This window comes from Hypomesus transpacificus, chromosome 12, assembly GCF_021917145.1.
Source record: "Hypomesus transpacificus isolate Combined female chromosome 12, fHypTra1, whole genome shotgun sequence".
NCBI classification, from domain to species: domain Eukaryota; kingdom Metazoa; phylum Chordata; class Actinopteri; order Osmeriformes; family Osmeridae; genus Hypomesus; species Hypomesus transpacificus.
Window position 1 is genome coordinate 7817924 of NC_061071.1, and position 72089 is coordinate 7890012.

A 72089-nucleotide genomic window follows, 5' to 3' on the forward strand; every position below is an offset into this window, starting at 1 on the left:
TAAGAACACAGGTTGACCTGCAGGTCATGAAACTGTCTAGCACTGCCAGTCATGTAATTTTTACAGAATCTCTCTCTGCCTCTCTCTTCTTATTTCATACTCTGCCTTCTTTGGTCTGACTCATCAAATAACCCCATTATTATATTTCGGAACCATTTACGCTTGCCAGCTCCCCTACTAATGGTAGTATTCCCTGATATTCTCTGACATCTCAAAGCCTATTGGACGTTGTAATTTAAATGGCTTACTTCTGTGCTGTATAATCATTACGGACACATTTATGAGATAGGGCATTCAAGCTAACCTTAAGGGGCTTTTCAGATAAGAAGTGACCTAAATGTCATATTGATCCTTACAAATTGAGATTAGCTACTGTATTGATTGGTACCATAAATGGGATGTTGGTCCATTGATTTGCCCTATTACACGTGAGATGAAGCAAATACTTTGGATTAAATGGGTAATTTACCTTTGACATAAAGATTTTTCTTTGGGATTTGGATAAGTGGTCAAAAGCCCATGGTCTCTCTGGTCTTCAAACCTCGTTGTGGTTTCCCTGAATGTTTATGAGGTGCTAAAAATGCAGAACTACAGCAAAAGTCCATAATCTGTCTCCTTAACCAGCAATCAATAATGATTTTTGGCTCAGAGTATTAACACAATGGAACAAAAAATTGCTGGATTCAAATGTTGCCATTTTGCCAAAGCATTCTTGATCTCTTGCTAGCATGACCCTAAACATTCACAGAGGCTCATCCACTTCTCGATCCCAAGTGAAAACACATAATGAGAATTGAAAGCTTTGGATGGGTGGGCCTGTTTTGCTAGCTTTGTTGGGATAAGATTATACTCATCACAATCTATCCGAGCACATTGTTGGATAATCTCTCTCTGTGCATGCAGGGTTTGAATGACGTGGGGCATTCCGCTTTCCCATCCTGCCTGCTCTTGGTGGAGATATCGCTGTCTACTTCCACTTTCTGATCTTGAAAAATGTTTTCTCTGGAGCCTATGGACGAGGCCATTCACATCCCCCCACCAATGTCAACGGGGGGTGACAAACATTGCTGCTAGTTCAGACGACGGTCTGAGAAGGCCATTTAGAGCCCACCACAGGACAACCGGCTAAATGGGGGATCAGGATGCTAATACTGAACCCCACTGAAAACCAAACAAGCCCACAGACATGCTGGCACGCAGAGTGCTACTTAGTTTTCCCTCAAATACCCCAAAAAGGCTATCTGATTGGATGGGGAGAATGGCCTTATGAAGTAATTGTTCTGACTGAGCCCATAAACCTACTCCTAGGATGTAAAGTACAGTCTGTCAATCATGATGACTATTAAGTCAAGCAGAGGGGAATAGCGATTTAAGCCCCTAGGTGGTCACCATGAAGGTCATCAGGGAAGGGAGATGCCATGTGTCCAAACAATGACCTCAGTATTTGACAAGAGGGAGAAAACACCAGCTGATCCCTCAGCTTACTGGCCCTGGAAGCCCCCTGGAAGAGCAAGTTCAAAGAGAACCGGATGAATACACACAGCTATCCAAACGGATCTCCGTGACAAGTATTTATATGTGGACTCACTACTGTTACAGTAAGCAAAAGCTGTGTTATTCCAATACTTTGTCAATGTTGAGATAAAGCGTACAGTCTAAAGACTAAACAAGCATTTTTCTACCTTTTGAAGTTTATCAATCCCATTGTCTTTCATGGTGAGCTACACAAACGGTTGGGATTGACTGTGTTCTCCTTTTTGGGTCCACAGGGTCTCCATGTAGTGAAACGTTCGGGTAATGTACCACAACAATATATTAGCTGCTGAATGTTCATGTCAATGAATGATGCTGTCACTGGCTAATGATCAGTAACAAATGATCCCAAATGATCCCAGGAGACAGCCTTCGGGTCGTTTCGTGTCTGCCTGTCTTCACCTCTCTTAGAGACCTACTGATGACAGCGGGCACCATCACCCAGTGTGGGCTACAGTACAGTACAACCTGAGTGTCCGTGTCAACCCTCGCCCTGCAAACACTCTCTCTACCTCTCTTTCTCTCTCACACTCTCTCTCTCTCGCGCGCACGCACACACACAACATTGTCCCCAGTGTTGACTTCGAAGTCTGGGTTCAGGACGGGAGGGAGGGAGGGGGGGGGGGCTTGGAGGAGCGAGCATGCTCAACGTTCCACATAATGGGAGCAAGGTTCCAGCTGTGGGATGAGCACTTGAAAAACGCCGGTTCCCTCCCGCCTGCTTCACGCTCGTCTGAGCACTCGCCAAGTGAGAGCCAGGGGCAGGAAGAGGGTGGGGGGAGAACAAGGAGAGGAGGGGAGAACAACAGAGTCGGAGGGACACCACGGAGGCTGGCTCGCTATTGTTTTGTTTTGAGTGCATGCTGGATACCCCTCTCTCTCTCTTTCTTTCTTTCTTTCTGTTTATCTCTCTCCCTCACTCTCTCTCTCTCTCTCTCTCTCTCTCTCTCACACTCTCTCTCTCTCTCTCTCTCTCTCTCTCTCTCTCTCTCCCTCTCATGCTTGCTCTCACTTTGTGTTGTCTCAGGTTGGTCATTGTCTGCTTTTATCGCTCTCTTTTGGAGGACCATGTGAGGGGGGCTTGAACGTAAGTACTACTTCTTTTGTCCTGTGTTAATGCGCTCTCAGTGACAACATCTTTGCAGGCAGCTGAAGTGTTGTGGTTATCTGACTGCCCCAGAGTCTAGTTCCTGACAGGGCGGTGTGTTTGGGGGCTTGCTCCATGTGCTTACATGTGGGAGTTTTCTGCACGTGTGAAGGGGCGTCAGTCCCCCCAGTAGTTTTGATTTGTGGTGATTCGTTTTGAACTTGTTCTGCTGACTGATGAATTGTTGAGCCGTTGAATTTGAACTCGTTAGATTTCACTCGATTATTTTATGTTTTTGTTTTCCGTTCATGGCTCGGCCACAGTTATACTTTGTTTAATTTGAACAATGTGTTTTTATAGAACCATGCTGTAGATGTGATATGATCCTAACTTTTCATGTTTAGAAAATGTCTGATTCTGACCTCCATCCAATATTTCATATGGCTGTTTTAAGCAGTCTATTGTTTTGTACTTAAACTTTCAGATTTGAATGCTAGAACATCCCTGTAGCATTGTGTAAAGGGCTCAAATCAAAATGTATTAGTAGAGCCCTTTTTATCACAGAGGGCTTCACATACGCCCATAGAACTGCCCCTCATCCAACCTAAACCTTCAAGGAAGACAAGGAAAAACTCCCAGAAAAACCTCCAGAGACAGTTGGTGAAAGAGAACCGCAGAACACAGGCTAAACATAGTCATACAGTGGGGAAGTGTCAATGGGTGTTGAAACATCAAAATCCAGTGTTCAACTTGGATCAGAGTTGGTAAATGTCAGTTTAAGAAGAGGTAGCCACAGGGCTGGGGACTGTGCTCGGCGCAGCATCACAGGCCGGGAGATGAGGAAAGGGACTGGGACTCGCAGTTGTCCGTCAGGGAGACTGGTGTCCACTTGGCGATTAGATCCAGCTTTGGCAGACTGTCACAGATCGATGTCCACTGCTAAAACATTTATTTTAGACAATGACATTTTGTACAAAAAACAATTCAAAAAGTCAAATACGTTCGTAGAGTTTGTATAGACAGCATTTACATAACCTATTACAAGTCTTGACACAAGCTTAATCGTTGAAGACAGAGGATCAAGGTCTGGACTCTCTTCCCCATGTAGTACTGAGTCTCGGAGTAGCTGAATCGAATTAAACATTACACCTGACTGCTCAGGGCTTAACAACACCTGTCTTGGCCTGCCTCCATATTGAAAGTTTACAGAACTCAACCATGCAAATTGTACATGCATCGGGAGCTCTGGTGAGTTATGATTTAAGAACGGATGAAAAAGCTTCACGCATACAGTTCTCCTCAAGGCCCCGCGTGAGATGCAAAGCAGAACTACAGAACCAATGAATCATGGGGCACCGTGATTGCTGTTTCTGCTGGATGTGTGGCGTTCAGTTGAGTTAAGGGCCAGCATGTTTCCTCCTTTCAGCGTCCTTCCAAGAGTGTTTCAGAGAACGTGACAGATGAATAATGCAAGTAGCGTATACAGTCATCTATAATACACACTTGGATGTATGTACACAGAGTGCACATGAAATATAGAAATATGAGCCAGAGGTGTGACTGCCTCAAATGTGTTTGTCTGGACATTCTTCATATCAAACAGTATTGTCTTTTTGTTACAACCCAAAGCTGTTTAAACACAAATGCTGTGAAGAGAACGTGCTGGAAGTTCACGGCTGTTCACACACAAACTGCTGCACACTGACAAACCGGGGCAGGGAAATCTGCCCCGGTTTCGACTCAGGAGGTATTTATAGATTGTAACATCAGCCTGGCCTCTGTTAGGGGTGAAACACCCTAATGATGGTTGACGTGTAGAGTGGAGGCTGTCGTGATGAAGCCAGGGAGTGACAGTTGTGGACCTCGGGCAGTGGGAGAGCTGTGGCTGGTCACACTGCTGTTAGAGAGCTTGTTGAGATGGAAACCAAATAGATGAGGCTACGCACCCACACGAGTGTCTTGTGTGCAAATTTTACTCACACCCCCTCCGCCATTTTTATAAAATTCAAACCAAAAAAATGTTGCGGAATCGATGCTTTGTTGATCATGGTCGTTCTTATAATAGGTTGCACCTTTTGTCATTAAATGTCATATACTACATCGTTGCAAACCCAAATAATGTGATGCAACAATGCGACTTCAGCCCCTGTGAATTCCCCCAATTTAGCAGAAGCATATTGAATAGCGTGACCGTTAGCATATTTCTCTGCCACCCTTGTTGCCATGGTGGAGCGCCATCTTCCACGCAGGCCATGGCATAAGCAGCATGCAATGTCTACACAGCCATTCACCGGCTGCCAGCCTCCCACATTCCAACTGCAAATCTCCTCTCCACTCCTGCTGTGGCTTCGAGAGCCTGGCATCCATTCTCTGGCTCCTCAGCACCACGCTATGTCGCACTTCAGTCAAGAATGCCGGTGCTTGAATGGGAGGCAAAAGTAGTTTGTTTGTGAGGGACTCGCTCTCTCTCTGGCGAGCGGGTTGTTAGACAGTGTGAAAGCGGGGGCTTGTGTTCCGCGTGACCGGACTAGACACTGATATGTTCTTCTTGGTTTCTTTTAAGACCGAAGAGAACCTAGGCTTGTTTGCAATGTAGGTGGCGAGGGCGAGTTGGACACGCGTTCTGTCCTCCCGACAGATTTCATGGCTGAAGACACTTATGATGTCATGATGTCTAGCACGTTTCATTCTTCCTACCCCATACTCTCAAAGAAAGATTGTGGTGGAGAATGTGTTACTGTATGCTACCCTGTTTTCCCTGTATGCAGTTTCCATGCCATGGTTATTGATTCATACAGGCTCTTGTCACAAGCATTAGGGTTAATGGCATGATAACAATCATCAAACTTGCTTTCAATCTTTTGGGGTTGGTATCAACTTGTGTCAGATGTGGGCAACAGAGTCAAATGAGATCCTCCGAACTGAAGTATGTCAGCCTGCAGTGGTAGAGGACACAGCATCTGATCACTCGTGTAAAAGGTTTTGTGCCAGTGTAGCTTTTAAGTTCAAATGAACCAAGCTGCCCGACTTTGCAGGAACAGCTTTCTGCGTTAATCACCTCATTGATTCGCTGATGCATACAAGAAAGGGATTGTATTGTGACTGAAGCCGTGGAGTTTAGAACAGAGAAAAAGTGTTTGATCATGGTGGGGACAACCCACTGCAAATGAAAAATGTCATCACTCTGCGAGTAAAGAGGGCAATCAATGTCCAATACCAACTCGTATTTGTTACTTTTTCTTTTTTCAGTGCTGAATTCATGCATGTCAGAGCCCAGAAGTGTTGTCACTATTCTAATTCATCAAACTAAGCATACTATAGTCAGGCATCTCAACGTTATCACACTCACTTGCGCACTGCACACTATTGACTTTGGAGGCATGTCTCCACCCACACTGTGTGCCGCTCACTGTTGTTTACCGAACAATCCAATTGTGACTAATTTGATCTTTGTCTGATGGTCACGTCCTATGCAAGAGCACACGCTGAGCAGAAGTGTTGGGGTCGCATTGATCGTCTCTGCTCACCTCGATAGATCTTTCAAAGGTAAACAGATAACAAGCTGTGAAACAACCAGCCATGATTCACAGGGTTGAAGGTGAGGTGAAATCCGTACGTGTGCCGCGAAACCCTTAATCGTTCTCGCCGTGGAGTCCAAACTATGTCCTGAAGACCCAGGCTCTGCCGGTGGGTGATTTATTGAACGTCTTTTCTTTCACATAGGATAAGAGAATAGAAACGCGTTGGTTGCCTTGGCCTTTCTCTTCCTGGACAAAGTAGAGGTTCAGAAATGCACTGATAAGAAGCCAGCATGTCTTTCTGAAGTGCACAATCCCACAGAGATAACATGGTATGTGAAGACCAGTTCAGCCGGTATACTAATGATGAAAAGAGAACATGACAGGTCCAAGAAATACTTCAACTGCAAAAGGCCTTTGGCCTGGAATATTCTGTTCTGTTCCCATTGCTAATTTGGATCTTATGTTGCTGTATTTTGCACTTTTGCATTTGCCTGTTTTTGTCCTCGCACATTGTTTATTGTTGTGTCATATCAGACCAAAGCAAATTCCTTGTTTTTCAAAACCGGCTTAGCCATAAACCTGTTTCTTATTCTGAATATGCTGCTCCAAAATATGAAGCTGCTGAATGAAACTAAATATCCTGCTTCTGTTATTGCTTTTGGATGTTTTTTCCCCCACGGAGAATCAGTCATTTCCAATGTTGTGATAGGACACACACCCATTCCCTAGGTCTGAGACTTGAGCTTTGTCAATGGATCATGTGACATCAAGGTGTCCTATTGCTCATTCCATGACTTATTCATATTCCTGTATCATAGCTATTACTGCCTGCTGATGCAAGATGCATGCTTCTGATTAATGTTCCAGCGCCCAGAGTACCATATTCCTATGCCATTATGTTCCATAGCTCTGGACTCCATCTCAGATTCTTTTATGGCTAAAGATGATACACAACCTTCGTATTAGCCCCAGAGAAAGTAAGATGTTCCGGCTTCCAGGGATGAGGTCGGACCCCCCCCCAACCCTCCACCTCCCCACCATCACTACCCCATCCCCACCCGCTCTGCCGTTTTCAGAGGACTCATAAATCTGAATTTGGTCCTAACAGGCAGGTACATTATCTACAGCATTAACCTGTCTCAACCCCAGGGACGAGAGCAAGGCTAGAGTGACTGCCTGTTATTTATAACTTGTTCATCACTGGCAGGATTCACACGCCTGGGTATTTGAAGGGTGTGGTGCCGTAGCAACACTCTGGGCGTTGGGAGGACATTGACATCATTAAGGGATTATGAAACGTTCTTCGGCTAGGTTCTAGTTTAGAACTTTGTAGGCTGTTGAGTGCAAGATGGAAGGCCTGGATTGCTGAACACTCACTATAACATGTGTGAGTCTGTGCCTGGAAGTGTCTGTCAGTGTGTGTTGCTGATTAGACGCCCATCCTCTCTTTTCAACCTCAACAGCATTCGTCCAGCTTTCCAGGGGCACTTGACAAACACTCTTGGTGCATATTAAAGGGATAATCTGTCGTAATACTTCTGCTTTCTGCACGTCTGCTTCGGCACATGAAAGACGGCTGTGGGGAAACACAACCCGGAATAAGCATTAGAACTCGTATTAGGATCATTACAGATAGAGGATTAGCCACAGCATGCAGGGATACTCTGTCGAGTGTATTCTGAGTCTTGGTGTTTAGGAGCTGGTGTCAGTGATGGGGAGTGGGGGGGAGTGGTTGAGTATGAGCAGTACGGACTTGAGTCTTGTGTGACAGATTGAGGCCTCGTGGGCAATGCAATACTATACAAACCGCTTTGGGGGTGGGAATTGAGTGAGTGAGAGAGAGAAAGAGAGAGAGAGAGAAGGGGACAAAAAGAGACAGGGAGTGTGTGGGAGTGTGCGTCCGTTTGTGTGTGGACTCACAATCTGCCCCGCAGGCGGTTGAGAAGAATTTCCCTTGTGTGACACGGAATGACCTTGAGACGTTTGCTGCGGGTGAATCAGCAAAGTTCAAGAGAGGGCCGCACACACACTCGCAGCGTCGCCACACACTGTTTTCACTGAGATTACATGGACACCATTGGCTCCTTCGGCAGCAGCATGAGCTTTGCTGAACCAAAAAGAAAAACAGCCAGACAAAGATCATGACTTCTATGGCAGCTGGTCTCGGCTACTGTTGGTCCTTCTCTGCTGCATGTATTCTCATCATGTGTCTATCTACATGTTATGGTTTGACCTTTTTGTTTTGTTTGATCTACTTTGTCCGTTTCGGACTGATCATCTTAGCTTTTTTATAAATGTCAATGTTTGGTATCGGCTCTGCATTTCTGGTATCGGGTTTCTTTTCGTTGATGCTTTCTAAAACGAGGCTTCGTGAGTTGACGGTATCTGTGGAATCATTTTCTGTCTGATCCCATGAAACCTTCTAAGTGCCTGTGTTTAAATGCCAACTGCCAACCCAGGCCATATATCTCCCTGGAAGAGAAGAAACAGCTTGTTAAAACCACATGTGAAGTCACTTCATAGGTCATAGGTCACTGAGAAGAGAAACTGTGTTTGGTTTTAGCTGAAGCCCCGGAACACCTCGGTTGCTCTCTGAACGCAGACCGATCCTTTGAAAATGTTCACATTCACTTTTATTCACAACCTACTTTTATTCAATTACTGAGTACATTTATCTCGGTATACAAAGCTCAATCCAACTATTTAAGGTATAACTGTTAAAATGTAGGGTCATTTCTTTCAGTATGGGGGGTCCTGGAGCTATTTGAGTCATAAAGATGATTCAATGTCGGAGGAGAGGTTGTTGCTTTAAGGTCTGTGAGTGTGTGTGTGCATGTATGAGTGAGAAAGTGCAGACTACCCACTGAGTCTGTGTCCTCTAAATTGTCTGGCCATAACCCTGCCTCGGCTTATCCCTATAATGGGCTCAGTCAGAGAAGAGAGCCAACCTCCAGAACATTCCAGTCATTCCAGTAAGGTCGAGGTACGCTCCCAAAAACTAATTTGAGATTGTCCATTTTTCTCAAAAGTGAGAACAGTCAACATTTGGGGTTTATGAAAATGAAAAGGCAGGCATTGTCACAAACAAAAGTGACTTAAGGTTGTCTTTTTGACCAAATCTATTTTCCTTTTTTGACCCTTAGAAGTTAACAAGCAAGATCAAAAAGTATTTTGAAATATAAAGTAACAGCTATTAGCTCCTTCCATGTGGTGTTCAAGGAGAAAACAAGCTTGTAAAAAAAAAACACTCTTGACTTGCATGAGGTTTCTTGAAGAGTTGGAGGACTCTTAAGTGTTTTAGCTGTGCCCTGAGTGGGCCGGATAGTTATCCCAACGATATTGGAGCCAGGCTCTGACACTACAGAAGCCTATTGTGGATTTAATTAAAGACGGAGTCCAAGCAGCGGGTATTCTGAGTTCCTCTCCAAAACAGCACGTTCCCAGTAGCTCTCGAATCGGACAAAGAGAGGAAGGCTTTTGTTTGATTATTCAAAGTTAACTGCCACTTCTCTCAAGCACACAGAGCTCGTTATCTCACTGGGAAGACATACCAGGGAAATTATATGAAAGTGGCCATTTCCAGGAGGACACTGTTGTCTACTTTTCATCTCTGCAGCCATTTTGATAAATTGTTTGTTTGTGTTTATAGATGTCCAAGGCACAATATGTATGATACCAAAAGCGTTCTCACTGATGTCCTGACAGACAACTTCCTTTCTCTTTTCAAATGATTGTGCCGGTGAGGAAGATAAGAAATAGGTTTGCCAAAAACAACCTTTGATTTGATATATTTATTTTCCAGGAAAGTAATCTCTGTAGCAATTATGCCTCACTCATACTGCACTCATCTCATTCCTACTCTTAAAATGAGAGTCACAGCCTCGGTCAAGGTACTTAACTTTCTGAGTACCAGATTCACTCAAGCAGCTATCTTCAACTCCCACTGCCCATTTAAAGCAGATTACGTCGTTTCATTTCCCCCAAAAAATCTAGCCATTGGAAATTCACAGTTTTATTGTTAACATTTATTTTACTGTAGTTGGGCATTAAAAGTGACACATTTGTTAAGTTAATGGAATGTTGTGGTTTTAACTTTCTGACCCGAAACAGGGTCAGTCTACCTCATACCCTGCTGATGACCTTAAAGCATCTTTGTCGTCATTTAGCCAACAGTCCCTGGAGAACCATAAAGATCTGCAATTCTGCCCTTCAGTTATTAATGAGCAGTTAAATGGGCTGACTAGCCATAGAAAATAACAATTAATTAGTTTTTTTTTATATTCTCACAGCTGTAATAGCATAGGAGGTCAGGGAGTAATTGAAAATGACAGGGATATTTCTTTGCCTTAGATGCTCAGATATTTGTGAAAGGGGGGAAGAGTTTCATCAAAGGATTTAGTTCAGGCTTTATACCCCCAAAAGTAGAAAGGATAGGGTTATATCTGTGAGATTAATCTCTTTTTCTGGACCTGAAAGTAGTGAGCTCCAAACTGCATGCTTTCATTTTCTGTGTCTGTGTGTGTGCGTGTGTGGGAGTGTTTGTGTTTGAAAGAGTGAGTAAACTGAAAAAGAGAATGCAAAGAATGAAAGGAAGGGAAGAAAGATTACCATGGAAAGAGAGCAGAAAGAGAGAGAGACAGAGAGACAGAGACAGAGAGAGAGACGGAGAGAGAGAGAGAGAGAGACCAGAGAAACAAATGTTGAGAACAAGGCACAGAAAGAGTTAGAATGAGAAAGAGAGATGGAAAGAAAGAGGGGAGAGCGGGCTTTAGTGTTTTTGCACATTAATGAAACAGAGACAGACAAGGCGCCACAGCATAGATGGAGAGCACATCAGCGCAGAAGCTGCCATAATCCCCAAGCAGACATGCCCACTGCCATCCCTGCATGGACAATCTCCACCCTGCTGTCGCGCGATTGGTCCACTTTAAGCAGGGCAGCCCACTCTAGGCTATTTGAATACAGAGTGGGAGGGAGGGCGGGCGAGGGGGGGGGGGGGGGCGGTTAGAGGGGCGGTGCGCTAGTTTCTCTCCTCCTCCGTGTTTCACGCTGGGCTGGGAGGAGGGGGGAGTTACGGCTTAGGGGGTGTGAGGAAACATGCCACGGGAGGCGATGTCACAGCGATAGACCCGCCGTGCACTGACACAAAGTTCCCGGGACCGGAGGTGGAAGGCACACAAGCCGCTTCTTTTGCATGGAGAAGGGGCTTCTCTGATTCAGCCGATCGCTCTCCTCCTCTGCATCTGTCTCCCCCTTTTTTTTCTTCACTTGTGTTGTGGATGATGGGACTTTAACCATGTGGAAGGTAAGGAGGACTCAGACGTGGGATGTGGAACTGGGACCCGCTGCCCCGAGGGGGCCTTCATTCTGAAGGTCCTTAAGAAACCCCTCCGAAACCTTCGCAGAAGTAACACACAGTGTGTTTGAGTAGCATTATTTCTGGGATTAAGACCACTGATTCGCTGGATGGATTGAAGTAGTTCAGTGACCGTTCCTTTGAAATGCCAGATGGCCTTTCGTCTCAGCTAATTCACTTACTTCAGGAGTTCTTGATCACTTGGATCTGAGCGTCCCTGTAGAAATTGTCCTGGAGCAGGACTTCTGCATAACCACAACATGGGGGCTGGTTTTGAGGACACTGTTAACTGCGTGTTGATGGGAGGTGAAGTTGAGTCATGGGTAATCGTAGGACCTACAGTGCGTAGTAGCAGGGATGTGGTGGGAGCTCCCTGCAGGCGCTAATGCGATGCTATCACTGTGACAGGGTGAAGTCTTTCTCTCCAGAGTCTGTTTTGTGTGACCTCATTCTGGAAATGCAGATTAGGGTTTTTTCTGTCCGTTGACTAGACCCAAAGTAATGGGGGCAGAGAACAATGCTGGGGGGGGGGGGATTCTAAAAGTATGTGTGGGATGGATGATTCTCAGAATGTTGTACCTGTAGGCGTTTTTGAACATGCAACCATGGAGTGAATTGTACATGCTGGCTGGAGGGTAGGGGAGCAGTGGGGGCTGGCATCAGAACAGGAAGTGACAGAGAGACATACGTCCATGTGTGTGGATGTGTAGTTGTTATTGTCTATGTGTGTATGTTTGTGCAAGTGTGTTTACCAAACGCTATAGTACATTGTTTTTATAAAAAGCCCTCTCTTGCCATTCCGTTTTAGTCATCACCAGTGCATTTTCAGCTGCTGTATGTAAGTGCATGTGTGACTGTCAGTGTCTGTGTTTATGTTTTGTTTTTTCGTCGGCCATCAAAAAAGCTTTCAGCGCATCGCTGTCAACAAGGTGTGACACTGTCGAGGAGGGTGGGTGGTGGGGAGGAGGTCAGGTCTGTCCGCTCAGAGACATCTCATCTCCGGTCAGGCATGCCTTGTGACAACTGCCTGTTCTCTCCGCAGCCAGGGCCTATCATGGTCACTTCACTTAGAAGGAGGAGGTCAAAGAGCATGGGGATGCTCACATTTCTAACTCTCAACACAGATCTGTGAGGAGTGAAGGATAAGTTTAACCTGTGATAGTCTCTGAGGCTTTTGTTCTTGTGTAATCCACAGTGTTGACTTCAGTGTTGAACAGTGCCATGAGACAGGGGTTGATAGCTTCCATGGCCCAGCCTAAACAGACTGTGGGAAAGTCCTGAGAAGTGTGTGTTTGTCAACAGGAACATATATATATATATAGTAGCAGGGGTATTGTTTTCTGCTTTCCTGTGCTTTCCGTGAATGCCCAGTCCACATTGGAGTCCTTATAGTTTGTTTACAGAGCTGAATGGGTGGGTGGTGACTTTGTTTTGGTCATCTAGGTTGAAGTGGTTGACGTGACAGGCAACTTTAATTGTCCAACGCTGTTCACATCTTGGACTTGGAAGGGTTATCTGCTAATTGCAATCTGGACATTTTCCTTTGGAAAATGTGTCACTAATGTGTTTTTTCCCCAACATGAATCACTCTAGTTCATGCTTTATTTGATCCCCAGATCAGTGGTTGGTTGAGACACGTTGCCATGTTAACTTTCAGAGCAGGGCGGTGCTCAGGAGTAATTTGTGGAGTTTTGGTACACTGGGGCTAGGCGTGTGGAGAGGAAGGTCTATTTCAACTTATTTTCACTCTCCACTCAACTAAACAGACGACCAGCACAGGAATTTAAGATGGGAAACGTGTGACTTGAGAGAGCGGCTCAAGTAGAAGGGTCAGAATCATGGCGTCTGGCCAGATGCAGGATAATGAGAGCCTTCTCTCAAGGCTCCATAGGAGCAGATGCTTCCAGCTCAGAGGTCAGTGCGGTTTTTGGAATGGTTGCATGGCTGCCACTAGAGAGCGTCCTAGAAAATGTTCGGCAAAGAAACTTTTGAAGCTCTGCGATTAAAAAATAATATGAGCCGATTTCTGCTGTTAATTTAGATCTATATAAAGGATATTAGATGACTATATATTTATTCTACTGGAAGCATTTAAATAATGTCAATATGTTGAACTGTAATGCCATACATATGGTGGATTAGGTCCTGCTGTATCTCTAATGTGACTGAATTGTGTTCACTGTGTCTCGGATCTGTGGTCCAGTTACTGTAGCATGCCAGGGCTGTACTGGAAGTGTTCAAACCAACCGATAACTTTGCACTCAATCACAATGACACAAATGACATTTAGATGATGGTTAAATCTAAATTACAGGCTTGTTGCTTAAGGTCAATCATCAAACTCAAGTGATTTGGGTAGTACAAGAGAATATCTATCAAGGCAGTATTCTCACTTTCTCTCTGTCTGTCTGTCTGTCTGTCTGTCTGTCTGTCTGTCTGTCTGTCTGTCTGTCTGTCTGTCTGTCTGTCTGTCTGTCTCTCTCTCTCTCTCTCTCTCTCTCTCTCTCTCTCTCTCTCTTTCTCTCTCTCTCTCTGTCTGTCTGTCTGTCTGTCTGTCTGTCTGTCTGTCTGTCTGTGTGTCTCTCTCTCTCTTTCTCTCTTTCTCTCACTCTCACACACATCCACATCCGTGAAACCAGGACAGCATACTCCCCAGTCCTGCATAACATTCCAGGGACACCAGGTAGCTTTTTCCCTGTGTCTCTGCTCAGGCCTCCACCCTGCTCTCTGCCAGAACCAGCCTTCTGAGCGGAGAGGCATGTGGAACCCCTGACCTCCCCTCTGTTCCCCTGGGAACCTCCACACCTTCCATCAGTGGAACTCAGCAGGAAGTCTCCATGACTTCACTGGCTACGCAGGCAAATGGATTACATCTACTTCTTTATACTGAGTTGATGTGCTGATTACACACGTAAACACACACATGCTCTCACTCAAACACACTGAAACACATGGACATGTGCTTGTCAAACAACTGCAGTACTGTGATTTGTTATCCAAATGTCTGGGACAGCAGACAGATGAATGACGTCATCCATTATCAAAAACGTCTGGGCTGCATCGAACCTCTGCATCATGTTCAATGTGTAGATGGAAGAAAAATATATGTATACACTGTAAGAGACATGAACTCTTCCTCTCTCTCTCTCTCTCTCTCTCTCTCTCTCTCTCTCTCTCTCTCTCTCTCTCTCTCTCTCTCTCTCTCTCTCTCTCTCTCTCTCTCTCTCTCTCTCTCTCTCTCTCACCATGAGACAGTTTTTTTTTTTTTTTCTTATGTCACTACGCAAGATTAAAAAACTAATACACAAACAGAAAATTATCTCTGTATTTGAAATGTTCTGGGTCAGACATGGGGAGTTAGGTAAAGATGTCCCATCCAGACCCCCCTGACAGATTTGGGCAGATTAAGACCCCCTTTAATCGCTTGTCCTGCACCCCAGCTTCCCACCACTAACCAATCCTGTTAGGCGTGACTGACCCGCTCCCAACATGAAAGACAACGATTGGTCACAGCCACACTAGGCAGGCAAGGATTAGGGCTGAACAGGGTGGTGTGTCTGGGGCCAGACAAAGACAGGCAGGGGGAGGTTGAGGGGGGCAAGAGGCTAAATGGGGAGCGCTAATGAGGTGGACGTGTGGTCTGTGGGCTGTCATTAGAGGTGATTAAGACTCTGTGCACGCGACATTAGCCAGGCAAAGAGGAGACTGCACACAGAGGGATGAACATGTGTATTTGTAGAGGAAGGTGTGGACATTATAGACTTCCTTTTGTTATTTCCCAATTAGTGGCATCGTTTGATGCTAAATCTCCTTCACAGTCCGGAACGGTCATTGTCGATGTGGTCTAGATCTGGTATGGATCTATACCAAAGTGTAAGTTAAGAGGGTGAGTCAGGGTCTCGCACTGGTCTGTCTCCAGGGCACAGGTTAACCAAACAACTTTGTGAGAACTCAAAGGACAATGAGGTCTTATGCTGAAGGGTCAAATGGCAATCCAATATGCCCTGAACTAATGCGCATTAAAGAGATTATGGTTTAGATCCTCTGCAAATCCAATAATCCAGCATGAGGTATATAAAAATTGTATTAATAAGAAAACATAAATTAGTATATACATAAAATTGACAAATACAAAATACAATGTTTTAAACATCCAAGAACATGTAACAAACAACATAACATCTGTTACCGCGCAATAGGTCATTATGTTTGTACTAAAATACAAATGGGTACTTTTTCTCAGTCTAAATATTATTGCATATGTGCTTTCTTCTGGCCTGTCTGCCCTGCTCATTTTGAAATACAAGTGCATACTCACATACACATGCTGATTATGTTAGCTAGGTCAATGGCTTTGACCTACTTTGAGCGTTACGCTCCGTGGGATGCCACAGTCACTCACATCAACCCACCGGATGGGCAATTTCCCCTCCATTTTATATAAGAGTAGCTTTTGGCCGGTTTGTTATTTATTTATTTTCCCACTTTTAATTTCCTCTGTTCTGGTTATAATGGCTATTACTGGTTCCATCTGTTTATTTGTTTTAGTTTTTTTCCTGCTGGATAGAACCAAAGTATCCTGTTATAATTATATGAATGCATTTGTCAGAAACTGTAGACGGATTGCTGACCAATGTCAGGAGAGGAATATCCTGCACTCTATTTGGGTTAAGCAATAGGTTGCCTCAAATGATACAAAATTGGTTTTAATTTTGGAGTTGAAAAACATACCGAATCATTTCACTGTAGAAAGATTGCAGCAATGTCAAGGACACCTACATTTCTATATTTCGTAGGGGGGACAATTATACACACAGTTTCATTTTGAAAACTGTGTGTATAAGTGTCATTTTTTAGTTTCTACATATATATGACCAGTGAGACATCATTCAGTGTTATCCTCACCACAGGTAACATCAGCCATAAAGACAAGCCAAGATTTGTCATTTGTACTTCAATGTCATTCCACTTGTCTCTTTCACGCTCCTTTGAGCATGTCAATAAATACCTGCTGTGTTTAAATGTCCCGAGGGGAAGGTCACGCAGTTCAGCCAGTACCGGTTCCTCCAATCACCGCTATCTACCTCCTAGCCCCCCTGCCTTCTGCCCCTGCACCTACACCCTTCCTTTGAAACCCTTTTCTCACTCCCTTCCTCTGCCCCCTCCCTCACCTCTCCTGTGAGGTCCTGTGGAGTGTGGTGTCACAACCGCTGTGTGTTCTGAGTCACATCAAGATGTCCCGCCTCAGTGTGCGAGCGTGTGTTTGAAGTGGACGTCTCCCCCAACCTCCTTTCCTCCTCCAGGAGTCCCCCCACAGAGCATGAAGCTTTGGAGGAGCTCTCTAACTTTCCCGGAATTGTCGGTACAGCTTTTTCCGGTTCTGCTTGCGTAGCTCCCTCGTGGGAAAAAAAAACAGCCAGCTCGTCGAGTGTGTGTGTTTAGTGAGGAGAAGCAGAGGGATGTCCCTAACTGGAGGCTGGCATTCCCTATGGTTGGCTCCACATTCCAGGCACTCTATCCTCGGAGCCTGAGCCTAAACCACTGTCTCCTGGCTGCTTGTTCTTCTCGTCAACTCCCTCCTCACCTCAGCAGAGATGCCTGTAAAAAAAGCACCAGAGCAAAATCCATCGGTGGGTACTAGAGTCTAAAGGCTTTGGGATAAGGACAGTAATCCATTGTGAGAGACTGAGAGTATGCTGTCAGGGTTGGCTTCTCACTCAAGTTTGACCGGAAGGTTAAGTCATTTTTTTTTTGCTCTCCACGTGTGCTACTTGCTGTTATCGTTTAAGTTGCTGGTTCGCAGCTCTTGTTCCCTCTAAAATGGCTTATTAGGCAGAAAGGTTGCAATTCAGGGGAAAGACTGTGTCCTTGTCGAGCTGTGGTTCATCAAATGAGTCCATGCTTCCTGCTCATAGTTCATTTTAAGTTTAGGTGAGATTGGCATTTCAAATTAATTGTCCAGCCAGGTACATGGTTGGTTTAGTTTTATGACCTGATAATAGTTTAATCTTGTGTCTGGCTTCTCCACAGTGGACTTGTGTCTGTAAGAGCTAAATGTGTTTTGTTCTATGTTATGAGATGTGTACAGACAGTTGTGTGTTGGTCTGCATTCTTGTCTGTTTATACTTTCTACGTAGCTGGCAGGGGAGTGGCACAGTCCAGCGCCTGGTCCCCCTAGGAACTAGGTCAATGTGATCTACTGGTGGGACACTAGAGAACAGTAAACAGTGACATCTGCCGAAAAGCTTTCATGGAACGTCCGGAACTACTTTATTGAAACCAGAATTTAATCAATTTAAGCAATGTTAGACTCTGAAGGGAGTTGAAGGGATGTGATGGCAGAGGGCAAAGCCACGGGATAGGTTGTTTTGATGAGTGATGGTGACACATGACACTATACTTTACTGATAAAGTAAGACTGACCATGACAACCATGCATTTATGTGCTGCATCTCGCTTTCATGTCGACAGAGGTACACAAACAAAATCAATTTCACGCTATATATATTTATCTTTTTACAAAATGTTAGATGTCAACAGTGGTGTCTTCAAAACATGACAAAAGTGGAATGCTTCACTGTACCTGAATGTGTCTGTCGCTCTGGTGACCCACGAAGGAAAACAGCACATGGCTATGTCCATTTTAATGGTAATCAATAGATCTCTGCTAGTCCATCCAAAAGTAGGTTGAGTGAGGAGCGTAAAGGATACATTTTCGCCGACACTCTTCAGGAGCGGCAGGTATAAGAGGCAACGGCGTCAAAGAGGCACCAGCCCTGGCGCCCCCAAACAAAGGCATCAGTGTTGAGCTGACCTGTCTAATCTCTGAGGATTCATGCGGCTTCATGGCGGAGGTAGCTGACCTGTCTAGTCTGTGAGGTGTAGCTGGGCTTCACGGCTGGGGTTTCTGCCTGATCTTATGCAGATGGGAGAGATATTTCACCTTTTAGACGTGTCCCAGAAACCAGGTTTGGATTTATTCAAGGTTGGCAAAACAACATTTCAGGAAAGAAACTGCTTTGAGTTAACAGGGGGTGCATGAGATGTTTAAAAAGCTCCTTTGTGGTTACTGGCGCTATATTTTCAATGTTCACCAATAGCAGCTCGTAGTCATTTAAGCTTTGTGAAAACTGTAAAAACTTTACATTTAGTCCTTCATCTGAATATTCCCATAACATCAATTTAATCCAGGACTCTCCTGTTCCCTTCTTCAAAGTAAGCAGTTGTTTCACTCCATTTATTCCAAATCCCTGTGGTTGTTCCCTTCTGCAGACAGCTGAGCAGCTTCCCTGGATTTCGCTGACACCGTGCCCGCTTGGTCTCGCCTGAGAGGATGGACACGCTAGAGTCAGAGCTGACTTGCCCAATCTGCCTCGAGCTCTTTGAGGACCCACTGCTGCTCCCCTGCGCCCACAGCCTGTGCTTCGGCTGTGCCCACCGCATCCTGGTCTCTCACTGCGCCTCCAACGAGCCCGTTCAGTCCATCGGAGCCTTCCAGTGCCCCACCTGCCGCTATGTCATCTCACTGAGCCCCCAGCGCGGCCTAGAAGGACTGAAACGCAACGTCACCCTCCAGAACATCATCGACCGCGTCCAGAGGGCTGCCTCCTCGGGCTGCCCACTGCCCCACAGCGGGCCAAACTCCCCCAGCGAGGACAGTCGACTCGCCTTGGTGCCCGCCGCCATGACCAGCCCTGGAACGCCACCCGAGCCCATCCAGTGCCAGTTCTGCGAGCAGGACCCCCCGCAAGACGCCGTCAAGACGTGCGTCACGTGCGAGGTGTCGTACTGCGACGAGTGCCTGCGCGCCACACACCCCAACAAGAAGCCGTTCACGGGCCATCGCCTGATCGAGCCGATGCCAGACACCCACCTGCGAGGCCTGCAATGCCTGGAGCACGAGGAGGAGAAGGTCAACATGTATTGCGTCACCGACGATCAGCTCATCTGCTCCTTGTGCAAGCTGGTGGGCCGACATCGGGACCACCAGGTCGCAGCTTTGAGCGACCGCTACGAGAAGCTCAAGGTGAGGCTATCTGCAGCATGACAGAATTATCTGGATGTGTATGTTTGATGTGTAAGATGAGTTTGATGGAATGCGACATCAGAATGCTGTCAATGGGTACTATTAGTTACTTCGGCTTGGAAAAAACTAAGGATGCAGATTTAGTTTGACCAGCTTATACTAGCCATCATACACTATGCATTCAAAGTTTGTATTTTAATAATAGTAGCCTGTAATGGTATGATTCAATTAAAGTTAATTTTTCTGGCAATTAACTGATATTGGTGGAGGTGTTTGGCATTTGGGCATTGCTGTGGATCGCATATAACCTGTTAATAGGTTGTAAACTGTGTGCTTATCAAGTGTGAGCCAAATGGAGTGACAATTGAAATAGTTTAATTGTTGAATTGGGATTTCAAGTGTGATCTGGAGGTGTGATGTTGTAATGAGTATCTGGGGGAATCAAGACATTTCTATTTCAGTATCAAACTGCTATACATTTGTAGTTTGAGCCTATTCAGTGAAATAATATCCTTGCAGATTTTGTTCTCAACCACAAATTTCAAACCTAAATTAAATTATCCTCAATTTGGTCTCATTATCCGAGCACATTAATTAAGCAATTAGTTCAAGTAAAGCATCACCCAGACCGAAAGCACCTTCTACCTCTTCACGTCTGTGCGAGCACTGTGAAAACAGGTTGGGGTAGATGGCATCCTGCAGCAGGTTAAACAGTACTAATTGCTTAACGAGGTGGGTTTAATTGAGCGTAGCTCTTAAGGAGTATTCAAGCATGCCTCGTGGGAGAGGGTCTGGTATTACCCCCTCTTCCCTGCATCCCCATGACCATTTCTGGGATGGCGATTGGCTGTTACCAGGCAATAGGGCCCCTGACGTGTTTTAGTGGTGTGTGTATTGTACCAGGTTAATGATGAACCAGATATAACCGGAATGGTGGGTGGCATGTGTTCCTTGGCCTTCCTTTCTTTTGGGGCTTTATTTATCTTGATAGAGACACATAGAGAGTGACAGGAAAGAGAGAAATAGAGAGAGAAAGAGAAAGAGAACGAGAAAGAGAGAGAGAGAGAGAGAGACAGACAGACAGAGAGAGACAGAGAGAGACAGAGAGAGACAGAGAGAGACAGAGGACATGCAGGGAAAGGCCAAGGCCAGGGCCAGATTCAAACCCAGACCCTTGCACTAAGGCCTCGGCCTATAAGTATGCGCTCAACCTAGTTAATCACCTGGGCGTCCTGAGCCTGCCTTTCAAATTTAGAATTGAAATATGAAGAACACGTGTCGATGATTCAAAGTGATAACAAAAGCATCAGAGGGAAACTATTACTATAAAGTTGGTTAAGGGTTTTTATTGACTGTGATGAAGCAATTGACCTACTTAAACAAGCTATGGTATGTCTGGATTCTGACTGAGTGTCTGCAATCTTTATGCTAAAATGATTCCATATTTAACATGCTGTTTTGGATCATTTAAATATAAGATTTAGAGTTGGTCAAGGTAGCAGGATTAACACATAGTTGATTTGTGATGTATTGTGCCAATAGTGCACACAGTCATGATTGTTTCCTATGAACAAACTTAATTAAAATGTAATGAAACATTTTTTCTTCATTACTGTTTTTGGACGTCTGCCAAGCCTGCAAAGGGTCACATTGGCCAGCTATCCTGCTCCTGGTCACAATGGTGACTGTATAGGTTAAGCCCTGGTTCTGACTCTGCAAGACCACTGGCATTGGGGGACACAGATACTGGAGTAACAGGGTGACTTTGGGTAGTGTGGCCTTTGACTATGGCTTAACAATAGTTGGTTATTTGCTGTATCGATGGAATACTAAATTTGAGATGGGAAAATGTTTTAAACTAAATCTACTAGAGTAGATGGGACATATGCAGTACTGCGTTATAACAATCGCAAATGTCGTTTAATTGTTTAACTACATGCTCTTATGGTTCTTCCCTTTGGAACTTAGTTTGGTTGTTCACAATGTGTGCTTCATGTTTTGGCTACCCCCAATGTTTTTGGGGCTATCTTGTTGTTATTATCAGTGACCTATGCACTTTGTAAAGCTCTCTCTTGGAAGCCGCTTTGGATAAAAGCGTCTGCTAAATTAATAAATGTAAATGTAATAATGATGACTTTAGAACTAAAATTGATAACCCTAACCTTGTGCACTGGAACAGATTGTGTGTGATAAAAGTAGCACCTGTTTAAAAGTAGCACAGCCCTGATTTGAATTAGGTTGATATCCGTTTTACATTGTGGACCAAGTATCTTGTATTTTACATTCTCAAGTCGGTTTCCTTCATCTTTTCAAAGATTTAAAAGTACAAGCAGGAAAGCCCCTGCCACCTTCATTTAGTCATGAAAACAGGCGTGTAAGGGCAAAAGGCACGTCAATGTAGGTCACCCCTGCACAGGAGAGGTTTGCAACGCTTTATGCAAAATTCATAGGAAACAGATTTTACTTTTGAGCTCAAGTCCTGAATGGAAATTTTCTGCATCTCAGGGAGTGAAAATATGTCGACATGCCTGGTTGCTTCAGAAGTAGCTCGGTGGTAAAATGAGTTAGCTACATGACACAAGGTAATTAATATCCAATTCTAACTTTCAGGACTCTGTGATTCTTTCAGTTTGCCGCACTGTCCTATCTGATAAGAGGCTTAGTGGTTGTGGGTACACCCTTCCTTTCAGAAGATAAAATTACCCTTTTAGAGGAAATGGACCAAGAGCGGAAACAGTTGAAAATAGCTTTGAAAGTCGACGAGTTCAGGTCAGAGAGGAAGCTGTGATTCTACAGTTCAGCGGAATGACTAGAGCATTGGCAAATATTTGACCTGCTCCTTTGTCCTCCTTCACAATAGCCCTAGCTCCGAGGCGATAACACTTCACCTCAGCTAGTCTGCTGTTCTTCTTCCTTGTGCCTCATGCCTGTGAGAGATTGAGTCATGCTGTGACAGGCACGACCCTTGTCGTGCCTGACCCTTGTTGCCTGTCGAGCCTTGGAGGCTTGTCTCTGACCAAACCCGCGACTATGTGTCAAGGGCAAAAGAAGGGGATGGTGGGAAACAAACTCTGGCTATTTCTGACAGTGTCTCGCTTGTGAATATCCATCCACACCCAGCTGCTAATACAAACAACTTTACAGTCTTATTGCCTTGCAGCATGACGATGTGGCAATAAGACGTATGGGAGAGATAAAGGCTTTAACCCAAAGGAATTGGTTTTTTGTTTAGAGGTTAGAAAATGAAAGCCTTGCCAAGAGCTATCACGCCGACGCACAGTTTGTTGGTCGGAAGAATACGCCTACACGTTCAACCTGACTTGCTCTCAAATGCTGTTCTTTTATCACCTTTAGAGGTCACTGTTGAGGCATAATGAATCGGTGTTTTTCAGTGGTGAAGACGTGGACCAAAAAAATTGTGTTTTTTCCCTGGAATGTCTCTCTCCACTACTCATTTTCTCTCCATTCTTCCCACACCCTCTTCAGAGTGCCTGACTCAGGTACATTGCTTCTGCAGCTGATAATTCAGAGCTGCTAGCCTCTCCACCGGAACACAATCACAGTGTTTATATCTGACAGAGGCAGCTGGGAAGAATTAAACAGGGGACCGGAGAGGGGAACAAACAACATGGCAGGCTATTACTGCATCAAATGAAACACTCAGAGATGCAGGAAAGATGCCGTGAGAGGCGAGGAGCGAAAAGAGATGTAAATAAAATGGACAGCTAGAAAGAACATTAGGGGTTTCGCAATCAAACACTTGGTATACTGAGAAACAGACAAATGCAGGCTATTGCTTGCTTGGAGAGGCATCATTTTTGAGTTGTCAAGAGTGGGGGAGATTACAGGTGGGCCTGTCACATGTTTTATGTACACTGTGATACAGAAGGAGGTGAAGTCGAAGTTCTTGGAGACTTTGGTTCAAGGATCCCATTGCTTGTTGTAAGACAAATAGTGAACCTGAACAGAGTTACCCACTGATGCATGGAAGAAAGCGGTGACAAATAAGACTAGACCTTGCATTCACAATGCCTTGAGCAAGCTATGTTCAAGATGTAGACCTTGTCCGAGGCCTTCACACACACGCACACGGATACTCTCAAAGCTTTAGAGTCTGATCGTGTACGTAAACTAATTATTATTACAACTTTGCTCCCCCTGTCTTTGAATTGCTTTGTAGAAAGCTATATTTCAAATCTTGAGCAATGGATTCGCCTTGATGGGAATTATTCTCAGTGACTTTGCAAAGAAGGTCAAGTCATTTACATCTCCCAAAAGCTTTGTTAGCATCTTTCTTGATTACAAGCAGATGCCATAAGGGACGATAAACATTTTCTCTTTCAAGTTCCCCACACAACTGCCTTCAAAGTCATCTGTCCACAAGCAGGAGCAGTCCACTTATTTATAAGGCTGTATTTACAACAGGTACATCACCATACTCTGTCTATTTCTTCCTACAATGAAGTGCAGAGGGGTCACTTCCACTTAGAATTGCAGGCAGTGTGTGACTTAGTATTAGGTGTGATTGGGAAACGAGGGTGGACTGTAATTGCATGCTGAATGAATCTCATGCTGTGATGGAATACAAGGACAAATCTGATGGCTTGGGATTCAACCCATTGAACAAAGTTTCAACTGTCAAACTGTCTTCATTCACTTTAATTTATACCTTTCATATGACATACTGAAGCAACTGAGTATTGCTTATCGTTTCCTTTTAGGTAGCACACTCTCATGAGTCACCAAACTGTCCTATATTTCCCAATTATTTCCATCCAGTAAATGGCTCACTCTGATGTTGCCATTCATAGAATGAAAACATATAAATGTTTCAAATGCCTTCAAAGCTTTTCAAAAGTTCTCTGTAATTGAGAGCACTGAAAAACAGCCACACACGCTGATCTACTGAAGCCTAGACGATGGGCTGCCGTACATCAAATTCCCGTGACCTTAATACCAACTATCAATCCTCACAGGGTGACAGGATCCTTTGGCAACTGTCAATAGTCGCCATACAGATTATATCAGGACATACACTCGCCAGTGGCCTGACTGCGCACATATTGGACCCCGGTGTGTTTGGAATCCTTGGGGCGTTCATTGTGCCGGTCGGCAGCTCCTTCTCTGACAGATGTCTTCCTCCATTTGCCCAGTGTATTTTTAGAACCTTTGATGATGCTGTATTCCCTATAGTCCTTGTGTTGTTTTGTGTCATTGTTGTATTAAGGCCATCCATTAAGCCCCCCACCATTGGCAAGCAGACTCCCCCGCCTCCGACCCTCATTTCCCTGTCTCAGCTGTTGTTTACAATTCTTCCCATGGGGCAGTTCTCTTTTAATCCCTGTTCGCCATCACATTGTGGCTTAGTATGGTCGGTTGGGCAATAATATGATGGAATGTGAAATAAAGAAGACAGCTTGTTGCTAGGCAGAGGGGCTGGATACGCTAAGGCAAAGGCACTTACGTAAAGACACTCCGTTGATAGGTAGCTACTCTGTCAGAGAAGCGCTTTTGACGCTTAATTTGCCGGTCGGCCGGGTTTACACATGGGTTGGTTCTCCCGGAGTGGCTCTCCCAGTCGTCGTCTGTGAGCCTCTCTGCTCAGACACTCAGAGGGTCAGGATGAGGCGCTATCGGGACGAGGGGCATCACCCGGAGGTTAGTGGATGTCTGGCCATGTCCCCAAAAGTCAATGTGACAACTATGGATGTGAGCACGAGCGGAGGGAAGAAACGGGATGGAAGGGGGATTTTCCATCTTGTGTTTTGTGTTCTTTGCTATCTTAACGCTGGTGTAGAACGTCTGATATTGTTTGCCTCGACTTAGTTGTTTTTTTGTCTCTGAGAGTGGTAGGTTGCTTCTCAGCCTATTGGGTTCTTCTGTTTATGGGGAAAATATGTGCAGTCATTTGATCAGATTTTGTTTCTAGAATCAACGATGTATGTCTTCCTGTCATTTTTCCAGCAAGCGTTGGACTCCAACCTGAGAAATTTAATTAAAAGGAACAACGAGCTGGAGTCTCTGATGGGGAAGCTGATTCAAACATGCCAGCACGTCGAGGTGAGTCTCCCACAGGACATGTGACTGCCTAAAACCGACGTGCAAGCTAATGAAGCTGTAGCATTATGGTATATTGGAAGATGACATGTCATGAGCCAGTCACAACATGCTGTTCACTTCAGGGTAAAACATGTACATTATTAAATAGGCCTCTTTTTTGTCATTTTTGTAAATCTGAAGAAAAAAGTCTTTATTAGATGGTCGTGTGCCTTTTGTGCATTGTTTTCACGTAACATGCAATAGATTGAGGTCACTTTTTATTTACATTTAGTTTAACTACCACAAGTGTCTCTTAAAACGCTGTACTGTAATACACAATGTGATTATAGTACAATTAAAAGGAAACACAAGGTGCAAGTTGGAAGTTGCATGCAAATTGTTTCATTTGAGTTAAAGCACCAGCAAGTCATTGGTGAAATTTAAAGCTCAGTCTAGTCAAGTCTGTTTAGTCAGATGTTTCATTATGAGAAAAAGAACAAGACTATGTCCTGTATGTGACTGAACCAATGTAGGGACATCTTGACCAACATTATCTGTCTACAGAAAACAGACTCTTCTCTGTGATGAATTATAAATAGAGGCCCCTTAGAGAGCTGGACTTCATAGTTTAACCAAGGACTAGTCATCAGGCCAAAGAACTACAATTACTACCAAGAAAAGACAGGGAGGAAGAAAAATATTAAGAAACATTAGATGTCGAAATATTTCAACGTTACCCGCACTAGATTTGGCTTGATATATGAACTTTCTGCATGGCCACATTTTCCAGAACATTGGGATGACATCTGACTTGAGGACAGAGCGCTGGTCCACTTTCAAATTCTACCCCCAAAATAATATCGTTGTGTTCCTTTTACACAGTGTTAACATTTCCTTAAAAAAAATGGGTCTCTATGAATAAAGTAGGAAGAAAAACCAACAGAATTGTCCTTTTACTCCTCCTTTTACTTGCAAGATGGTTGCAAGATGCATGCACATTTTTACACAGCAAGTTTACACTTTAAAATAACCAGTTTAATAACCCAACTAGCCTAGTCTAGAGTGTATTGTGGTGTGTGTGAGTGTATTCATTCATGCATGTGTTGATTTTGCTCAGAGAATTTAATCAGCCAAAAGTCATCTGCATGTTTAATTGAACATTGCGGGGCGAGCTGAGAATTGTTGTGCAGCTCTGAAATGAGCTCAAATCTGTTGATTCTAATTTGACGTGCGCGTAAACGTCATCACACCACATCCACCCTGGGGGGTTTCTAATAAAAGGGTTCATGCTGGCATCACTGTGCGTGGAGGTGGAAGGATCCTGCACTTGAGACAGTACACAAGAACCATGCTTGTGTTTTGGAGAGACCTTTGAATATTTCAGAAACACAGAGTACATCTCCTGCACATGATGTTGAAAGTTTTAAAAGGGCTTTGCGTTGCCCTTTTCCAGAGCCAGATGTCCCTGGGGTTGAATGATTCACTGAATGCATCCACTGACACACACTGACGTGTCACATCCTTCTTTTCCTGGCCAAAGGCTGAGCCCGTAAATGTTGACTGTTCTGATGTATACTGTATGTCTACACATGTCTATACGTGTATACAGAGAAAGAGAGACGGAAAGAGAAAGTTTTCAATTTGTTTGGGTTGGGAAAACTATTTTGGAAAGAAGGGTTAGAGTCTGTTCTTTTTTCGAATGAGATAGTTGGAGACCGGTGGATTTGAAAGCTACATAGAACACTTTCACTGAAGGTTTACATTCGAGCCAACAGCTATTAAATGCATTCAGAAGAGATACAGCTCTGGATGGTTCACTTCAAATAAAATCCCCAAATCACCTCTGCCAAACAGATGGAGAAAGATAGCACTTACCCATGATCCTTTGAATCATATGAGTGGAAAGTGAAACCAGAAAAACATACTTTCAGGTCCAGGGAGCTAATTAGTGTTGCTGAAAAGACAGATCTGTGAGCATTTGAACGAGTACCATTCATATTATTAAAAAAGCCTGTCGATGCAAGAAAGCGGCCACAACAACACCTCGTTGGTCCAGCAACACTCAAACAATCCGCTCTTTCACAACTCCCCTCATCACATTTGGCCTAGCCTCAACACTAATACAGCCACTGAGAAATCAGTTTCAATAAGAAATAAAACAGACTGCAAAATGCTTGTTACTGGTAAAAAGTGTACTTGTTAGCAAAGCTTTTATGGTACTGTAACTGTAAAGAGGACTGTTTAGATCAAATAATCTGATTTACTAACAGTGTGTTAGACAATCAGCAGATACTATTAATACGCAACTTGGCACATAGATAGCAGAGACTGTAGTATGAAGATAGCAGAGATAACAACTTGCAAGACTAGTCTCCCACTGCAAATACAGCGACAATGTACTGTCACAAAGTATGACACATACTTTTCTGTGGATTTTATCACAAAAAACTCCAATGTGGTTCTTACCATTGTTGTTTATTAGGTCAATGCGTGCAGACAGGAAGGCAAGCTGATGGAGGAGTGTGATCTTCTGATTGACATCATACAACAAAGAAGACAACTCATTGGCACCAAGATCAAGGAAGGAAAGGTGAGAGATCGCAGACGTGAACACATCTCTCTCCTCACATCCTCTTCCTCCAGAGTTTCCTCAAACAACTTGGGGGAGAGCTGGCGGCCATATGTTCTGAGTCTGCTCTGGGATGTTTTGTAAAAGTCACCGTCTGTTCGCTCCCAAGCGGTTCCACCCGGTACACTCGAACTGTGGTCACTCACTAGAATCATCTGACCTACATGGACACATCATCTTTCAACTCAGACACATTTATTAAACATGCGTTTGATGAATCTTCATATGTGTTTGTCCTGTTCCTCCTGGTAGTCTAAAGGATGATCACAACTGGACAGAGACAGAAGATGGGTAGTAACAGAAATCCAGTGGAGGATGGAACTCTCCTGTTTCTATTCTCCCTTCCTTCCTACCTTCCCTAGCCGGTGTGCTCTCGATACTTCACAGACACGTTGAATATTCACAAATCAACCGCTGAGCCACACAGTTTGCTCTTGTATTCACCTGTAAGACAGTCTGCAGGTATAGGACGCTGTGCTAAATAGGTCAATGGCTCCGACTCTTCTTCGTCTTCTGATTGACCTGGTGCCATCGTCACCATAATGCTTTCACTTGTCCGATCCACTTTCTGTTTCACAGAAACAAGAAGAGGCCAGTGCCTTCCACTGGTGGCCTTTAGAGGGGAAATGAAAACCAGCTGAAGGAAACTCCTTTAAGCTGATTTGCTGCTGCTATGTCAGACATTCTAGCGAGGTTTCTGCCTCTGGTATGTACAGTACCAGATTTGGATACAGAGGGGTGACCAGTCTTATAGAAAAATCCAAGGGGCTTATTAGCACCAGAATTACCTGTGTCAGACCCCAAACACTTTGTAAGCAGTAACTTTCCCAAAATATTGAATAAAGTGTCTGTTCAGTGACTCATCTGCAACCCACCCAGCCTCTCTCATTCTAAATCTCCCCAGGAGCAAGAAAAAGCCCCAAGCAGGAAGAGAAAGCAAAACAAATCTTAGAAAGCGTGTCTGGCTTTGATCGGATCATCTGAATGGGATGACAGCTAACCCCAGATAAATCTTGTACCTCTGAGATAGGTCCCGGTTGAATCGCCTCTCACCCATTCTTTCCATCCATCTTTCAATCCCCAATTTCCCACGTCATGCCTTCAGACGGTGAGACTACGGAAACTGGCCCAGCAGATCTCCAACTGTAAGCAGTGCATCGATAGGTCGTCTTCCCTCATCACCCAGGCTGATCAGACTCTGAAGGAGACCGACCATGCTCGCTTTCTCCAGAGCGCCAAGGGCATCACAGACAGGTGAGGAAGGAGATGGGGAATAGGTATGCCTCAGTCGTAGAGCCTTACACTGCAGATCATAGGTTGTGGGTTCAAATCCACCTGTATGCCGGTATGCCATAGGGCTGTGATGATCAGCATCAACTGAATTATCACATCACAAACACAACATGTAGGTGACAGTACAAAACAAATTCAGAACACTACTGGTTCTCTTTTGGGATGTCTCCAAACCAAAACAGTAGCACCGTGTCCATCTAAAATGCATACAAGAAACTAGCAATGGCCCATGGTTAAATTGAATCCTCTTTATTTTGTGCTAGGGTCTCCATGGCGACGGCCTCTTCTCAGGTCTTGATCCCAGAGATCAATTTGACGGACACGTTTGATACGTTTGCCCTGGACTTCACCCGGGAGAAGAAACTATTGGAGAACCTGGACTACCTAACCGGTACAGAGACCCTGAGAGACATTTTATTAATGTCAGATCCATTAACAATGTACAGTAAATCCACATTTTGAAAAGCAAGGTTAGGAGGTACTACCATTTCTAGTGCTGCCCAATAAAGTTGGCTTATAATCGTTTGATGAGAAGTTCAACTTTGGTCGAGATATGAATACTGTAGCTGTGTTAATGGGAAAATTCTCCAGTGCTGGCCAATAAAAAGCATAGGCTAGGGAATGTATCAGCATGCAACCAAACCAAATTTGTCACAACAGATTGTACTAAGGTAGGAGTACAAGAGAGGATCAAGTAAACATGTTCTGAAAGCTCATGGAGAAAAGGTTGTTTTTTGTTTTCTTGTGAAGGCAGAGGGCTTAGCTTGAGGGCCAGATCACTGTATGAATCACTGTGAATCATCCGCCAATGTGCAGTCACTGAGACAGAGAAAGAGAGAAAGAGAAAGGCGGGGGGGAGGGGGGTGGGGGGAGCGGAATGAAAACGATTTTCAACTAAATCACTATTCTATCCTCACATGCCCTCTCTGTAGTGAATGGTTGTTAGTTAAAAGATAGAGGCATTGCAATCAATATTATGTTACTACCCCTCACTCTCAGCAAGACGCCATTGTCTCTGAAATAACAGTTCATCTTCGCCAGCAAATGACTGTTAGCAGGACTGTGGCTATTGAAGAACGAAGCCTGCATAACGATTCCCTACCCTGCCCTTATTGAATCACCAACTCTGCAGCTCCGAGTCCCCCAGCCATCAGGGAAGAGCTGTGCACAGCCTCATACGACACCATAACCGTCCACTGGACGTCCGACGACGAATTCAGCGTTGTGTCCTACGAGCTCCAGTATGCCATCTTCACAGGCCTGGCCAACGTTGTCAGTGAGTATTTACTGCTCCAGGTTGTTGTGGACACATTTGTTGCCACCGGAGACACAGACATAAATTGTGTACAAAATCAAATACATGCATGCACACACATACGTATAAACCCCAGACTGCTTCTGCAGACGCTGCTTCTCTGCTCTTGAAACTCTATTACTTTTTTGTTTTCTTTATTCATAGAAAAAGATCCAAATAATAAGGCTGTTGTTCTTGGCCAGACCCGTCTCAATGTGTCTGCCAATGCTCTTGGGCTCAGAGCACACAGCTGACAACGTATTCAGTGTTACAGACTCCCAACCTAAGCAGGCATCAGTTCTCTGTGTGCCTGTCGATGAGGCCAACAGGGCCAAGTTACCCGAATCAGGCAAGGACAGTGGAGTCTGAGCGGATTACAGTAACGGCACGAATCAGGGCTCGGACTCTCTTGTGGCTCACACATCTCTCAGTGTATCACATGCATGCTTCACTGAGGAGGATGTGCAATAAGGGCAAGAGGACATCTTCTGATTCTTTATAGCTCAAAACTAAGTTTATTTAGGTGAATTATTGACACATTTTTCCATACGTAAATCATACCCAAAGATGCAACCAAACGGTCTTTTTTTGCAATCGATACATTCTTGCCCTCAAAAAAAATTCTAAACAAAGGTGTTTTTTTAAAAAAGGTCAACATTTGCTTATTTTTTTTACACACACGCCCTCCTACATGTTTTCTTCACGGTTTGGTTTCACATCCAGTTGCCATGTCAGAGCTTAGGACAAAGGTGTTGCTGCTGGCTTCACTGTCACATCTCAACAGTGCATCACAACGCATGATGTGGGATGGGTGGCAGACAGACTTCCACGTTTTGAGTCATACATCCCAGAAAGTGTCCAAAATGTAAATGTTTTAAAAGACCAATTGAATTATCTTCACATTTTCAGCTTTCTTATGAAGCACATGAGCGTGGTGCTGGTTCCCGGGGAATTTGAAATGGCTTCCATTCCAGAGATGCAAAAGGAAGGCAGATATAGCCCTGCCCCTTCACACTGTCATACTATAAAATAATTGGATCCATATTCATCAATCAATTCTACAATTGTCTGAAAAACTTCCCTTAAAGAGGAAGACTTTCATCAGGAAAACGTTCATAGATCAGGAAGATGCAGCCAAACACAAACACCCAGACACACACATGGGGATGCAGCTAGTGAGGTGTGAATGGTCTCCCCCGGTTACACCCACACACTAACCCCAAGACCTCGCCTTCCTTCATTTCCATCCAATATTTCTGCTGATTTCCATTCCACTATCGACATTGAGTGTGCAGGTACATCAGAACAGTTTGAAAGTCATTTCAGATTAAACAATTACTGTATAAACACTGTATGCCGCCTCTGATATCAACCATTAAATGGTCTGGGACCTGTCTGTGGATGGTCTCATTACTCACCCATCCAATTTCCGTCTTGTGTGGACTTGGAACATTTATGGTGGTCTGACATTGAGGAAGAAGCTGCTCGAGGACCACACCTCTGACCTGACTGTTAGCTCTGTGGCTCTTATTAAACGTTTCCTATTCCCTCCTAAAGGCAACTTTCATCTGCAGTCATAGGGAGTACTGTTGACCGGAAAAAGCTACCCGATGGGAAAAATGTGGGATCCGTTGAACTGTGATGTTTGTAATGTTGATATTGGTTCGGAATACGGTGCTGACCTTGGCATTGGGATGATTGTGTTGTTTTGCTGCAGGAAACGATGACAATAACGTCTCTTATGGAGAACCGCCTTAATTTTTTTATTTGAGGTTACTTGTGTGTGTGGGTGGGTGGATGTTTCTGTGTGTACTTCTGTGTGATAACTGAACTCTAAGTGCGGGTGTGTGTTTATCTCTGTCCCAGGCCTGTGCAACTCGTTGGACAGCTGGATGATCGTGCCCAACATAAAACAGAACCACTATACCGTGCACGGCCTGCAGAGTGGCACTAAGTACATCTTTGTGGTCAAGGCCATCAATCAGGCTGGCAGCCGTAGCAGCGAGCCTGGGACACTGAAGACCAACAGTAAGAAATAGGACTATCCCATAGTACAACACAGACACAATGAGAAATGCAATTCATATGACTGCGAGCACTGGTGGAAATTGCACAGGAATGTCATTTGAAAGCATGGCAGTCAATACCAGGGAAAACTGCTGAAGCCATGCTCATCTTTGCCATTTTATCTGACAAAGTAGCATAAAAGGCTTAGAAAGCACATTGCACCAACAGATGAGTAAACTGCATCCCTGAATTCCACTCTGCCCACGGCTTATCTCTTCGTTTTTTTCTTCCCCCGAGGCCAGCCCTTCAAGCTCGATCCCAAGTCTGCCCACAGGAAGCTGAAGGTTTCCCACGACAACCTGACGGTGGAACGTGACGAGAGCACGTCGAAGAAGGGCCACAGCCAGGACCGCTTCACCAGCCAGAGCAGCTACGGCGTCATCGCCAACGTCTACATCGACAGCGGACGCCATTACTGGGAGGCTCTCATTGGAGGAAGCACGTGGTGAGTTTGATAAACAGGTGTCGTTACGTTTCTCGAAGGAAATGCTTGATTGTACCGGACACCTTTTTGGTGTTTTATTGCTCGGTCGGAAAGGTTTAAGTGTTGGAACGATGATGCATGAGGCACGTTGATGAAGATGGAAAAGGGCTTGCTTTGTTTGGAGCACATCGCAGGCTGACAGAGCTTGTTGGTTTGGCAGGTACGCGGTGGGGATTGCCTACAAGTCGGCCCCCAAGCACGAGTGGATTGGGAAGAACTCCGCTTCCTGGGTCCTATGCCGCTGCAACAACTCCTGGGTGGTCCGCCACAACAGCAAGGAGATGGCCATCGAGCCCTCCCCCCACCTGCGGCGCGTTGGGGTCCTGCTGGACTACGACGTGGGAACCCTGGCCTTCTACGACGCGGTGGGCTCCCAGCACCTCCACACCTTCCGGGTGTCCTTCGCCCAGCCGGTGTGCCCCGTCTTCAACGTGTGGAACAAGTGTCTGACGGTCCTCACTGGCCTGCCCATCCCAGACCACCTGGAAGGCCTGGAGCCCCAAGACTGAGACAGAGAGGCCCAAACCAAACTGTGTTTGATAGGCCCCAAGCCCCATCCACCCTACTTAATGAACCACCTCCCAATCCTGCCCCCTTTGTAAGGCACTTTGGTCCATCGTGGACTGACTAGGGATGGCCCTCTGGATAAAAGCCAGAACCCTTTACAGATAACCTCCACCTCATCTCATCCTTGGCACTTGGGCCAGCTGGACAAGGGTGGGTCACACCCCACCCTGGGTCTGACCATGGATCACAGTTGGTATGGAAAGGAGGAGTCCACCCAAAGTAGCTGTACATGAAGCATCATAGTTTGTAACCCATTTCCATTAATAAAGAGCCAAAGTAGCCATGAGTTTTTACTGACAGTCTACGAGTGCTCATTTGATAGTCACATTATTTAAGCGTATGTTGGAAAATAGTAGCAGTTGTTTCCATGAATACTTTTCCCTGCATTTGCACATTGTTCATACATTATTTATGATGTGTTCGGTGGATGGAAGCATAGAGACATGAAAACTCTAGGGAAATTGATTTTTGTGCAATTACTTTTTTTCTGTTAAACTATTGTGTAAACTGTTTTGTGTCAACCATACATTTTGCAAGACAATGATGTCTTTCCTACAAAGTGTGTACTTGTATAGATATCAAATAAATGAAAGGTAGGGATTTTAATATTATTATTTTTTGTCCCATTGTTTTTAGTTCAGTCAGATAGATTTTTGGTTGTTTAATCATGCATGTTCATGTGAATTTATGTAGTTTCCTCCAAACTTCCAGATAAACTAATTATATATTTCTCCAGTTGGTCTTCTGCTCAACTCACTGACCACTCGTTAACAAATCTTCCATGATTATGCTGCACTGTGATCATTGTGCGCCCAACTGTCTACATTCATTCCTTTAGTCAGAGCCCAGAGTCCCCACTGGACACTCGAGTAATTTGTATTGACCCCAGGGGTCACCAACACAGGTAGTATGAGAATTTAGGCCACTAATCACAAGCACCTGATTTTGTAAAATTGTTTATATTTTATTTTATTGGTGCTCATTGGATCATGGATCAGTAATGGAGAAGGTACAAGACAGCCTTGGTATTTTCACAGTTTGTCATTGTGCTGTCAAACAAGAAACAAAATAACAGTTAGCCATAAATATATTTTGGGGTAATATTTAGGCAATATGTTTCTTTGTATTTCATGCAGATTGTTTGGTATTTGTTTCCATAATTGTATATTCCATAATTATCTTCAAAATGTTGATATGAATGCTGTGGACACTATTCAGGAGACATGTTCTGAATGCTTTCTTCACTGTGCAATTCTTCAGTAGCAAATGTTGAAGGTTCAATAAAGAGAAGTACTGTGTGTGTGTCCCTTATGTCCTTGTGGTTTTGCATCAGAGATGGTCTTTGACTGCCCAGTCAAGGATGTGTTCCTAAGTTTAGACCTAAAGCTGTTGAAATTATCTTGAGAACTTCCTGTTGAAAACAGACCTCATCCTGGTCCACTCACAGCTTTTGTTATGTTTCACAGGGGCTGCCATGTGAACAGCCATTACCGCCTCTACTCACAGGTCCTTACTCACCGGTGCTTCCACAAAACAACATAGAGCACAAGACAAAGACACTCACTAGAGTCCTTCCTTTTATAACTAAATACATGACTGGTCATTGCCAATCGGTGTGTGTGTGTGTGTGCATGTGTCAATGAACTTGAATTGACCTGACACATTAATTACTGCTCAGTGAAAGACAGGACTGACAAGGAGCACTCTGACATTTCCCTTATGGGCTGCTTGTTTGGCCAACATTAGTCCAGCAGCTGCTTTGGAAAACATTCCGGGTTGAGAAACAATGTATGCTTGAATCCCGATATGCTGGGTTATTGTAGTATTTAGCAATAAACAGACATTGTCTGTCTGTACTGAAAATATGCATCCTCCTCACGTACAGCGACCCTAAACCCTAAAAGATGAGCTAGCTTTGTAATTGTCCAGCAGAGGTCAGTAGAGGTAAAAGAAAAATGATCATAGAACAACGAAGTAAACACGACTGTGTTATGCTTTTTTTTTGTCTGCAATCCATGAAGCAGAAATGCTCAAAATACAAGCTAAATGTTCCAGAGCAACTGTAAAACTACACAAATCAATATGCAATTAAGATCACTTTATTTATGGGTCTGGTTCTCCAAGGCTGCCATTGAGTGTGTGAGAGTGTTTGTGTGTGTGTGTGTGTGTCTGTGTGTGTGTGTGTTTGTTTGTGTCTGTGTGTGTCAGTGTGTGTCCGTGTGTGTCTGTGTGTGCACAAATGTATGTTCAACCCTATAAACATCAAGAAACGGTTCATCTATTGCATCAGTAGAGCCATAATTAATCTCAAGTCTTTGACTATGTGTCTGGTGATAATACAGAACAAAGCGACAACATATTTTGTAGTTTTTGCCCTTAGCATCAGTGAAAGGAATCAATACACATGAGAATCGCACGCAAAACCACAACGGAAACAAAAGAAATGGACAGCAGAGCCACATAAGTGATGTCACTCACTGACTACATGGCTCTTCCATCTCGAAACACGCTCCGTTTCTCTGACTCATGTTGCTGGCATCCAATCAAAACCTCCCTGCGTTGTGGCCTCATAAAAACGAGTGCCTCATGCCGCGTAATGAAGAGTGTGCAGACGAACTGTGTCGCTGATAGATCAGACCACGGCAAGCAATTAGAGGCAACGACAGAAGTACCTCAAAAAGGATGAGGAGAAAATCAATGGGCTGAGAGGAGTAGTCCATAAGATCAGTGCCATGCTATTGAACATGGCTATTTCATCAAAATATATGTTTTACCTTCCTCCTCTGTTAGATTATTTGAAAGGGAAGATATGGTCAATTGAGAGTTTCTGCCATACATACATGGTACAGTGACACAGAGCATAGAGCGAGTCAAAGCCTTCATGGTCCAGGTGAAGTTAATGGGGTCCTTGACACACACTACTGGCTCATGCCATTCAACCTTACCAGGTCTGGACATACTGGAACGAGAAGAGAAATGCCAAAATGTCATATGCTGGTCTCCATCACTTATAATCCTGCGCCATTCCATTGCCTACATAGGTTTAGGAAACATTTAAAAATTCTTTCTTGAATCATACACACTCTCCTTTCCCACTGGAAACTGAAATGAGAAGGCTTTGTCACAGATGTTCTGTGACAGAAATTGAACATTCAAATGGCTGTCAAATTCAAATTCTGCAATTTCTCTCTGTGGGTTTGTTTGCCTCTTGCCCTGTATTTCTCCAACCCCGTCCTCTCTACGTCTGCATCTCACATCCTCACATTTCCTTTCCACCTGTTCTTTTAATTTCCTTTTTGTTAGCCTCTTTCCCCCATTCTCTCTCTTAACTCCTTTTCTGCAGTCAGGCCATTCTAGCCCGACAACCAAGAGAAAAACCAATTAGTTTGCAGCCCTCAATCATCAAATCATCAGTGAGGTTGAAACTTACTTGGACAGGCCCTCTTTTCACTGCTTGGCCTAATTATGTGATGATAATTTATTGCACTCCAATTTTGCAAGGACTTTTCTGCTTTCAAGTAATTGGGGGAAAAAAGGTAGCAACCGAGCCATGCAGGCGATAAAGCAATGAATTAAATGGTAACTGCATCGACAGTGAGTGTCCCACCAAGGTGTTGTTCAGCTCCTTCTCCAATAATCTAAAACTTGAGGATGAGCTTTTTGGCGCCAAGGGGTCACTTCAGGTTGAGAGTGGTTTATTCGAGTTGAAGCTTTGCGAGCAGTTGCTGGCTCTCCTTCTAACATAGACACAGGCCACACACCCCTTGCTGTGAAATAGATGCTGACTCTCCAAAGCCAAAAAAGCAGGGAGCCTGTTAAGTCACCCCGAGTTGAAACAGCACACTCCCTTTCATTTTTCAAACTGCCGGAGAGTTTCTGTGACCCAAAAGGTGGAACAACAAGATTCAGTGTGTTTGTGCAGCGGAGACAGGATACAACTTGGAAGATATGACTGGGATAGCTAATTGCTTATGGATTACCTGCACAGATTCCCCTTGGATATATGTTGAGGTAGCACTCTCCCAGGGAGGACTTTAAATCATGTCCTGTCAGAGAGTGACTTTGATAATCATCCCTCTATGATTGTGTGTGTGTGTGAACTTGTTTTTTTCCCGTGAATCATACTTACGTCATCTTGAAGACATCACAGGTTCTTCTTTGAAGCCGGATTTCAAACTCTTTGTCCAAATAACAACAAAACATGCACAACTATAATTGAACTGAAATTCACTGTAAAACCATGGTTCTTTACGAACAACCTAAGGGGATTTAAAAATTCCTAACAAAGATTTACTACACAAGACAGAGATTAATTTCAATTCCGTGTAATAGCCATTCCCTCAGACATCAAGATTACTTTCCCTAAGTAGTCCTCTGGGCTTTGTCTTTGAGTCAGGATGACCTAGAGTAAGACTATGTCACAAGACAACATAAAAGAGACCTGAATACAAAAATAGAATCCGTTGGCAAGAAATGCTTATTGATTTGAAATAGTAATACATCCCTTCCTGATAATAGGGAAGATAAAAATAAATGTCCTTACAGTACAAGGTGAGGTGGAAGGTGAATGAGGACTCATACAATGTTCAGCTCACCAGTAGAGTGTGCTGTAGACATACTAATAAAGTATGGGTTGTGACCAGAGAACATGACTTTAAGCACAAAGCATCACTACCAACCCTTCAACACCCATGTGGCAAAAGCTAGCGAGTGGCAGGGAAAGACAATACTTTGCAAGACAATGTAAACAAGACACGGGCATGTGCTTTTTCTCCTACTGCTCGTCACACGAGCTTTGCCGCTCTGCCTGCTCTACCAGCTCGATCATAGAACCAGCCAATGTTCGCTGTGCCCAGGGTGTGGATCTGACTCATGAACACACATTCCCACTGTTCTTTACTCAAGGGGTCTTGCAACATATTCACATTCACACCCTGGAGTATGTTACTTGGAGGGTGCACAGGCAAAACCATGGCTTCGAGTTGATGAATGGTATCTTTCACTCCAGGCCCTGCCGCCTACTGCTTTGGCGTGCTGACTGCATTTTCAGATTGATTCAAACAACCCGGGGTTGTTGGTTGAGGCTAATATGCATTTGGCTTTACGATTTCACAGGTCAGCTGTGCTGTAATCACATGTACGGAGAAAAAAGTTGAAAGAGACACTTTCAATGAACTATTGATTTGAGTATTTCAGTGTTCAAGATCAACAGGCTATAAGCATTAGTTTGGGCTATGGGTCTGCTGCAGAAAACATAAAACGATGAAACAATTGCAGTAAATTGCAGTCTTTATGTATGCAATGTAAAACAGAAGCTCTTAAATTGGAGGTTTAGATGGAGGACCCTGCCACATTTTAATCCCCCCAAAATCAAAACAAAGAAATGAGAAGACATTCTGTTCATTATCTTACACGTGCATACCAATCATTAAATCCCGTGCCTTTGGTTAACACTAATTGGGTTATTAAAAAAAGTGTGGGCCTGGACTATACATTTAAATGTATCCAATTGGGCTTGGTGAGGCACAGCCCCCGCCGGATATGGGGCTGTTGTCCATGTTGCTCATTTCAATCAATTAATTTAAAATAGCCAGTCAAAAAGTTCACTCCAATTTCAGCCCTAGCCGCCCCTCACATAAAAACAAAAAACTTTCCGACAAAATGTTGTGGAGGGTGGATTTTTTATGAACATTAATTTTGTGGCTGCCAAATGACACCCATTGCTAATTATTGTTATTCTCCAGTTGGTCTTCTGCTCAACTCACTGACCACTCGTTAACAAATCTTCCATGATTATGCTGCACTGTGATCATTGTGCGCCCAACTGTCTACATTCATTCCTTTAGTCAGAGCCCAGAGTCCCCACTGGACACTCGAGTAATTTGTATTATTATTATTATGTGTTATAATACACAACCCATTGTAAGTACGGGTCACACATTACTCAAATATTTTAGCACTCGGCCTAATAGCGTCAGGTTGTACTACCACCATCGCCAAACAAAACAAACAAACAACAAATATTTTAGGCAAGGACTGATGAGGTCAGCTATTTGGAAATATTAAGCACAGGGGTTTCACTCAAAAAAATAGGTTTTGGTGTTTAATTACTCACAAATAGAAAAACTGTAGCTTTACCCCACAATGAATTATGCCTATACTTCGTAGCCTTTAGGCTAATACTAAATATAAACGCTACAATTGTAGCTACCTAAAGATTTGGACATGATCAGCCAATTATCATCACAGTAGGTATGGACATTTGCTATCTTCAAAAATTAACTAGCTACTTAACTTTGTGCGGTTGCACTTTACTCAATTGTAATACTTTAACAAAACTTTTACAGCACGGTCGAACAGAAGTTTGCAATCACCGAACGCCGCACAAGTGATCCAGCTGCTTTGCTAAGTACAATTGTGCACGAGTGATCCAGCTGCTTTGGTGAGTACAATTTTGCGCAAAGGAGTAGTAAGCCAATAGTAATTTGTTATTTTAAGAGAAGGGGTGGGGGTGATTTTGAAACTGATTCGTACTCTCTACATAATGCACACTCAGTGAAAAAAATGATTTTGCCCCAACATTTCTCAGTGACCCCCAGTCAAAGCAGTGTAGAACTGGGGCTGATCTGGTGCCTATTAGTAAACATCCCATCAAAATGTGCATACCCATTGAAAATATGCAACAACCTTAGCAGTAGTAATCACACTTATCAAAATCAAATCATGAAAATACAGTAAGTTGTAACAGATAGCTCGTTAGCAATCCAGAAATACCGTGTTAGCTTGAGCTAAATACATGTATTTTAATCTTGACACAATTTGCTTGACATGGCACTCATGGCCATGGCACTCAAAGCAATTAATTCACAGTTTTTGCTGTTACTGTAGGGGAAGGTATATGCTAATGAAATATCACAAGCATAGGGGAGACACACTTTCATGGGGCATGAAAATATGGCGCCAGCAGTGAGGCTGCATATTCAACTACACACAGTAACATTGAGATTTTACTCACAATACCAACTGAAAAAGAGATTGAAGCCTGGTGGAGTGAGAGGAAGAATGGAAGCAATGTTGGACTTAGCCGGTTGAATGGGCAAAGAATGGTGATGTATGAGATGTATGAAAAACCGATACACATAAAGATGGCCTTTGAGATGCTATGGGTCAGGATGTCAAGACACATGGGTTGTGTACAGTACATGACGTGTGTGTGGGCATGTGTTTGTCCCTATTTTTCCACCTATGATTCTCACCATGTCTGACCTATGGATTGCCAGAGGTCTGGGGGGGTACTTCAAAGCTCTCAGAGAGATAGTCAGGCAGAACACAACAGGGATTCAACATCACTCCTCCAATCAGCCCTGTAGAATTGGAGTGAACAGCTCAACTGCGACCACTCAAACACAGCACAGGGAGAGGGGATTTTCGAATCCACAGAGGTACTTCTTTGTAGCCCTGCCAAAGCTATCTTAGAAGAACAAAACAGCAACTTTCCATTTCTACCTTCTCCCATATCCTCACCCTTTAGTCTCCAGGAGATTTGCTCGTCTGACCTTGTGTCCCGTCCAATTTTCATCCATGTATGTGGGTGCTTTACCTGTACTGTCAAACTATTTCCACATTCATCATGAAATCCACATCCCTGGCAAGCTGGGTTACATTCTCAAACACTTCCTTGTCAACTAAAGTTGAAGGTATCAGTCACAGTAATATAGTACCCATTGTGGATGACAGCCTCGTCCGATTAGCACAAATGGTTTTAGTACTTTATGAAATGAACCACTGATGGCTTGATATACCAACAGTGGAACAGTGGCTAGACAGTTTTAAATCGATGGTGAGATTAGCTTGGGCCAGCTATAGTCGCTAAATAATCACCATAGCACTACAATAGGTCAGCACTCATCCTTTTCATGATCAAATCTGTCTGAAGATATCCACAATATGTCTGAAAGTCAGCAATATGCTTATGAATGAGTCCCCCTTGTATCTCTTCACGCTTACGGCTTATGAAAAATATTTGGTCCAACTGAGCAAAACATTACCATTAGTTCTTAGAAGTACGAAAGAAAGAGGAAAAATGAAAGAAATGACACATCTTGACCCCAAAAGCTCAGAAGATTGTGTAAAGTCATGCAAACTGTCTTTGTACTATATTTATATTCAGAAAGTCATTGTGACGCATTGACATAAAGTAACATGTGTATTAATAGCGAAATGACATGTGCGGCCGTGTACATATGCACACAATATGTATGTTGTCAGATACTAGATAACAAAATGGCTGCAAGGTGGTTGACTTACGTGAGCAGGTATTGATTGCAGTTTTTAGTACGACATCTAGCCTACGTCTTCTACATATCCTATGACAGCAGTCATCTCTAAAACCCTTTAAGAAGTGACAGAAATCCTAGATAAAGAGAATTTTTTATATGTTACGTACCATAGCCAATTCTCTGCTCTGTGAAATGCGTTTTCACTGGTGTGTGAACTGGACTAATCACAGGATGAATGCAAATGTTGCTGGTTCTAACGGATGTGCAGACATTGTTTGAGTGAGCAGATTTATTCTACGTGTAGCATGTTCACGTACGATAGACCTGTGTTCAGTATGACACAATAGGACAGTGTTTTATTCCTCTGGCAGGCCTCATTATCGAATTGATAGGGCTGATCTTTTGATGCATGCCCAGTAACCCTCACCCACTGAGTCAGCAGTAAGAAAAGGGAGAGCGAAGCCAATCGCAAATAATCTTAAACCTATAAGTCTTGAAACGGGGGCTCTGGAACGTCTATTTAAAGTATTTTATTCTCACCAGGGCCCTAAACGCAACTCCCTCTTTAACCAAAGCATGAGGAGATTGGTATGGAGGAAGCGGGGTTGAGTTGAATCTATTTAAATTGAGACTTTCCAGCGTTATTTTCAATCAGGATCCCTAGGCGCACAGCCAGCCCCCCACATTAACCCTGGCTCCCTACTCTTATGACCCCTCCCCTGTCTCCCCTCCCCCCTCTGCTCTCCACCCCACACCAGCCTCCAAGGGATCAATTGTACAACAAATTCAATGAATTTGTTGGCAGCTACTATATTTCCTTGGAGGACCAGTTGCTCTCTTCAGCTATAAGTGAAAAGAGAGGGAGGTACTCTGAGAGGGAGAGAGGGAGAGAGGGAGGGCAAGAGGGAGAGGGAAAGAGAGAGAGAGTGGGAGTGGGAGAGGGAGAGGGAGAGAGGGAGAGGGAGAGAGAGGGGGAGAGGGGGAGAGAGAGAGAGACTTTTGGTCATAGGATATTTAGCACAGGGCTTTGACTGGGCTTGGCAGAGGAGTTGCGTTCAGTCCCAGTGAGGCTAAATGAAAAGCACTAAGAGGAAATGAAAGGGGCAAGGGATAAGATCAGGAAATACAATAAGGAGCTGTCTTGTAAACACGCCTTGATGGCAAAAACAGATAATAAAAAGAACAGTCTACTGAACAAGCCCTTTTATTTTTGACTGACAGTGGTTGTGTTTTGTCTTTCCCTTTTTCAGGGCGATTTTTGGAAAAGTCTGACATTTTGCTGATGCTCACATTATTCGCTTGAAGTGCTAAATACCACTTTAAGTACATCCTCTTCCAATTTAACACACAGGATTTAGAGGTGAATCTCTAGAAAAGTGCTGATGTTATAAAGTGCTGTGTTCCTTTTGACACCGTCCAATTGTTTGTTGAATAAAGACAAACTTCTCCACCAAGTTAAACAGTACATTATGTACATCCAGATCCAGTGCATGGTTATACAAGCAAGAACAACATTAAACAGTGCACAGGAGGGATGCTCTGAATAAGTATGATGTAAGGCAAAGTTCAAGCTTTTTATTGATTCACAGCCTGCTTTTGAAATAAATTAGCTTGTGGCTTCTACATATTTACTAAATAGAACAACATAATATATTGGATATGGAAGTGTGCCTCTGAGTATGTGATAGTACTGTAAACTTAGCCCCCAAATGGAGGATCAATAATGTAGGAAAGTAGTGAACCAAGCATATCATCCCCACCAAAATTATGCCTCACATTGAAATACAAATTTTCAATCTCAAGAAATTTCAAAAACGAAACGGATGGTATTTTGTACATCTGATCATTCTTTGTTGTATTAGCACAATGGTGCTTCAGACAGCCACCTGGGGCAAACACGTGTCGGAACACGTGTCACCTGCATGAAACAAAACTTGACAACATATTCTGGTTTTATTTTGAAAAAGACGTGAAGCATTGGGCTGTGGCTATGTTGCTTTGATTCAGTATTTTAATCATCACATTGTGCACTGAAGAGCTGCATCAGTGGCGCAGCGCTTATGTCGGCGGAAGATGGTCGCAGGCTACCAAGAGAAAAAAAGCTGACCACCCACACAGGGTGTAGTGTTTGTGGAACTGTTCGAGATGTGTTCCTGTAATTACAAATACACTTTACCCACTCAACGTGTCAGAGCATCACAAACTAAAAAGAAAGTTTTCACAAGCAAACATGAAACAATTCTTTGAGGCACAGTCTTTAAGTCACACTTACCCAAATGATTCTCTCTTTGTATTCATAGCTTTTATAGAATGATACATTTTATAGTAATTAAATATCCTTAGCCCTTCCTTCAGGGAGACTGCATGTGTTCATAATAAGAACCAGACCTTTTTATGTAGAGGAGTGTCATCACAGTGAGCGTTGACGCATTACTTAATACATTGCACATGTATAAGGTAGACACTTCTGTACATTTATATACAGCACATGAATAATCCACTGGTCAGGTCATTGCACACGTCTTTTATAAAGGAGCATCAGATCAGGAGAGTGTACAACATGCTGCCACGCTCATCCTTCTTCCTGTGACAGAAGCCGGGGCATTTAGTTCACTTAGCATTTTCTGAATCACTGGCTCTCCGGTGCTCAAAGTGTCTGACGGCTCAGGACCCGAACTACGGTGGGATTCATCACATGAGAAATAACCCATCAGGGAATAATATTCCTGCTTCATTTAGACTCGGCTTTCCTCCCCGTCTTTGAAAATGTTCTTCTTGAGCTATTTGCAATTCTCCAGCTCAGTGGAAACCATCTCCTTAACCCAAAATGACAACACCCACTTCTGAACTTCGGGGGGGGTGGGGGAAATGGACAAGTCATAGAAATCTTTCGCTTCCCGCTTACCTTGGCAGAGAGGCTTTAATTTGTTAGATAGCGTTACAGAGCCGCAGCCCTAAAATAACATAAATGCTTGCTCGCAAGGTGATTACAAACACTGTTTGTCCTCATAGGTCGCTTTGAATTTGCTGAAACCTCTTGCATATATACACTGTATTTTTCTGTCCTCCTCCCTGTCTTTTGTGGGAGCTTGTTAACTCCCCAAAGTCACTTTCCCTGTCTGTCTTTACGACAGAGTTAGCAAAATTGCTTTTGCCTCATTGCCTAAGCAACCCCTGAAACTGACTCCAGTGTCAGGCCAACCTGTGCTGACAACCCCCCGCTGCAGTAAGAATCTTTGGCAGACCCCCACACAGACGAGGCTCCGCTTGCCCAAGGATCTTCTCTGCTCAAAGCCTGATTGACTTCCCTCTGCTCAAAGCCTGCCAGCTCTGTAGGTCACTCTGCAGGAAAGGAAGAAAGCTGTAGAGAACGAAATGGTCTTACAATGTGGCAGCGGCATTTCAGTTTTTTTCTTTTTTTACTTACTAGAGGCTTTGGCCAGTGTGGGTGGTCGATGCTTGGCACAACTTGATTGCACTTTGACATGAATTTCAAAACGCAGTGTTCAAAGAATCACCTTAGGAAACTATTTGGCACCTGGGAAACTGTACGGCCACTTGACAACTTGAAACTAAATATATATTTGTCACTGTATCTGCGGATTCATTCAGCGCTCAGTATCTACTGTGCTATGGTGTGTGGATGCAAATCTGTTTTAATTCGGTGTGTACACAAAAAAACTCGATGCTGTTCAGATCATCAGCTGCCAGCAGACATGAATTGACATATTATTGATACTGTATTTTGTGTTTATAATGTGGGTTTTTAACTTACCGGAAAAAGAGCTTTCATGAAGCACCGCTTTGGTACAGAACCTATGAATGTACCTATCGGGACATTTCTCCATTTGATGCAGGAATCAAATCTCCCAACACAACACCCTATTCAACAGCTCTCAGGTGTTTCACAATGGATATTTTTCCAAAATAAATTTGAATTTGGCATAGGCTTCCGAGTTAAATAGAACTACCAATTTCAAAGAAGAAAAAAAAAAAAGGAGAGATAGCAAAGCGGCCCGTTTGCCTTTTAAGAATTTTACACAAAATTCTCATTGCCAAATGAACATCGGAGAATGGTAATCCTTGGCATTTCAAGCATTGAATGTGTTCATATTTCCACCAGCATTAATATGTCAAGCATGTCAAGGGAGGTGGGGGTTGGAGTGGGGTTTGGATGGAGGGGAGGGAAGGAGAGAGACAGGGAAGTAGGCCGCCCGCGGAGGGAAGCCAGCACTAGAACATCCCTGTGTAGGCGAGAGTCGAAGCCAGGCTGACGCAGACTGGGGAGGTTGGGTGTGCAGCTCTGTGGCACACTAACAGCCGGTACAATTTGTTAATGCAAATATGCCCCAATCAAACTCACACAATCTGCAAGGGGGACGTTGAGGGAGAATGAGAAATACATAAGTGTGTGCCTGTGTGTGTGTGTGTGTGTGTGTGCATTTTGTGGAAGAGGAATATTGTGTGTGTGTGGGTGGGGGGGTAGAAAACAGAGAGATCATTGGCAGATATAGCTGCAACAGGCAAACACACAGAGGGAGGAAGCGGGGGAGGGGATGAACTGAGGAAGTTGAGGTCTACAAGATGGATTATCAGAGAGAACTCCTCAATGAATTCATATGCATGAATGTGAAGCATGTGGTAGTTCTTCAGAGAATTGGTCCACAGGGATTCAGATATCAAAATAACATTTGTCTAAACATATGCCTTGATATTCTCTCTTTTAAATAAGAATATAAATTACAATGTGCCTCATTGCCAGGCATTTAAATGACAACATTTGTTCAATTTGAAAAGAAAACAAAGCGTTAGATGACGAGAGGAGATACTAACATTTACCACAGAAGCTAAAACACTACAGACTATATTAGATTGAATGGTTTAAAATGCTTTTTCTATGTCGCTGTCCAGGGTGCTGAAGTTTCCACACTAATGAGACCAACACAGGGCTCAAGATCAGAGACATTAGTTCACTCATTTGGACGCTTCTAAAACGGACTCAACAAATGTATTTCCCTCCCATATGTTTCCATGTCTTTTATATATTTCGAGAAAGTGTTAATTTTCTATACAGTAATTCAGATGACATGGGGTCTATGTGTTGGAGAATACAATACAAATATACACCGACGAGGGCCAGTTATTAGCCTGTCCCTAACCAGACCCTCGTACATTTCATTTGTACAGAGGGTCTGGGATCACTCCATCGACAAGCGTTAACTTCCTTGAAGGCGGGGCCTCTGTTGAAGTTTAAAACTATTGGAATTGCCCAGAACCACTCTGATCTGACATAACCAATCGCAAGCGTTCGCCTTAGCCAACTCCTTCACCACTACTTTAACTGAGCTAGCTGCCGTAGCTGGAAAAAAAACTTTTCCCGAACCCCGTGGGGAGGAGGGCCACAACATCATGGCCACCAACAAAACTCAGCAAGGAATGTTCTTGCTCCGTCTTTAACTTATGGATATTCGGCAGCGTTGCCACAACCGCAGAATAGCTTCGCTCGCATCTTTCTCCGCCGCCATTACTGAACTACTGAAAGTAGTGCACAACATTAATCTCATTGTTCTCCGCCACTCCCTCTGTTCCCTGATTGGACCTACACATTTTTTTTTCTGAAAACCGACTTCAAAGTCAAACTCCCAGACCTAGTACAGAAGCAAAATCCAAATTGAGCGGACCTACGTAGGAAGGCAGAGCCAGGCTACAGAGTTATACCCACACCCACCCACTCACACGTGCACACAAAATCTGCAACCTCTATAAGTCTCTGTGGGACACATAGAACAACAGATATGTTTCTACAACTTCACTCGAAAAAAGAAACACGAACGGCGCTCATTATGTGCCCTCGTTCCAGCGGCTCCACACACGAGCGCGCAGACGCACGGCCGGCCCCGGCAAACCAACAGACGTCTGGATTCGAATCAAAGTCAACCGAGGCCCTTTCAAAAAAAAAAAACGCATCTCTTTCTCGGTGCGGCGCAGGAGCGTGTGGGCCCTGCAGCATCACTAGAGCTGATTCCGTACACCAAGACTTTCCTCCGCGGCTCGGCTGACTGTGAGCTGGATCTGACGAGGGAGCGCAGAGGGAAAGAGTCGGCTTTTTGAAGCGGAGCACGGATGACTCAGCCCGGCTCCCCAGGGCCCGGTGTCCTTCAGATCCCTGATCAGCTTTTGACACACTTGATCAAACCATTAAAAACAGACAATGTTTTTTTATCTGCACCATTTGCTCCCATTCCAAGTTGGTCTTGCGTCGTATTTGTAGTGCATTTAGGCAGGCTGGGCGAGATAACTTACTAATGAGCTACTTCCTGTCAACATAAATTGCGTTGAATGAATAACAAGGCATTGGTTGGGTTTATCAGTGAAGGCAGTAGACAACAACGTCATGGAGACCAAAGACGTGTTTGTTCACGTGCTCTTAAAAAGTGGAACATTCCATTTGTTTAGTACTCCAATGACTGTTTACACAATTTGGCTACAATAAACCAACTATTATTGCTGTAGTCATGCTTCTTGTTACAGTATGCAAAGTCCAAATTTTGTTCTGTCTATACGTTTTGTTTTCTGTCTTTGACTGACAGCCTTAGAGTTGGACTTAAATGAATCCCAAGTACATCTGTCCAAATAGAATAATTGCTGCCATTTACTGCCAAAGCAATTTCATTCTGGCTCTTCAACTAAGAAAGTCCTGTTGACATTTTGGAATCTCCAAACCTTTCAACCCAGGGTTTTTACTTCTCAACCCGTCCATCTGTATCCAATATTATGTCCCCCCACTCGAAATCCCCTGCACTTTCCTCCAATGAGCCTTCGCAAGAGTAGCTGCAATTACATTCCAAGCCCAGGGCTAAAGGAAGACGTGGGGGAGAAGGGGGGTTTTGCTGGGTGTGATTGGTCATGGTTACCCTCTCTACTGAACCTCAAAGAGACGTAGAGATGAGAGAAATGGGATTGGCCATTCTTTTCCCCGGATCGAGGAATAGACTCTGGCCCGGGTCTTTGGTCACTGCACCCCGCGGCCCAAATGATGACTCATGACTTTAATCTGGTTTGCTGGGGATTGATGCCTGAGTTCCTTGTCATTCCAGTCACAGACTGGCATGGCACAGGAACAGAGACTTCTGGAAATGAGGACTATCAAGAGGTTTTTAAACCAAAGGATGTCCTGACCTGAGATGAGGACACCGTTTGAAAGGTGTTCAAGTGATCATTGTTCTCATCCTGTCCATTGACTTGCCACCTTCAAAAGAAATATGCTAATGTACTAACCCTCTTGCTCTCCTTATCGTCATATAGTATTCCAAGCCTATTTAACTGGTTAGAACTTCATATTCCTAAACAGGGGGATTAGACAGGACTAAGCGGTTCCACTGACTTTCCAGCAGGTTATTTTCATTTCTATAAAAAAATAATAATTTTTGCATTTCTGTTTCCAGTTTAACTTTCAGCAATCCTTATGGATCACCAGTTCTGGACACACATTTTTGTCAGCAACTTCATCATTAATAACACTAATTATAGTTTGGTACAGTAGATTATACATTCTACAATTCACTCTATTACCCTATGCTAGTTCTGCAAGGTCTGGCTGTAATCATTATGAGAGTAAGCAGCACTTTGCCTGTCTACACTGAGATAAAGTGGACTAAAGTTTCCGATCAGTGCTAAGGCTGTTATCATCAATGCCCAGTGCCCAAGTCGCAGCACATATGGATGCATTTAATGGCCCCATTCATAAAACCCTGATTTCTAAGGACAAGGGTTTGCTGAGGGTTGCCATTGCACTGTTTATAGAATGGCATTAAACCATAGAATTCTCTTGAAAAATAATCAACCCCACTGCAATAAAAAACAAAGGCTGTGTAATGAGCAAAAGCCTTCCACAGGCCCATTATCAGAGGCCTGGAAAGAAGAGGTCTTCACAATTACAAGACCTACACTTATCTTGTCTGAACAGATTCTGTGGAGGAGAAGAAAAAAAATGTCCGGTAAGCTTATAATAACTGTGGCCCTGCCATGTGCCAAGGCAGTTGCAGGACAATGATTGGCTGATTTTTCAAGACTTACTGTCAAACAGGCTAGTTATTATCTTAAACTGTGGGCACGATGTGGAATGCTGTCTTCCGCTGTTGCAACACAAAACTGTCATGTTACAGTGATTTGCATTTGATTCACTCTGTCTTCACTTAGTTTGAGGTCATCTGCTCCAGGGTTTTGGATTCCTCAGTCTGTTATTTAGTTATTCTCAAAGATTGCATAAAAGTGCAGTCAGTGAGACCTTCCCGGATAGAGTTTGAAAAGGTGTGTTATAATCTAGCAGGGTTGTTGAAGATGACTTGATAGATCCGTTTTTTTTTCCCAAGGTGCCAAGGGATCCTGATTAGAAAGTCTAGCACTGTTAGTACTGTACTCTGCTTTTAGCACCCTTGCTTGATTCATTTTGCACCCTGGCATACAGTATTGTGGAAAAATCATCTTTTTGTGTGTCTGTGTGTTTGGCTCATATGTTGCCAGGATTACTAAATAGACCTCAGTCCTGAATGGAATGCAACCGCTATAGTATAGTCAATACTTATTTTCTCTTGAGTCAAGCCTAGAGCACTTACCCCAAAATACTCCAGACTAACTCTACTCAAGACATAAAGACGGTCAAATTGTGCTTAAGTTGTTGGGTGAGGATGAAATATTCAAACCAAATCAGTATTCAAAACACTGACTGAGGGAGTGTCTCTGCCAGGCCGTCCGATCCTCATCCGCTACCAGTGTTCACACTGACAATGTTAGTCTGTCTTTCCGCATCTCCGCATTACAATCAGCATAGCTTTAGGGCACATTTTGTATCATCGCTTTGTTTCGTGTAGAATTCATGAGACAAAAGATGTGTAGCCCAAATAGTAATGACGCCAGTGGCGCACGTGCATGTGTCATCCTCTCCTATCCCAAATGTCAGCCTCTTGGCTTCGGCGGTTCTGGAGCTGCCGAATACTGTTTGCACTGGGAACATGGCAGGTGACCCAACACTGGGCTACCGAGTGAGCCACAGTCACAATGTGGTGGCTCAGTGTCAGAGCCATTACACAGATGGAGAATACATACAAATCAAACAGAATTAATATGCCAAGTCTCCGACGCCCTTCAGGATTTCCTGTTCACGGATTCCTCACCAAGACCTGTTAGAAGATTGGGATTCGATATGCCGTCACTCAAGACACATCTCTGCCAGTTTAAGATGATGGGCATTTTGAAGCTGCAGGAATCTCATGTAAATCAACCCAGAGGAAGGAGGAACCAGGCCTCCTCTGCTTTCCCATGGAGCGAAAAGAAATCAGTAGAAATTAGAAAAGGGGGCAGAGAGAACTGCATGAATCGGAGAAACAGTCAATATGTATTGATTTTCATGTAAATTTTCTAAAGATCCGTTCTGGTCATTGAATTGATTCGCGGGGAGCTAGAGCGAGGCCAAGTCAAATGACTGGATTCTATTTAAGCTTCTCCATCCATTTTTCTCTGTTTCGCTTCTCTCTGCTTCCCTTCTCTCTGTCTTTCTGTCTCTCTGTCTCTGTCTCTCTGTCTCTGTCTCTCTGTCTCTGTCTCTCTGTCTCTCTGTCTCTCTCTCTCTCTCTCTCTCTCTCTCTCTCTCTCTCTCTCTCTCTCTCTCTCTCTCTCTCTCTCTCTCTCTCTCTGTCTCTGTCTTTCATTAAAATTTTCTTGCATGGCTGCCAACGAGTCTCGCGCTTTTGGCGTGTTCCGGGTCTTGTTGTCCAACTCTTTGACAGCAACGCCAAGCCCACGACACGGCAGACAGCAATTGGCTGGTAGCACAACAAACCCACCAAACCAATTAGTATGACCACCAATGGATACTTGGGAGAATTATTGTCTATAGCCGTCCCGAGTCAAATAGAGGATATTTATAGCCGGGGCAAGCCCCTGCCTCGACATTCAGTATCTGCAAATGACGAACATGCAGTGCTGAAGGAAAAACAAAAGAGTTGAAGTGGGATCATGTTCGGGCAAATGGGGATTATGACAATCCTGGAAAAGCCAGCCCGCCCTTGCTGTCACAAAGTTGTGACCCCCCCCCCATCTCACACCTCTTTTGTTGTTGTAGAAGTGTAAGTGTAAGTTGGGAGGGTGGATGCCGAGCACCTGCAACCCTGCTTTGACGTGAAGGCTCCCTTTCAAAGAGATATGCAGTGTAACACCTGCTGCTACCCGGGTGTCCTTGGTTTGACTGACGTGGTCCATTACTGACGTGCATTAACCCAGTTTACTGCCGTTTGTTCAGAGAACTCGAGCTTGCGTGCTTAGAAAAGAGATGAGGGGGGGGGGGGTATAGATCAATGCTCATTTATAGAGACCTATTAGGTGACTGTAACGTGGGTTTATGGTGACTGGGTTAAGCAAATAGTTCGATGACGCTGCCCCCTGACGTGGAAAAAGCAACCTGGAGACCGGACACAGAAGAAGAGTGTAATTTGCATAGCTTCTGTTCTGCGAGGCAAGACTGGAGTCCAAGAAAATCGGTAGACTTTCAACACAGATTTACGACATCGTATTGGGAGCAGCCAACGAGACCCCCCCCCATCAGCCATGTCAGTCAATACTTGAGATATTCTCTCATTTGCAGCTGTCCCCATAACTTACCTCCCCTCTACCACCTTATCCGCCTCCAATCCCCCCCCCCTCCAACCCCATCGCCTTCAACCTCCTGGAAAATTGGGTGCATGTTTGTTCAAATGCTATTTATGACTCCCTGCTGTTTTTGTTGATTCGGTAGATGACATTTCAAGGTGGGGGTAAATTCATCCACCTTTAATCCAAAGAGAGAGACAGAGAGAGACAGAGAAAGTGAGCCAGATAAAGAGAGAGAGAGAGAGAGAGAGAGAGAGAGATAGTGCGGGAAGGAGAACGATTGTGAGACACGGCAAAAGAAAGAGAGTGACAGAGCGAGCGAGGGAGAGGGTACGCGGTCTGTCATAAACACAGCTGTCACCTCCAGCTCTCTGTCAGTCAGGCCTGGTGACAGCCCCCTTCCTGTTTCTGACTCCATCCTTCAATCATGCATGGGCCAGATAGTGTCACCACGCGCCCCAAGTCAACAGATGCCCCCTGCGCGAAGGAAAACACCCATCAGACCAAAGATGGAGCCATCACTTTGGGAAACATCATAAATCTCTGTTTACACCCAGACATCCACACTTCCATGTTGTATCTGGGTCAGAGGCAGAGCATGGGATGATGTGGACCCTGACACACTCAAAACTGACAAAGTATTTTCCCCCCAAACTTTGCATCCTCGCTCCCTATACTATTTATCGACAAGCATCCAACTGTGTCATGCTGTTATTCAATGGAAACACAGTATACAGTATTGCGGACATTTGCACAAGGATGAAAGGCATTTCTTTTGACTGTACAGTGTAGAGGGCATAGAAAACATGTGGTTTCTAAAGACCCAGATTAAACAGTCTTGTCTACTGACCTACAGTACAGTAGAACTATCGTGCTGAATATGGTATTTGCCCAGTTTCCCTTTGCGACACAGAATTGCCACTGACCCATGCAAATCCACTTAGTACGTTCTCTGAGAACAGGCTGGTTAGAAAATATAGAATTCTGAAAAAATATGAACACTGGATTTATTCATTAACTGTCGCTATGTCCCTTTAGAGTGCATACAGCAGACGGCAAATAAGAAAGTAGGGGTTCTCTGGACAATGATAGTGAGCTTAAGCTGACCTTTAATTTTGCCCATTTTATGATGATTAATTTGCTGCTGTGTTTTAGCCCAGGGTGAGATGCGAGTAGAGGAAACTTATAATTGCTTCTCCAGGACAGTGCAAAAAAAAAAAAGACATGGAAAATATGGACTCTCCTCCATCAAGTTCAGAAAAACGATTATGGTAAGCCAGGCTGTGTGCATGTTTGTCTCCCCTGCAATGCGAGATCCATTTTGGAGATTTCCCCATTTGAAGAATACGTGTTTCTTTCTGTCTGAGAATTGACATGTGGCCTTTTGTTTATTTGCGTATGTTTATTGGTTTTGCATATATGCAATATATGTGTGTGTGTGTATCTTTGTGTGTGTTTTTATATGCCTGTGCATTTGTCTGACTATTCTTTGATGGGGGAAGTGGGGGGTGCAACAATGGTCTCAATTAAAAAACGGGATGCATCCAGTCTTTCAGCATATCTTTTTTTTGCTCTCTTCTTTGCAATCCCCCTCTAATTTGCATTTTAATTCCTCTGCTTGTGCTCGTTGCTGTAGCTAATCCTCTGCTAACCTAAATGAGGCCTGTGTTCTGAGCAGCCGAGTTTTCTAAGGCCTCTCTGAAAAGCCGTGTAGCTGTCAGAGGCATTCTCACAAGCGCTGTTTACTTTGATGTTTGCTGATCAGCTGGCCTGCTGCTGAGACTGTGCTGTGATTTCCTTATTCTCTCTCTCTCTCTCTCTCTCTCTCTCTCTCTCTCTCTCTCTCTCTCTCTCTCTCTCTCTCTCTCTCTCTCTCTCTCTCTCTCTCTTCTCTCTTTACTTCTGTCTCTCTGTTTTTCACTCTGTCTCTCTCTCTCTCTCTCTCTCTCTCTCTCTCTCTCTCTCTCTTTCTCTTCCAGCCTTCCTCTTACTCACTCTCGCCCACTCTTTCTCCTTCCTCCTCCCTCGCTCTCAGTTTCTCTGTGTCTCCAGTCTAGCGCCTCTGTGACAAACACAGCCTATTAAACCAAACGTCCTCACACCTTGATGGTGGGACACAAATGATGAAGCTCGGGGGGGGGGGGAATAGGGTGACAAATATTTGTTGAAATGCTCACGGTTGTGTCGTCAACAGCTCCGATGAGTTTAGATGCAAAGCGGATTATATCTTAGAGCTATCCACCAGAGATGTCTAGTGGAAGTGTAATTGTGAGGTTGTGTGGAATCCTCCTGACTAAAGTGCTGACAAGCCATAGCCAACCGCAGAGGCAGAGAATTGCAAATTTTCTTTTTGGCGAGCACACCGTGAATCCTTTGTGATGATGGTAAACCAAGGGGTTTATTTGTGTGTGTGTGTGTGGGTGCGGTTCGCTTGAAAGTGTGTATTTGTTTTGTGGAGAAATGATTGGGCAGGCAAGCAGGGGGTTAAAAATACCTGTTCTATCAAACACCCTGCAGTCCCACGCTATCTCTCCCCAGATCCCAAACTATGCATTTTTCAAAACTCCTTGTTATTTGTAAATAAGTTAAATGACCACATTCCATCCAAGGCAACCATGGAGATGGAGAAGAGCAGAGGATGGTTGCCATGACGGAGGCTCCATGAGGGGTGTCAGATAGGATAGAGGTCCTTGCTATTGATGGGAACCACCAAACCTTGCACCACCCCCCCCCCCCCCCCACGTAATCACACCAGCAGCACACACAACATGCATGAACAAATACATACAAGAACCTAATCATGGAACATCCAAGCCAGCACGTGAGGTCATACACACACACACACGTATACATACATACATACACACTCCTTTAGCCTACCTGAGTGTGAGAAAATGCTCCCCACTCATCATCATTAACACTGCTTAGTGGAGAGGCTGTGGCAATGGCTCATTTGCCAACCCTCTTGTAACCCTGTTTAGCTCACCAGCACACACACACACGAATGAATGCACAGACGCAAACACACACTCGCACGCACGCGTGCACGCCCAAATGAACACACGCGCACACACACACAGACATAAATAGAAGGCAAATGCATACACACACACACACACGCTAAAACCGTGTGACTCATCTAAACACATACGCACTATGCATGGAACAGGACCTGGGTGGAGAACGTTGGCGATTGCCGAGCACTCCATTTAACATTCCACTCACTCTCACTCTCAGGACCAACCGCTTCAGGGACATCACAATGTGAGCAAGTGTTAACATTCTACAGGCGACTCGGAGAGAGGGAGTGGTGGAAAGAGGAGGAAAGAGAGAGAGAGAGACAAAGAGAAAGGCAGCTAAAGAGAATCAAGAGTGTAAAAGAGAGTATAGACACTGCCCCCCCCCCCCCCTCCCCCACCACCACCACCAAACAACATAGCATTGGAAAAACAAACATATCTTTCCTCCGACAGTATGACTAATGTGAGATGTTCCGATATGCAAAGCGCCACTGCGGTGGGGATGCTAAGCGAGGGGCCTGGTTTGGCCTGGTCACGGACAGACGCCGAGCAGGGTTGAGGCTTGTCTACACCCCCCCCACCCCCCCTCCTCTTTTGGCTCAGAACGTAGATTGAGCTTATACACAGCCGATAATGGGGCGGGTGCGTGGGTGGGTGCGTGTGGGCTTTAAATAACTGTTAATTACTCGCGGTGGAGATGAAAAGCTCGTTTCCTCTACGGAATAATGAAACTGCCACCTTTTCGAGAGGGCAGGGTGAGGGGGTGGGGTTGGAGGGGGCAGTAAGGGGGTGAGCCTTTGTATGTGTGCGTGTGGTAGAGGGGATAGTGGGGGGAGGGGGGGGGGGGGCACACAGGTATAGGCTTAACACACGTATAGGCTTAACACACACCCTAAAAAAAAACCTGCCCGGAATTGGACACTAAGCATCCGGGTGATCCTCTTCAAGTGTGAAGCCATGATATCTTTTTTCTTAGGGAAATGACACTGGTTTATTTATAGCAAGACTCTGCTTAAAAGTATTCCGGGGGCTGGCAATAAATAATGGATGTGAATTCATTATGGCTATCGACTCCTTCTCTCTTCCTCGTGCATGGCCAAAACACACAGATAACGTCTCCATTCGCTGGTATCTGCTTGACTGATGGGTGATCTCGCCAGTGGGGAGAGGAAGAAGGGGAAGCGTTCGGATCGAAAGTTGTCAGCCCCCGGACATGTGTGCTGACTCAGTCAATGAACTAGAATTAAGGCAGTCTCTTTCAGTGCCACATCAAGTGAGTTAATGACTATTGAGTTTAGAACATAACAAAGCTGAAGTCATGGTTTTCACAGTGAGTATGTGACTCCCATGTAAGGCTTTGGAAAACAATCCAAAGTTCTGCGACGTAACGTGTCGCACGTGAGTGCCGTTTTTTTTTCTTTTTTCAAAAGCCTGTGGATGTTTGTGCGAGTCTTGATGGAGACACTCGTGGTTTGTTTGTTAGAAGTATTTGGAGATGCGCCCTCTCTCTCGCGCGCTCTCTCTCTCTCTCTCGCTCTCTCTCGCTCTTTCTCGCTCTCCCTCTTTCTCGCCCCATCCCTCTCTCTCTCTTCCCATCCCTCTCTCTCTCTCTGTCTCCCTATCCCTCTCTCTCTCTCTCTCTCTCTCACACTCACTCTCTCTCTCTCTCTCTCTCTCTCTCTCTCTCTCTCTCTCTCTCTCTCTCTCTCTTTCCACCAACACACACATACAGTCTGACCCACAGATGCATCCACCCACAGTGACCTGCCCCATTGCATCCCAAGCAGGCCGATTAGTAATCCATCAAAGCTATTTACAGTCTGGGGGGGGGGGGGGGGGTGCTCGGACCTTGACTGGAGATGGTCCTCCAGCTTACAGGCAACGTGTGATAACTGAGACCTTTCAAGGTAAAGTCCAAGGCTGCGTAGGAGAGGAGAGGGAGGGGGGAGGTAAAGAGAGAGAGAGATACAGACAAACACAGCCCCTCAGGCATAAATAAGTGTTTGTTGCACAGTCACTTCCCTCAGTGCCTGACACCGCGGCCCGAGTCACTCCTCTGCCTGTTTGTTCCGAGTGGACAAACATCGCCTCGCACCCACAGGATACATGCGGGCGGGCGCGCTTCTGGCATGACAATTCACTCGCATATTTTGGAGAGGAAAGGGGGCCCTAGATGGAACGCAGGAGGAAAGGATTTGGAATGGGAACGGTGGTAGGGAGGAGGATGAGAGGGTGGCTGGACGGATGTGGCTGGATGGATGGATGGATGGATGAAGTGGGTGGGTGGCTGGATGGATGCACGCTCCACTAGATGGCACTCTTGTGTGGTCCATTGCCTCGTTCCATCTGTCGTGCTCTTTCTCGCTCTGTCTCTTTCTTCTCCTCTCTCTCTTTCTCTCTTTCTCTCTCTCTCTCTCTCTCTCTCTCTCTCTCTCTCTCTCTCTCTCTCTCTCTCTCTCTCTCTCTCTCTCTCGGTCTCTTTCTCTCTCTCTCTCGGTCTCTTTCTCTCTCTCTCTCGGTCTCTTTCTCTCTCTCTCTCTCTCTCTCTCTCTCTCTCTCTCTCTCTCTCTCTCTTCTCTCTCTCTCTCTCTCTCTCTCTCTGCTCCTCTTCCTGTCTCTCCCTCTCTCTTGGGCAAAGCTTGTATGATGGTGCCTGTGTCCTAGTCTATACTGTGGGGAATCGACCAAAGTGTTTCCTAAATCGATTCAAGGTGCTTTGGAAACCTAATGTTTTCCTGAGAATACAGTGCCCATTTGTTTAATTTGTACAGGCCAGCTCTTCGTATGTCCACACACACTACTTCAAAGGTGAGGTTGCCATTAGTACCCTATATGGGATGGAAGAGGAGCAGGGGGTGGAGGGGAGGAGTGGGGGGGGGGGGGGGGGGGGGTTGGGGGGCTGCAGTAGAAGCCGTAAATGAGCACCACTAGATGTGCCTCTGAGGGCACACGGCATGAATGTGTGTTTCTGTTTGCGTGTGCGCGTGTCAAAGGGTGTGAGTGTTTGTGTGTTCTAAAGTGAGGGAGAGACTATAAAGGACTGTTTGTTGTGGCCCTAAAGGTAGGGCCTGCATTCGTGGGCAACTTTCTCTCGCAGCAAAATGCATGACATCATTAGTGTGCTCCCTGTTGCCGGGCTCAGGCAGGAGAGGGGCTGAGGCCTCCTTCACTGTTGCCCTAACCCTGGCAGACCAACATCCTCCCCCTCCTGCTGATTGTGTGGATCCACACAGTATCTTTGACTAAAATTGGTTCTCTAAGGTGAGCCCTATTTGTAGACAGCTCCTAAAATGGAAACGCTAACGGAATGTTTACCTCCATCTCAAGGGGTCTCGTCTTTTTATGAAAAGGGAAGGCTTGTTATAATACAGGACGGTTCCCTATTCCAAATCAAACATGCTTCAGTTTTGACGGTGCAAATAACATGCTTCAGTTTTGTCGGTGCATATAACATGCTTCAGTTTTGACGGTGCATATATCATGCTTCAGTTTTGACAGTGCACATGAGGTGTACTGTTAGGTGTGACATCTCTTTGAAAAAGGGAGAGGAACACATCAGCCGCTCCACACAGAACAGGAAGGTCCCTCCGGGTGAATCCTTTGTACCAGTTTCATGCACATCCATGATGAAATGTTTGAAAACCGTGGCTTCACCTGACGACACATTGATGGTAAGCATATGTATATAGGTCTTCAGATGTCAAATTCATGAGGAGGCACCTCATTCGAGGAAAAACTGGTCTCTTTAGACCTTCCAGGATAGCAGCACGCTCATCTGTTGATGGGCTCATATGATATTCCCATGCTGACTTGACACTAATCAAAGGTGACACGTGATGTCATCCTACACCTGTGTTGACAGGGTTTACGAAGGTTACCGCTACGGATATTCACACTTGTTCTTTTGCACTCAAACCACGCTATTGCAGGTGATAAAACACATTTCCCTTACCCACAAATTCACCCATCATGCTCGATGTGTCCGCATCACCAGAGCGTGCATTGAAAAGGACAACAAAAAAGATTCAAAAAGAGAATCCTTATTCCTTTGAGATGTGTTTGTCTTTGTAATTCTAAACAATTTGCCATCCAAGTTGAAATTATAATCACAGAAGACTCAGATGTTAATTAAAGAATGCTAATTTCATGTTTCTGGTCCAAGGCTGTCATTGGAAGGCCAAATAAACGGACTCTTTGCACTGAGCGCTTCTCTCCGCTTCCCTAGTTGGGCAGAGAAGGACTTCAGAGATGGGAGTGTGTGTCCCTAAGAGTAGTGCAGAGGGAGACGACTATGTTCCAGGCAGAAAAAAGTACGACTCACTCACACAGTTGGAAGTTGGAGAGGGAGTATAGAGGGAGCCAACTCCCCCCCCCCCCCCCCCCCCCCTAAAGTTTCATTTGCGCACCGTGAACATCGCAGACGTTTGCATATTCAAAACTGCACGCACACACGCACACAGACTCGGCACACACATGCACGTACACATACACAAACCACACACATCGCTCTGCTTGTGCGTGTATTAATAATGCAGGTTACAAACCCACAGTACCTGATCTCAGCAGGAGGGAGGGAGGGGGGGGGTCTTCTGTTGTCTCTCCCGGTCTCCCATCCTGTGCCCATGCATTTACAGCACGTCAGCGTGGCAGGCGCGGCACACCCCAGCGCACCCATTACTGCGTGGCACGCCAACAGGACGAGCACGGTGTAGTCGCGCTGTCCACTTTTCCTCCTTTGGCACAGGATGGGGCGGTGTACTGTTCAAGGTGTCCCGTGGGAGCTGTCAGAGGGGGACCTCCGCATGCCCTGATTCCGGCGTTAACAGTCAGACACGCGCTCCCGCCCGCTCGGCGCCGAAGAGTGATGTTGTTTTTTTTGGCGTGCCGCATTAGTGTCACGGCTGTAATAACTTTGGGCAGGTGTGCCTCACTTCATCCCCCCCTTTTGCAGGCTGACTTTCTAGTGTGCACTTGGGGTGCACCGCATGCTCGCTGTGTCAAGAAGATAAGATGGGGGAAATTAATGAGAGACAAATACTTGGCAAACGTTGAGGACTATTCAACTTTTTCTTTCAGTTCTTGATTTTCTTTCTTTTTTTGGGGGGGGGGGGGGGGGTGGGGTGGGGGGGGGGGGGGATTGGGGGGTGGTTTGGGAGACATTTACTCAAGGCTTTATATATATTTGGTTTGGAACAATGACATGTTGCTTTGTTCAAGTGAACGCGCCAGGCCTCATTTTTGCAGTGCATACATTTCTGGAGAACTCCGAGTAGAACTATGCAAAGTCAATGGAGGAAGGCTTTCATTATGTTTGCATAATGAGTCCAAATACATTTCTTAGACCTAGTCTCTCTCTTCGGAGTATGACATCAATCACGTACGCACGCAAACCACACACACGCACACACACCGCACACCCACACACCCTGCCTCGCTTCCACCTTCCACGCCAAAACACAAAGCACTATTAATCCAGTAATGAAAGAAAACAAATGACCTCATCCACTTTGACAACTTAATGTTTCTGTTTCTCAGCACCGTGCCCTCCAGCCTTCAGACTTAAAAAGCCTTTTCCTTCATTTCTCTCTATCAGAATGTTTCCCATTCAAAAGCCTCTGCCCAGCTTAAACAATTTACCGACCCATGTCTCACTATCCAGTCAAACAAGTCAAAGTGCCGAACCTCAGTCCGTATGAAACGACCCAGAGACTGCAGTGGAGACAACATCCTGGGACTTTATGACCCTTGGCCTCCTACGAGCCCCCAGCGGAGGGACACTGTGGTGCTCGCGGGGAGCGGGATGGGTTAATGACTCTTGACTTCCCGGTCTGGCATCATCAGCCCAGCCGGCTGCTTATTAATCTTCATTCTCAGTGTGTCTTTAATCCTCCCCCTGCTTAATTATAAATCTACCCAACTGTCGTGGGCGACTCTCCTCCCATGAGCCGCGGTTAATATTTCATGCCGCGTCCCCTCAGTAGTGCAGGCGTCTAACAATTAGGTCTTCTGCAGGGACGAGGCCAGGGCCGAGACGCTCTCCATGGAGGTGCGTAACATGCTTACAAGCAATGAAGGGGGAGGGAGGGGTGGGGGAAACAAAATATTCAGTTTTAATTTCTTTGTCCATGCCTACGTGTGTGGAAGCCCAACATGGGAATGAGGCCTAGGCGTTCTTGTGCGTCAGTATGTAATTTATGGCAGCAATATTAACTAAATCGGGCTCTCGCTAGACCACCTCTGTAGAAAAGACCCAGTTCTCTTGCTGGGCTGTTACTCTATACAAAAAGGAATGTGTTTATTTTCCCTGTCTAAAAGGCCAGTGAAACATTTCTGACTTCCGACACACTCAGAGCAATGGTTTACGCACCCAATCAACCCGATGTAATGGATTATTTTTCGAAAGCGGGGCTGCTCTGGCGGGTCATCACGAGTTGCCCTCACTGTTACAAAGTTTGAGCAAAAACGCCTTCGTCGGAAACCATGACAAATCCCTCCAGCCGCCACCGTCATTCTCCACTGTGTCTGGTGGCTTATTCAAACATATGAGATACAGAGGGGGAAACACCTAGGCAGTGCAGAGGAGTTGTATCGCAATGAGTACAGTTGTAGACATCGTTCAATGTCAATCTTTACAGAGTAGAATTTACAAATGGGACACAGGTGTGTCCTGTATTATTACTGGGCGTAGGGGACTGTGCACTACCTGAAAAAATTACCTCTGCTCATGCTCCTGCTGTCGTGAATAGGGTTTTACGTCCACAAACCGCACATTTAAATTCAATATAAAAGCATTGCCAAGCACTCGATTCGAAAATGTCCTCAGTTTTTAGTGCTTGTTGAATTTAGGCCTACCCCTCATGTGATTTAAGTTAGCTTTTTATCAGTGTGGGGTCTAGGTTAAGTTTATTCCAACCACAAGCACAAACACGACCAAAAGGATTGCACTTTGCTTTGGCACTTCTCCACCCTCCCCCCCACCCCCCCCCCCCCCCCCCCCCACCTCGACCTACCCCCCGGTGTGGCATTTCATATTTTATTACACCCTCTGCGATGACTCTGCAAAATGCAGGTCTGAACGAAATGCAAACGCACAGGGAGCCACCAGTACCACACGCCTGTGATTCTGCTCAGCTTTGCGACATGGCTCCGAACCTTGACCCCCCTTAGAGCCACTCTGGGTGATCTTTATGTAATGTAGCTGGCGGGCGCAGAGGGACAGTATGCTGGGGGACGGGGCCCCTTAGTCTGGAGTGGCACCCCTGGGCTAAGCAGGTCTGCGCTGCAGGCAGGTCCATGCATGGCAGGCTGACCCAGAAGGTCATATCCAACCCTCAGGTATCGCAGACAGTGGTGAGGGGGGGGGGGGGGAGGCTGAGGACTCGCTAAGGTCAGAAGTGGACCCTCAGAGATGCTAAATGTGTTCATACGGTTTAGTGATTTGCAAGTCTTTGAAAAGGCTCGAATTGGGTCTGTGAACCAAACACATGCCAACACACAGAGGTACACGTGAGCACATGGTGCACACGCTCACACACTCACTGACACACATACACCCATAGGGCCCTTGGTGTTTCTGAGAGTAGGATAGGTGTTCAAACTCAACTCAGGTCTCACTCAGAAAAGGAAGCAATACACAGGTTCGTGTGCTGACGCCCCCCCCCCCAATTAGTACATCTGCAAATGCACTCGTATCAATAATAGATGAGCACATTTGGGTACCACATCAGCACTATCACGATACCCAGTGGACCAGTCTCTCCTCTCAGACTGACATTGCACACCTGTTGCGCCACCGTGCCTCCTCGAGTGTTGGAGGCTCGTCCTGAATGGTTAATGATGACGTGTGAAGATCTCCTGGAGACAAAAGAGACCAGGCTCGCGTGCTGGAAACGGGCTTCAGGGCTGCACACTTAACATTAGTCTGATTCATTCATGTTGATAATTGTGGGCGGACTTGTTGACATTAGCTACTCCACTCGAGGTGCTCACTCAGTATATTTTAGTGAGCGTACGTAGGCTACCATTTCTCCGCAACTTCCTGCTGCGTCACAGAAATTATATGGACTGCTGTTCCTAATTATTCTCTATCGATATTATTGAAAATGAATTAATGTTACGATATCTTTATTGAGGGAAGTCATTACTTCGATAAATCGATAAAATCTATCGCCCAGCCCTACTCTGCAGTATATGTCTTTTTTTTTTATTGCTGTTGTTATCGCTCATACAATTTCAGCAAATGGGCATGCATTCTGTGAAATAATGCAAATGTTCTTTCGCTCACTCTCTTTAAATCTCTTCAAACGTCTCTGTGCTATTTTATTTCATAACGTCATGTCTATCTCGATGTAATGTCATGAAACAACACAAAGGCAGTCTATGTGACAGAGAGGTAATGTGCCTATAGCAAAAGTGACTCTTAAGTCATGACTTTGCCAAGGGGCACTTATCCATAAGATTGAGGCTTCTACCCCAACTGCACCTTCCAAGACAGCCGTTGTTAGTTATTATTATGATTATTTTGTATCTGTCTCCCTCCTGTATTCCTGGTGGTGATGAGTGACCTCAACTGTAGTTGTAGCTCTCTTAACATTCTGTCCACCTACCACATCTCCTGGAGTAATTTATTCAAAATCATTTTCTCTTCCTGATGATGAGGGAAGTTGAAATTTTACCTCCACCGTCTTGAATATTTTAAGGAAGAATAGTCTGGTGAGACATTATTTCATATACTATACCCCAACTTTGGCCTTTCGATGGAGATTTCCCTTCCTAGTGAAAGTTTAACTGAACAGCTAAACTTTTTGGATAGGTGCCATTCCCCGGAACAGAATACAATTCACTTAATAACAATACTTTTAAGACCTACTTAACTGCATGCTTTCAACTGTAATTTTATTACTGCTGTAATAAAACGTCTGTACTGCCCATTACAGTATTGCTACTAATGTTATTAAACAACAGTATTTTGCTGTCATTAAGATAGTAATGCCAACAACTAATGTTTATATGATGAATAGTCCAACGGTTTTAGAAACATCTCAATAATTAGTGTGTCATATTATAATTAGAGAGGGTACACTTTGAGGTGAGAGAGGGGAAATTGAGGTGTGCTAACAGATTGTGTGCTAACAACATTATTGAATGCATTTCTTTTTTAAATATATATATTTTTTTTTTTACAAAGCTTACTCATGCTTGAGCAGCCTTCCCACCTTTCTAAGCTTTATACATAAACACTAATTACTCTGACATTAGCACTGGATATGCCGTACTGCTATACATCTTGCATTCTGTAGAAAGAGTTCAGCAAACCGTTAACTCTTTTTCATGACTGTTCATTACCTGTCATGGCTTGGCATGTATGCTTTGTTGTGACTCATTCCTATGATAGCAACACAATGCTCTTTACCTTACTAAGCTCGGCCTCACCTCATCAGTTGGGTAACTGGGAAATCTGGAGGGACTGGCTACACTCTCTGTTTACTGTTCTCTTCAATAATTGATTCCTTATTTTCATACTGTTATGATAGGCCACACCACACTAACTGGAAGCACACTCATAAAAGCTGCATTAGAGTTCCTCCTCTGACCCACCGGAGCCTGACTGGCCTTGATGCAGTCTTGAATCGGCCGCTCCACCACTCCAAGGACACAGTGTATTTTTTAATTTTCCCAAACAAAAGGCGCAAGGCTGTGCATTTGCTCAACAAGACAGTTAGGGCTCTAATTAATGCTCAACTCGGCTCATCATTTAAGACTGCAACAATTATATTTGGCCATATCTTGCCAGCCCAGCTCTACACGATGATCTCAGTTATAGAGTATGGGTTGAAACGAAGTCAGTGCTGAAGAAGGGAGATAAAGACAATAATGAAAATGTCTCTCTGTTATTGAAGCGTCTAAAGTCAATGTTTACATAAACAGAATTTAAAAAGTTGCTTACTGTTGCATGAATCTACGGGCAAACACACAGGTAACTTTGAAGTCAACAGTAACTTTTTCACGTGTTCCTCCTCACAATAACCAAGTGGGTTTTAGGTGCACAGAAGGAAACTGCATGTGGTATCTACGGTAAACTCACTATCCAAACTTGCAGACCGGTTCTGTCTTTCTTCTTTTGTGCTCTTTGATTCTAATATGAGAGCGAAGCACAGCCGAGCTACAGTACAGTATATTAAAAGAAAAAAACACCACAGGCTTCACTCAGAGGCATAAGCGGCCGGTGCTGAACTCCCTTTAATAAACGACGGCAAAAACATCAAAACGCTACAGTTCAGAAGCAAACGTTGGAAAACACGTCAATAACACCGAAGATCTGTCCTGCTTAAACAGTGCAATAACAGCAATGGCGGGACACAGTTTCACATTTGGGAAAGGGGAATCGTTTTTCTCCCACCGGAGCTTGGATAACTCAAAATCAGACAGCTAGAGCACTTAGGGGCATGCCCAACTTAGACATGCACCATCATAAATGATTAAAGCCCATTCCCCATTCTGACCACCGTACCAATCTTTGCACTGTGTAATGGGAGCCAGAGTGGAACGAGAGGGGAGCATGGCATTTGCATCAGGCAATCTCCAAAGCGTTCTGTCTAAAGGCATGGATATTATGGTCTGTTTAACTGGGGATATTACCTGTTTACACAGCTGCTAGGAGCAACCAGCATTTTGTTTGAGGTCATGAGACTAATATTCCCCATGCCTGAAAGGACAGCGGGAAGGGGCATCTTCATCTTTATAATTCCATGGTATAACCCTCCACGGGCGAAGGGGTCACGACCCTGGAGGCAGAGGTGGAAATTGCACTGAGGAACAGACCGAAGACTTGGGAAGGGCTGTGGAATTGGAACTAAAAGCATCTTGGCTTGGCTGGGGCTACTGTATTTCAGTGTGCAGCATGCACTCTGCGAGGCATACTTTTTAATATAGAGGTGTACAGTAGTCAAAGTACATACTGATTATAGGATATACTGTGCAGGTACATGACATTATTAGTTGTCCATGCTTTTATAAACATGACTCGTACTCACTGAACGTATTGCAATGTCAGATAGAGGCTGTATGCTTATTATTTCTCTATTTAGAATATTTCTGTGCCTTGGAATCAGAGTTAGTGTCAACTTGTTTCATGTCCATCTATACATAACTGATTTAAAAACAATCCAGAATATGTATACAAATTGTGTCTAGGTAGTAGACTATGATTATAAAGGACAAAAAAGAACACCTCCGTTTAGATGATGCAGGTTCGCTGTCACAGACTGAAGCAGGATTTTTTTACTGCTTTTCAAGGGGAATTTCAACAATAGCTTTTTACCTGTTTGCAGACATTCATGCCGTGATTCACTCTGAATGTCCTTCTTGATTATGTTTGACAGGACTCAATTAAACACAGTTTGTGACTTCACATCAGCCTTTTACCCGCTCTAGAGAAAGAGACAGGAGGAAGTAAATAATACTCTAATAGGGGGACCATGCCCAGGAGTCAAAACTGAATTGCGACTCCACTTGAATCCCATTCCACTAATATGACAGGGACTACATTTGATCTTACATTTTCTCATCCGAAGGGCTTTGCAGCAGGACCTTTATCAAGATACATTGCAAAATACCTCCTCTGATATTGCTTCTTGTCTGGACAAGGCCCGTTCAAAATTTAGTGGAAGGTGTCCCTGCCCATCCAATATCCATGCTTGCAGATGACAAACACCAAATTAGGAGCAGGAGGTGCTTATATCCTACAGGACAAGGACATTAACCTGCAGCAATTTTACATCACTTGACTAGGCCACTGTCCAGTCTCAGACTACTGTAGCAATAAGACAGATTTGTCATAATATAGAGGGTCACATCAAAGGATGGTCAGTGAGAGTCTGAACATAATAAAGCACCTGAAACAGTGGGACTATGTTCTTTTTTTCTAATGGCTGTCATTTTTCTTTCTCTCTCTCTCTCTTTCTCTCTCTCTCTCTCTCTCTCTCTCTCTCTCTCTCTCTCTCTCTCTCTCTCGCTCTCGCTCTCGCTCTCGCTCTCGCTCTCGCTCTCGCTCTCGCTCTCGCTCTCTCTCTCTCTTCCTCTCTCTCTCTCTTCCTCTCTCTCTGTCTCTATCTGTCTCTCTCTCTCCCTTTTTTTCGATCTCCCTCCTGGGGAACAATATATCAGAGCCCGGCCGAGCTGTTCTGCTTGTTGCCACAGCAACCAGCCTCATCACCACTCTTCCACCCCCACCCCCTCCCTCCAACCCCACAACCCTAGCCACCAGTTCTTTAAATTGTAAGTGGCTACTTGTCTCTTGCTGTGGAGCAATGGTGAGGTGTTAAAAGGGAGGGTCAACCTTAGATTAAAAAAAAAACATTTTTTGCTGTGTGGAGAACACAATTATGGCACTGTTAAGTTATGTGTTTCATAAATGAGAGGTAGGTGGGGGGAATATAGACAACATTCAGAACAGTGGGTGGTGATGGAGTTTGGTTACTTCAAACACAAAAAGGCCAGATAAAAACATCAATGTCTTTGTTGTGATTTTGGTGGGGTGAGTGCTGGCCGTGAACTGAAGCGACCTCTTTCTGTGAAAGGCATGGAGGGTGTGTAGAGGCGCATGGTGCACTGCTTGATGTTTCAGCTATTCACATTTCATCAGTGATGACTAGAGCAAAGTTTCCAATCCACACTGTCTACTTGGAGAATATTTAGAAGGAATCCAGCAAGATGTTGTTCTGAGACAAGGGCAAGGTAGCCTTTACATGCCGTTGGAACCAATACACCATCATTTTGAACCTAATTACATCAGGGACCAGAGTAAAGATGCTTTCCTCCCAAAGCGGAAACATGTAAGAAGTTTATCTAATGTTCTCAGACTTGCCACCTACGTGTCATGCGCACAAACACACACACAAACGATATAAATGTTAATTAAAAAAACAATATATATATATATATATTATTATTTTTTTCACAGAATTTAGTATAGACTCATGCCATCCATATGCATATAAAAAGAGGATAAAGGCAGAAAAAATGGATGTACATGTCACCTTTTCATGTGGTACACAGCCATTCTAAGTACCATTAAACTGAAGACATTTTTGACAAATGCCCAGTTTAAATGCACTTCAAAGAGTAGTGCTTAAATAAGACACCTTTCATGAAAGAACAAGATGTTTGCAGACAACTCCGAATGGACCAACCGTTATAGACAACTGGATTCATGCAGCGGACATAATGATAGGTACTTAGGGACAGGTAGCGCTCTTAATACACCTTTGCTTCAACAGCGCTCAACTGTATTGTGGCCCTTAATGGTGGCATTTGAGTAGAATAGCGCATAAGAGAGCTGCCGTGTATCTGCTTGTCACATCATAAAGCAAAGGAATTCCCCTATAAAGGCACATATTTCTCCAGCCACTCCACTCCCTTCTCAACCTGGAAGAAACCATTACACAGATGTCACATGGAGTTCTGATATCATCATAAAAAAAGTTAGTGCCACATTGCCCATCTCGGCGGGGACATAGCAGGAACAGGAATGCAGGTGCAGGGATTGAGGACCAGAAGTAGGGGGAGTCAGACTGTGTCATTACACTCACTGATGTGCTTTGGCCCACATTACGATGGGGGTATGATATAAGAGCAGGGCCCCCACACAGGAAATAGTCCCAGCATGATGGATGTTTGAATGCAAACCCTCTTTACACAGAGGATACAAGAGAAAAGATGGCGGCCAGGGAAGGAACGCGTGTGAGTAATGAGAGGTTTATTGACAATACAACTGATGACACAAGCCAAGAGTTTGATGAGAGAGAGAGAGCAGAAATGGTGCATCACACAAACGGCTGTAAAAGAGCTTGTGGTCACTGGACAAGGTTGAGTTCTTTTATTAATTTGACATGAACATTCCATCAGAAGTCACGGAAAGTGGAGTTTGACACCAAACATGAAACAAGAATAGTCTTTCCCATTAGTTCTGTCAGGCTCTTTGCCGCTCCTTTAAATTGGATTCTTGAATACATCTATTGGGGGGGCTCAGCAGTGGACATAGAAAGCCTGCTTTCAAAGAAGGGGGTCACACTGGGCCTTTTGCCATGTTTTCGCACACTTGCTGAGTTTGTCTCTGCATCTACCTTACTGCATGTGGGTGAAAGCGGGGCGTTAAAAGGCTAAGAGCTCGGCTTTAGCTGCATGCTCTCAACGAGGGAAAAAAAAAGCATAAGATGCCCACACAAATGCAACAAATTGGTGGATGGCAGGCAATGCCAGGACATTATCTTTCCAAAGCAGTGGGCCTCTGAGATGTAACCCTGACGGAGGAAAATGCTGGCCCGCTCTGTGGAATTCAAGGCAGAGAAGGAACAGTGACTCTGGAGGCTGTCCCCGCAAGGTTCAAGCTTGTAGACAAGTGACATCGTAGGCAGATGGCTGCCCTTGGTCTCTTTTTCCATGGCTTGGTATTTGCGTTTTACTGATTTTGGTTGTTTTCTGTACTGACTTGTTTTTGTAGAATATTTCTGAGAATAATTACAACAAAAACAATTTTACTCCAGGCTTCATGTTGGTTTTATAACAGAACATTAAGTAGTGGGAAAATAAACATGAAAGAAAAACCTTTTTTGGGACTCAGTAACACATTATTCTCATTCTCCCATGTGGCCTCTTAGTGTTGGTTTTAAAGTCTCTGTCATGAAGTGCTGAGTCAGGTGCCATTCTCCCAGAGCCCATCCTGTTTTCATGATTAAAAACAGCTACTCATACAAGATGGAGGAGGTCATGCAAACAGCATGACAATATCCATTCTCTGGCATATCATATAATCTTGCCAAAAAAGTACTACACTTGATAACACATGACAGAACCATTTGAAGTTCTGTTTTGTTCCCCAACCAAGCCATCAAGAAACACAGGGCCCTCAAATTAGCATTTTGGTAAAGCCACCAACCACTACAAATATAACACAACTATATCATAACATGCTGGTGTCTAATACTTATCCCCCAGAGCAATACATACAGTATAGCCCTTTGGCATAATCCTCCAAGAGGTAATAATGAACCCATGAACCTATCATTGCCCTCAAGGGGGATCGAGGGATGACACAGACACACTCATGTCGTGAAGAAGATGAAAATGCCATGAACAAGTGACTGATACCTGACCACGTTTTGTTAATGGCACCATGCAAGTGACAAATGAACACAAACGATGTCTGCAATGTGACTTCATCTTCTGCTCCAGTTATTAGAGACTCAGAGTCACAAATCAAGAAACGTCAAAAGGCTTGGTGAGCAGAAAGCTATTGTGATAAAATACTCTAGAGGTATTCACAGGTCTGAAGAACGGGATACGTGCACTGATGTAGCTGTTCTTATACCAGTCCACTTGTTACACTCACCCACTAGTTGAATTTTATCTGATATGGACAAATTCTGTCCAGTAGCTTTTTTACTAATCCATTAGGTTTAAATGTTAGTGGATCCTTGGTTTCATAACTATTATACAAAGGTATATTGACATCAGTTATTGGAGATTTAAATGGCGACAATGCACATTCTAACAACAGCTGAAGTCTGTTGGATTCCAGGGCAGTTCAAAATCCATTACAGATGTGATATTCCAACAGTTAAAACTAATATCACAGATTTACAGAAATGATGCACAGATTATGTCACAGGACAAGGTCCCGAGACAATAAATCCCCCTTAAGGACAATAGATATTATTATTTGTTAAATTCCTTTATGGTGTAATCAGTCTGGCACATTTTTAAAATACATTGGTAAAGTATAAACAGTACAAATAACAGACTGAGCTGCTTTTGTTATAACAAGACAATAGATTAAATGCTTTAAATACAAGTTTTACACTTTCTGCATATTTATCACCCATCTCTATGCTGTGTGTTAACTATCCACCAACCTAGCTAGTTTGATCATATTTTGCTGAAGAGTTTCAGATGTTACCAGCAAAGAGAGCACACTGCGACAGTCTGGCAGCACTGACCTTAAAAATGCCAGCAGGTGCCTGACTGTCTCCGACACCCTATCGCTTCTGATTGATTTGAATTTGGTCTGCGACAGTACTTGAATCACTGACCATAAATTTGCCTTACAGCAAGATTCTTTAGAAGGACGATAGTTGTAAACAACTTCATTCTTGACTTTGGTGCAATAATGATCACAAAGCTACCTACCAAGGTATTTGATGGTTTAAAACATTCCTTATAAATGAGGATGGTGCTATATGCACCCTAAACAT

General features: G+C 44.4%; 1 protein-coding gene across 4 annotated transcripts; it reads left to right on the plus strand.

Annotated features, from left to right (window-relative positions):
* The first annotated feature begins 2533 nt into the window (after positions 1-2533).
* LOC124474666 (E3 ubiquitin-protein ligase Midline-1-like) lies at positions 2534-35194 on the plus strand. Of its 4 annotated transcripts, none has more exons than XM_047031032.1 (10): positions 2534-2620; positions 18770-19523; positions 25488-25583; positions 28045-28152; positions 29297-29445; positions 29748-29875; positions 30617-30760; positions 32645-32806; positions 33083-33290; positions 33490-35194. In XM_047031032.1, exons 2-10 carry the CDS (start codon positions 18831-18833, stop codon positions 33836-33838), a joined length of 2037 nt encoding a protein of 678 aa, XP_046886988.1. In that variant the 5' UTR covers positions 2534-2620; positions 18770-18830; the 3' UTR covers positions 33839-35194. The 4 variants fall into 4 exon arrangements, with proteins under 4 accessions (XP_046886988.1, XP_046886984.1, XP_046886986.1 ...); XM_047031028.1 differs by lacking the exon at positions 2534-2620 and adding an exon at positions 11212-11446; XM_047031030.1 differs by lacking the exon at positions 2534-2620 and adding an exon at positions 12495-13411.
* The last annotated feature ends 36895 nt before the right edge of the window (positions 35195-72089 follow it).

Bases quoted from the DNA above. Each gene is read 5' to 3' on its own strand.
- LOC124474666 (XM_047031032.1), top strand. From the start codon at position 18,831: ATGGACACGCTAGAGTCAGAGCTGACTTGCCCAATCTGCCTCGAGCTC. The intron at 29,446-29,747 runs GTGAGGAAGGAG...ATTTTGTGCTAG, and splicing joins GCCAAGGGCATCACAGACAG to GGTCTCCATGGCGACGGCCT. The intron at 30,761-32,644 runs GTGAGTATTTAC...TCTCTGTCCCAG, and splicing joins AGGCCTGGCCAACGTTGTCA to GCCTGTGCAACTCGTTGGAC.